This window comes from Pleurodeles waltl, chromosome 1_1, assembly GCF_031143425.1.
Source record: "Pleurodeles waltl isolate 20211129_DDA chromosome 1_1, aPleWal1.hap1.20221129, whole genome shotgun sequence".
NCBI classification, from domain to species: domain Eukaryota; kingdom Metazoa; phylum Chordata; class Amphibia; order Caudata; family Salamandridae; genus Pleurodeles; species Pleurodeles waltl.
The window spans coordinates 498,336,129-498,408,217 of record NC_090436.1 but is presented as its reverse complement, the minus strand read 5'-3'; positions in this window follow the sequence as shown (position 1 = coordinate 498,408,217).

The following is a 72,089-nucleotide window of genomic DNA, read 5'->3' as shown; positions in this document are numbered from 1 at the left end:
TTTACTTGAATCTCAATATGTTTTTGCCTGTCTCACTGGGATCCTGCTGGTCAGGACAAAAGTGGTCATAGTGTATGGCCTAATGTGTGTGTCTGGGGGTGATTCTGACCCCGGCGGTACAAGACCGTCGGGGCCAGGGTCGGCCGGAGCACCGCCGACAGGCCGGCGGTGCCCCGCAGGGCATTCTGACCGCGGCGGTTCAGCCGCGGCCAGAAAGGGTAAACCGGCGGTCTCCCGCCGGTTTACCGCTGCCCTTAGAATCCCCCATGGCGGCGCAGCTTGCTGCGCCGCCATGGGGGATTCTGACACCCCCTACCGCCATCCTGTTCCTGGCGGTTCGCCCGCCAGGAACAGGATGGCGGTAGGGGGTGCCACGGGGCCCCTGGGGGCTCCTGCCGTGCCCATGCCAATGCCATGGGCACGGCAGGGGCCCCCGTAAGAGGGCCCCACAAAGTATTTCAGTGTCTGCCTAGCAGACACTGAAATACGCGACGGGTGCAACTGCACCCGTCGCACCTTCCCACTCCGCCGGCTCAATTCTGAGCCGGCATCCTAGTGGGAAGGTTGATTTGCCCTGGGCTGGCGGGCGGCCTTTTGGCGGCCGCCCGCCAGCCCAGGGCAAATGTCAGAATCACCGCAGCGGTCTTTCGACCACGGTGCGGTGTTCTGACGGCGGTACCTTGGCGGACGGCCTCCGCCGTCCGCCAAGGTTAGAATTAGGGCCTCTGTGTAGTGCTTAACTGTGTCACTGAGGCTCTGCTAATCAGAATCTCAGTGTTTATGCTCTCTCTGCCTTTAAGTTTGTCACTGTAGGCTAGTAACTTCATTTACCAATTTCAATTGGCACACTGGACCCCCTGATATAAGTCCTTAGTATATGGTACCTAAGCTCCCAGGGCACCGGGGTTCCAGGAGATCCATAGGGCTGCAGCATTTCTTTTGCCACCCATAAGGAGCTCAGACAAACCCTGACACAGGACTGACGTTGCAGCCTGCGTGAAATAGTGCACACACTATTTCACAGCCATTTTCACTGCACTTAAGTAACTTATAAGTCACCTATACGTCTAACCTTCACTTGCTGAAGGTTAGGTGCAAAGTTACTAAGTGTGAGGGCACCCTTGCACTAGCAAAGGTGCCCCCACATAGTTCAGGGCTATTTCCCCATACTTTGTGAGTGCCTGGACACCATTACACACGTGCACTACATATAGGTCAATACCGATATGTAGCTTCACAATGGTAACTCCGAATACGGCTATGTAACATGTCTAAGATCATGGAATTGTACCCCCATTCCAAATCTGGTATTAGGGAGCCAATTCCATACAACCTGGGAACTCCACCATGGACCCCCAGTACTGCCAAACCAACTCTCTGAGGCTTGCACTGCAGCTACCTCACAGACAGGGTTCAGCCCTCCTGGGGTCTGGGCAGCCCAGTCCCAGGAAGGCAAAACAAAGCATTTTCTCTGAGAGCAGGGTGTTACACCCTCTCCCTTTGAAAATAGGTGTTACAGCCTGGGGAGGGATAGCCCCCTAGCCTCTGTAAATACTTTGAAGGGAACAAATGGTGCCCTCCTTGCATAAGCCAGTCTACATCAGTTCAGGGACCCCCCTGCTCTGGGGCAAAACTGGACAAAGGAAAGGGGGGTGACCACTCTCCTGTCCATCACCACCCTAAGGGTGGTGCCCAGAGCTCCTACAGTGTGTCCCAGACTTCAGCCATCTTGCTTTGCAAGGTGTGGGGGCTCTCTGGAGGCCTCTCGGTGGCCAGTGCCAACAGGTGATGTCAGAGACCCCTCCTGATTGGTCCATACCTGATAAGGTAGCCAATCTCCCTCTCAGGGCAATTTGGGGTCTCTCCTGTGGGTTCTCTTGAGATTGTGCTTGCAAGTTTTCTTCAGGAATCCTCTGCAACAGCTTAAGCATCCTCTGACCTCGGATCAACTGCAGCCTGCTCCAAGAAAGGCTGTAACTACAACAAAGTGTAGTGTAGCCATTTTTTAATGTAGCTTCATGCGCGTTAGCTTAACATATTAGGCCTCTGTGCACTTTGCCCTAGATGCATTTTATTCGACCTCGCACTGTTATTTTACAATAACCAGTTTTACGGTCTTGTTTTTATTTCATTCTATCACACTGTTTAGCTTAGTTCAGCACTGTGTTCTCAAACAATGCATTCTTGCTCACTCTGTGCTTCAGTCAAGGCTACAGTCTGGTACATTGCCGATAAACGTGGTAGAAGTTTAGTCTCTAGTGTTCGTAGAAAATACACATTCTTACGTAGGGACATTTTCTTAGAACATTTGCGTGTTAGTTATAAAAACACTTTCTAGTCCTAGTACACGTCAGAGGGAGATTCCGACCAGGAACCTACAACTAGATGCTGACTGCCCGTTGCAGATGCTGATGCAGAATACAGACCTTTGCTCAGGTATGAGGGTTGATGTCCTCCCAGGGAAACCTGAATGGCAGGCTTAGAGCTTTACATGCTGGGCTCAGATTATAACGAAGAGAGAACCCCATCTAGTTGCACTATGATAGTCTTATTCTTGTGCTTCACTCTCATCGTTACTATTTTAATCCTACTGTGTTGTATAGTTCTGGTTATTGCAGCTCACGCTTTGCTATCTAGAATGCAGTTGTTTTATTAAGCCAATCTTTAAAACTTAAACTGCCTTTGTCATTTGTATATGAGACCGCATTGTGTATGAGAGAACCGGTTGGGACCTGAGTGACCACGACTTCCCTGGGAAGTATTGAGATGTCATGCGCTCGGCTGCCCAATTGTCTCTTCCCTTTGGGAGAGATAAGGCACTGCTAGTTAGCCGGAGCAAAACCCGGATTTAGAGTGACAAGGGTCCTTCACTGTGGGTCAGACTTAGTCCCCCACACTGTGAACGATCCTGCCGCTCAAAATCCAATAGTCTCATTAGAATAATGAGAGCCTACGCGACATGGCGCCGCCAACGATTGGTCAGGCTCTAATTTTCGGGTCCACCGGTATATCTTGGTCTCATATAATATAATGACCCCTCAGTTCCGTATACGGAGACGTCCGTGGTACTGAGGATTTCCACCGCCGCTGCATAGGTAGCCCTATTTACAGCGGGTGGTTGTTCAAGCTTGAACCTTGAAAGGATAGACCCTGTCTTGGTGTGCCTTCTCTGAATTCTCACTGTTTTTCTAATGGCGAATCCCCAAGTAGTACAAATAGCTCTTAACATGAGACAACCGCTCACAGCACATTTGCTAGCAAATGGCCTTACGGCCCAGGGTGGTCCAGTCACGTTTGTGGTGGATGCCCACGCAGCCTATTGAACAGAACTTTTTTATTCTTGGGTCACATTTCCTGTAGTTGATGGGAACACAAACACATTTCATACATATACAGTTGCGAACGCGCCTGTACAGGGCGTATGCATACTTAGAGATACCTCTATCTTATCAAGAACATAATAATTGGCTTGATGGCACCCTACCCCATACAATATTACCAGTAAGGTTAGGTCCACTAAGTAATGATGGTCCTACCTGGCCTTTTTTGGCCACATATACAGCACATCCTGCGTTTGCAAATATGGCGGTGGCTGAAGTTCGACGTTTATATACTGACTTAACGGCTACATATAGACGCTTAGTACAATTCGTGATGCAGACACTAAATACAGACCCAGGGCGTGCTGCTCCGGCACAACCACACGCAGTAACTCCAGATATAAATCTGGTGACTGTACACTCGATTATGAGTAAAGTCCCAGCAAAACGAGAGGAGACTCCGTTTTGGCTGGCACAAAAAATTAATACGCTGGAAGCAGTATTTCCCCATACGGGACCTCAGGATAAACATAGGATATTAACTATGTGTTTACCCTTTGGGATGGTTCCCACAGTGGAACATTGTAATACATGGGGCACAGTGTTTGCTGTGCTCTATACGACAGCACACGGTACACCGACATTAGCCAACCTACTGGAAGTGCTTAAACAAATTCAAGATGAATACGGGGTTGCCCTGGCCTTAGATTTAGGAATGCAACTGATGGGCAATTTTGCCACGGTTTCCTCAATAATCCTAAGTAATCTTAAAGGGGAAGCAGTTGCGCTTACAGTGCGCATGCGTCTTTGTGAAGTCCCGCATCAAGATCAGGAGCGGGAACTGCCTAAAATAATAGCGGAAACATATTCCAGTATTGGGAGGGATAGCCTGGGGGCTAAACCGCAAAAACCTCAACTTCAGGGAAAAAGTAATAAGGATAATAGTAAACAACAACCTGAGGGTAATAAGAAGCGCTGGGAGAAAAAACAACAGACACCTAAAAAAGAAAGGGGAGAATCTCTGCGACCGGAGACCCCGCAGACTAGGTATAATCTCAGAAATAGGGATAATATAAAAACGCCTGATAGATATCAATATTCTGATACACGCCAATCTCGTTCCTTTCAGGACTCATCGGAAAAGAGAAATGAGAGAGGTGGGCGGTCAGAGTGGCGAACAGAGTACGTGAAACCGAGACAGGAATCACAACACTCTTCAGAGGTTTCTGTCAAGAAGGAAGAGAAACCAGTGCAACAAAAACAACAGTTTAAAAAGAAAAAAGTGGCTGCCGTAGCAGTTAGGCATGCCACTCGGGAAGAGGGTTCTCTTGAAGAACAAGAAATGGGCTCTAGCACTGCTAGACAGCGCGGCAGAGGTCACAATAATTCGCCGGAATCTTGTAGAGCATTTTTAGGTGAAAGCAACTGATGACTTTATACAACTGGAAACAGCAGATATGCGTGTCTCCGAGCCCGATAGGGTGTATGAAGTAACTCTACAATGGGAAGGTGACATTGAACGCACTATACATGCAATCTTCTGGGATCGTGTAGTTAAGATATATGACATTTTGCTGGCGAACAAGATTGGCCGCCTGATTTTGTCCGTACATGCCCAGCTGGGGAGGAGGTTATTAAACCTTCTTTCTTGCCCCTTGTTCCATAGGAACTCGCAGAGTCCTATGCTATAAAATGGGCTCTTGCACAGGCCCCTGCCTTATATAGAAATCACGTAGGGTGGGACAGGGATTCTCCATATCATGTAATTCCCATTAAAGGTGAACCTCAGCCACAACCACAGTATCCCATAAAACATGAAGCAAGGGCACCGGTGAGAGAAATACTTACACAATTAGAATACCAGGGGATAATTGAACCCTGTGTCTCGCCGATTAATAATCCCTTATTTCCTGTAGCAAAGCCGGACCATTCATACAGAATAGTCTTAGACTACAGACATTTTAACGGACATACACGTACATATGTTATACAAAACTCGCATAGCACCGCATTAATGAGCAACATTGTGCGTAAAAAATATAAGACGACTTTGGATATCTCAAATGGATTCTTGCGGCTCGTGTGACTGCTGTTTTGCACGAGTTAGACCCTGACGCGTTGTCATACGTGGATGATATATATCTCACATATGACGAGTTACTACAACATTTAAGACGAGTGGCCCGCATTGTTGTAGGGTTTGCCGAAATAGGCTACAAATTTAACTTTATCAAATCAAAAATTGCCTTCCTCAGCATCCTTTTCTCGGGATATGAGCTGTCGAAAGAAGGGAAGAGCCTAGCGCCACAATTCTTAGAAAAGTGTGCACAATTGTAACCACTGAATACGATTAAGAAACTCCAATCATTATTGGTCTTTCTGAATTTTGGCAGAACATACATTCTGGATTATGCTACACGCATAAAACCTTTATATGAATTAATAGGTCCTGACTTTTCAAGCAATTTTGGACAATAGAACATACACATACTCTTCGAGAGTTACAAGCAGATATGCTCCCAGCCAAACATCTACACACACGAGACAATAAGACACATTTGGTCATCAGGGTGATAGCTGGGGCCATAGGGTTTACTTATGTAACATTTAATGAAGGTAAGACAGTCCCAATAGCATACAAGTTACACTTGTAGTCCGCTGCAAAGCAATGATTTGCACCCACAGAGAAAATTCTCACTGCTGTACAGATGGCTGTTATTAAAGAGAGACCTCTGGCTCAGGGAAAACGCATTATTGTTGTTTCTCCTATTCCGGCCCTTGAGGCTGTTACACAAGCTAGCATCCCGAACGCAAAAGCACTCCACCCAAGATGGATTCAATGGGTCACGTATGTAGACTACATTTTTTACCCTAAGTTACAAACTCAGGAATTTCTACAATATGAAGTTGAATATCCAGTTCCCGCTAACACGATGCCTATTGATCAATATCAAGTAGTCATTTACACTGATGGCTCTGCGCAGCCAGCGATTGGAACAAAACACCAATATTCTGCTGCATGTGCAGTAGTGAGCTGCTATATGGAGGGGGAGAAATTCTGCCCCCAACATACTTATACACAGACTTTAGGGGATTGTACAGCACAATTGGCTGAGCTCAAAGCTCTACTAATGGCTTTAGAACATACGGATCCGAAACAGTTCACACTGGTTGTTTGTGATTCGTATTATTGCGTACAGTCTTTTAATGAATACCTACATTACTGGCGCTTGAATGGGTTCAGAGATTCAAAAGGCAACACCATCAAACACAGACTACTGTGGGAGAAGGTAGCAGAACTGAAAGAGGCGCTACCCAAAGTCCATGTTGTGCATACACTTGGACACCAGCGCATTGGAAAACACGTTGCTGGAAATACTTTGGCTGATGAAGCCGCAAAGTCGGCAGTGGCGGTTGCCACTGTAGCTGCAGTGACTCGTTTGAGTTCCAAACCAGACACAGATATTATGGCTGCTATTAAAGCTACGGTTGATGACACTCCTTATCCTAAAGGATTTCCTAATAAATACCAATACTTGATGGGAAGTATGCTGAACGCTGAAGTTAAAATCCCGGGCGTAGGCATACGCGACATCCTCAATAAAGATGTAAGACCACAATTGGAGAAGAAAGTAGCGTCGAGCAACATGGCTGCTGTGTGAGTGCGAGGCTTGCTTGCCCCGCCCACCCGGGATCCTGAGGCCGCAGTCGGTTTCGCGTCGCGTCGCACAACATCACGGAGGCTGGGGGAAGAAACCGCTAGCTACCCCCGGCACATCAGCGGTGTTTTGCTCCGAACGGAGGGTGGAATGTCGGCACAGCGGCAGCTCGAGCAGCGCTGCGTATCAAAGAACCTACAGAGCGAGCAGCAGGACGGCTCAAGCCCCGATCGCTGGTCAGATTTTTTACGAGGTCGGGCCGTGATGGCCCATTAAACCTGGAAGCTGGGCCAAAACGAAAAACGCGGCGAGGGGGAGAGGTCCATGGACACTGCTCGATAACACCCAGGCAAGTGAGGGCGTGGGAGACTCATGAGAGATAAGCCTGGCAGCAGTTAGCCATCAGGGCGTTAGCAGAGGCTATCTAATGACAAGTAACTCATTTTTTTAACAGATTATACACGAGGGGACAGAGGGAAGAGAACATTTGAAATATATTTAATGGTGCCATAGACTGAAAATATTATAATTGAAAGTGGAGCAGCTTTTTTCTTCTCTCAAAAAAAAAAAAAAGAAAGGGGGAGAAAAGGACTAAAACACTTGATAGGTAAAATAAGGGAGCTACTATTGTTCAGTTTATCCAGTATATGAAACTGCTATCTGCCGCGATTAGAGGGGCTCTGGTCCTGGTAGAAGTGGAGAAAGAACTATAAGACTGCTAGACGAAACCAGCCAAAAGAAAGATTATAAAAAAAAAAAAAGGGAGAGAAACAAAGGTCTTTGGCCCCCAATGCTGTTCGATGTACAAGTCGGTACATTCAGGTACTCATACACTCCCACTCCCATTCAGCTTGTAAGGAGTGTGATTAAGCAGGCAATATCTGACGTAATAGCGGCAGTAGCTGGAATAGCGGGATTTATGAGAGCGTTGCCCTATGCTCGAAAAATAAGTATGGCACCTAAAATTACCCGGAATTCTGGAGACAAGTTGGATGGATCTAAAACGACACGTGCTGGAAGAGATAAAGGAGATCTAGCTGGAGCGAATAGGCGTCTCATGTCGACAATAGGCAAATCAACTGGGAAAAATATGCCTGGTATGGGGAAAGATGCCAAGACGAGTGATAGCACTACCCCCTTGCTGGAAGTCAGGGGAAAAGATAAAAGTCAATCTACTATTATGACTTTTTTTACAGGAGAGGTACGAGATAGTTCTCTCGAGCATATAACCCTCCCCTCTGAAATTAGTCCATCGGCAACAGGAACTATCCTGTCAGATACTAGCAGCGAGAAGACTCTTATTGAAAACAATGAACCCCTTATCAAAGCTACACAAGGTAGTAAGGATCTATTAGGGGCCAGAGACAGCAATACAGTAATAAGAGAGAAGGTGCTGGCCCCCCTCGCCGGAAAGGACAACAACAACCTCAAGTGCAGCGACCGGAGAATCAAATCAAGGAAGGAGATGCGAATACCCTAGGACCTACGCTGGATATTGAAGAACTGCAGAAGATATCATTAAACTCCAAAGGGTGGAATAAGGTAATCGAGAAAGACCTAAAATCCTCAGCTGGTTTAAGGACAGTAGTGATAAATTCTACTCTCTGACGGAAGAATCTGGGGCCAGATGTAGCAAAATGCAAAATTGCGACTTGCAATTTGCGAGTCCATCCGACTCGCAAATTGCAAGTCGCAATTTGCTATGCAGTACGGTGTCTCAGACACCGACTGCGACTCGCAATGGGGTCGCAATGACCCACCTCATCAATATTCATGAGGTGGGTCGCAAATTGCGGCCCCATTGCGAGTATAGGCACTCGCAAACATGGAGGCCTGCTGTAGTCAGCAGACCTCCGTGTTCGTGACTGCTTTAAATAAAGCAGTTTTTTTTTTGTTTAAGTGTAGCCCGTTTTCCTTAAAGGAAAACGAGCTGCACTTAAAAAAAAAATTAAACCTTTAGTTTCGGTATTTTTTCAGGGCAGGGAGTGGTCCCTTGGACCACTCCCTGCCCTGAAAAAATATTTTTGGGTACATTCACAATTTGCGAGTGGGTTACCATCCACTTGAAGTGGATGGTAACTGCGAGTCCACTGCATCCCACTGCGAGTCGCAAATAGGAAGGGAACACCCCTTCCTATTTGCGAGTCGGAAATGCATTTTGCGAGTCGGAGCCGACTCGCAAAATGCATTTCTGAATAGCAAAGTGGCTTTTGCGCCTCGCAAACGGCGATTTTCACCGTTTGCGAGGCGCAAACACTTTGCTACATCTGGCCCCTGATCTCAGCAGCGGTGAGCATAGCTCTAGTGAATCTGGCAGCAGCGAAACCTCTGAGACTGGAAATAAATCATCAAGCAATGAGCCTTCAGTACGGCAGCTGCGTCGGCAGCGGAAATGCACCAAACCACGGCCCTGTCTTCAAGAGGGTTTGGAAAATCTGGAATCTACGGGTGGTAGGACTTTAAAGAGGAACTACTCTGGTACTAGACTAATAGACACGCCTACCACAAATGAACAGGGGCCGGGCAATAACAATATAGAAGGAGACACAGGAGGTCCTGCAAGCAATGTATGCTTGGTGGGCACCGAGGCAGGGATGCTGCAGTCAATATATAATTCAATTAAAGAATTTCAAACAGAGACCAGGATTGAAAGCCGGCGCGCAAGAGTCGCTACAAAACGACTACAGGGAACGGTTCGCAAGGTTGCAAAGTCGTGCACAGAGATTGAAGCTAAGCTATGCTCGATGGAAGAAAGGATAGGGGCAGGGGAAGAGGAAGTCGATGCCCTTAAACAGCAGAGCGTAGAAAGGGATGATCAATTGATAGATGTAATGTGGAAATTGGAGGACTTTGAAAATCAACAGAGAAGAAACAATCTACAATTCTTGGGCATACCCGAAGGGCTGGAAGGAAGCGATATACGGAACTATATGATTAAGCTCCTACGTGGGGCTTTCCTGGAACTGGGTAGCTGGGACTGGGAGAATGAACTTCAGCGTGTTCATAGGTTTCCGGCAATTCGGCGGGAGGGAGGTCAGCTGCCAGAATCTAAGTATTCTAGAGCTATTTTGGTTTATTTTGGCAACCACCTATTGCGACAAGTGATCTTTGACAAAGCTCGCCCCAATGCTCCACGCAGTGTGGAAGCGGTTACCTTTTTTACCCGGCCAGATTTTTGCCATATAACCGTCGAACGGAGATGGCGGCTCCAACAGCTCATTAAACTTTTTTCATATAAAGGAGGGGAGGCCTATTTGTAGGCCCCTGCTCGACTTAAAACAGTAATGAATGGGAAAGTAAAAATATTCACCACAGAAATCAAAGCGAAAGAATATCTGATGGGGTTTAAGTATTAGAGGGCAAAAAGGGAGATCGGTAGGTGGGTGGATGGGTGGGCGGGTAGGCCCATATCCGCATGACACCAATATTCAGGCCATTAGGGGTCTGATTGCTCATCATGATTGGGGGGGGCTGTACGAGGAAGGGAGTTCTCAACCAGCCCTAGAGGGGTGCGAGGGGCAGAAGGGGGGTGGATGGGGAAGGCGTGGGGTGGGGGGAGAGGATGGGAGAGGGGCTGGGGAAAGGGTCGGGCATGGGGGAGGGGGGAAGTAGGGGGCGGGAAAAAAGAAAACAAAATGGAATGAAAAGGCCAAAAGGAGGTGAGAGAAGCAAAAGGAAGAGAAGCAAAAGGATAGGAATAGGGGAGCAAACTGGGAAGAGAACTCAGGACTCCGTGTGATTAGATAGGAAAGGGGGGGAGGGAAGGAAGGGAAAAGAAAGAAGAAGTATAGAAAATGACTAGACTTCGAGTGCCTCAATTAATATATGTCGCTCTGAAGGGTATGAATATGGAGAAAGATCAGGGCACCTGTTAGCAATAAGGGCAAGCCAGAAAACAGCAGCTGGGGTCATCAGAGAGATTGGCAAGGACAGATAGTCTCAGATGTGGACGGAATTAGGAAGGTGTTTCAGAGATATTATACAGAACTATACAATGACATATCTGTATTCTCAGATACAGAAATGCTAGAATTCCTAAATACTAATAAGATTGTAAGATTAACGGAGGAGGACCACCTAGATATGGAAAATCAAGTATGTACCCCAGAATTAGACAAGGCATTGAGCGAGCTTGCAACTGGGAAAGCCGCAGGTCCGGACGAGATTCCCTTAGAATTCTATAAAACCTTTAAAGCATTATTGTTCCCGATAATGATGGAGTTATTTATTCAGGTACAGAGTGGCGGGAAAACCCCACCATCATGGGATATGGCTAACATAGTGATTTTTTTGAATAAAGGGAAGGTCCCACAAAATCCGGTTTCATATCGGCCGATTACACTAATTAACAGTGATGTTAAAATATACTCAAAAATACTGGCCGCCCGATTATCCTTGGTGATCAAGAAATTGGTAACATCTAGACAACATGGGTTCGTCCCGGGGAGAGATACTACTGATCATATTCAAAGTGTGGTTACGCTCTTCGACACCACAGCAATGGCAGAGGAGCCCATGGCAGTCGCATTATTAGATGCAGAGAAGGCATTCGATCGGGTGAACTGGAGATATCTGTGGCATGTAATGGAGTACTATGGTTTTGGGAAGAAATTAATCTCAGCGGGAAAGGCTATATATAGGTCACCGGGAGTGAGAATACAATTAATGGGGGGGCAATCTGAGTATATTCAGGTGAGGAGGGGCACCAGGCAAGGATGTCCATGCTCTCCGTTGTTGTTTGTTCTATATATAGATCCCCTGCTTAGACAGCTGGAAGAGAGCAGTAGAATTCCACCGGTATGCATGCATGGATGGGATAAAAAAGTCCTAGCATATGCGGACGACATAGCCATTATAACTCCCAATCCAGACCTGGCACTAAAAGAAGTCGAAGAGGTGACAAGGAAATTTGGTAGGTTTTCCAGATATTTGCTAAATAGAACTAAAACGCAATTATTGACAAATCAATATGTGAACACTCAGGATAATCGAAGGGTTGAACACGCAGTGTATCTGGGTATTGATATTACACCAAAAGTAGGAGAGATCATTAATTTGAACTTAGACCCAATACTCATGAAAGCTAAAAAGAATATGTGTAGATGGAATAATCTACATATGACTATAATGGGGAGGTGCAATATGGTTAAAATGATCCTCCTTCCTAAACTTTTGTACATATTTCGCGCTGTACCACTGAGCTTTACAAAATCTAGATTTAAGGAGATAGACTGATTGATTATGAGATTTATTTGGGCATATGGCAAGAGCAGAAGAGAGAGCAAATACATGACTCTTCCGCAGGAAAGAGGGGGATGGTCCTTACCTAACATGAAACTATACCAAATGGCAGCAGCTTTTCAGTAGATGCGCCCATTATGGGGGGCTAAGAAAGAAGAGATTGAGGCAGTGGACTGTCCTAATATCTATGAATTGCAGGTGGGGGTAGCAGCTAATGGTTATTTACTAACATTTCATGAACCTGGATTTTACAAGAAAGTTCGATATAAGGTATTAGAGGCGGCTTATAAAGTCTGGCGATTATGGCAAAAAAAAAATGGACATGGTAGATTCAATCATTATACTATAATAAAGAATAATCCACTGCTTCCTGAAGTGTTTAAGGATAGATATATGGTAAAATGGGCTTCCCTGGGTATAGAACGGTTAGGGGACTTTTTCGACAATACTGGGGTAAAGACGTTTGGGGATCTCCAAGAGCAATATGGTTTACAGCGAAGGGATTTTGTAAAATATCTACAGATATGAGACTACTTGGGGAAGAAAACAGGGGGGGGCGCAGGGATTTGGAAGTAACCAACTGCTCGATGACATTTTGTTGAAATCTGATATATCGATTAGATCAATATATTCACTGTTGATGGCAGAACAACCTGATGACTTGGAGAAGTACAGTGAGAGGTAGAGAGATAAGCTGGCCGATGGGAGCAGCAACTTCATTAAGTCTTTAGAATTGGGACATACCATTCTACTCTCCTCGTCGCTGCAAGCACAGCATTATAAGACCCTGTTCGACCTGTATCATACACCAGCGCATCATGCCAAATGGGGGAGCTCATCAGGAACAAATTGCCCGAGATGCGGGACATTTGGAACAGACATTTCACATATGTTTGCTACTTGTGGGGAACTAACGACTCTGAGAGATGGTATTCAATCTGTTCTGAAAGGGATCCTGGGGCAAGATCTGGACCTTACCCCAGAGACTATGACTCTAGGGGTCGCTGCAGAAACGGGGGGAAGCCATAGAGCGTTTATCTTTTTGGCCATGGCGGTCTATCGAATATGTATATCTTCTGCATGGTTGAGCTCACGCCCACCGTCATGGCAGCAATGGCTGGGTAGATTGTTATCTGTTTTTTACCTGGAAATGGCATTATATGAGTGCAAGGGGAGGCGGGCTAGGAATAAAGGGAAGGCAATATGGGGGCAATTTCAGGATTGGATTCTGGCCCATTAACATTTAAGTTGATCTGGCTTTCCCCTTAATTTACAAGAAGGGAAGCTTCCCTCCTCCAGGCTAACCGGGCTATGCATTCATTTCTTCCTTTTGTGAATTTGTATATCTTCGGCAAAAATGTATGACTGTAACTATTGCTTATTCCTTTCCAAATAAAAAAAAAAAAAGTAAGACCACAATTGATTAAGGCAGCGCATGAGGGAGTTGCATCTGCACATGCTGGCGTGGCAGCTACAATTTCACTATTCCAGGCCCGCTATTGGTGGCCTGGTCTCTATGAAGAGACCAAGCAGTATGTCCTTTGTTGTGACATCTGTCAACAAATTAAAGTTTCAACAGCTAAGCGCCCGCCGCAGACACCCCTCTTAATCTCAAACAAGCCATTACAATGTGTGTACCTGGATCATTGTGGTCCACTAACACCGGATAGTGCATACAAATATATCCTAGTCACTGTTGATTCTTGCTCCAGATTTGTGTGGGTGTGGCCACAACGCTCAGCTGACGATCGGACTGTTATTAAAGATTTGCGAGTCTTTGTCGGTACATATGCAGTTGCGGCATTCCATTCGGACCAGGGCCCTGCCTTTGCCTCAAGGGCATTCAGGGACACCATGGCTTCGTTGGGGGTCCAGCTCCAGTACTCGTCTCCATTTCATCCCGAGGGAACTTCTGTCGTGGAGCGATTAAACTGCGATTTAAAGCAATCCTTAACAGCCAGAGTCTTAGGTACGAGTCGTAGTTGGCTAACTCACATGTATGTAGTTCAGAGAGCACTAAATAACCTGCCTAGAAGGTCCCTGGGGGGTCGTACTTCATATGAGTGCCTGTTTGGAACACAAATGTTTGTTCCGGATCTTGATGGTCCTGGTGTGGAGGCGGCGGAGACACCTTTTGACATAAATGATCGTGTCACTGTTTTACAGGACTTACAGCAGTTCCGTGAAGATAACTCTTCTAAAAGTGCTGCCTCCACAGGAATTAAGGATATGCCAGTAACACCTACCAGCTGGATTCCCAGGGTTGGGGATCTTGTGCGTGAAAAGGTCGGAGTGAAAAAATAATTTGGCCCTTCTTATCGTGCAGCAGTCCCCGTGTTGAGCATACACGGCACCAGAACTGTTATTCTACCCCGTTGCCAGGTGCCAAAGAAAATCGCTTTGTTTCTATTGACAATGTCAAGTTACAACATGTGGCCGATTCTACACAGCCGACCAAGAGGAACGTCCAGTAGTTCCCGAATCCCTCTCGCTACTGGAGAAGAAGTTCCACTTCAAGTTGTCTATACCAACACTGGTACCTCTCCGCGCTTGGGGAGGGTGGATGATGATTTTGCATTAGTTCCACTAACAACAATCAACTTAGAAACATTTGATCAAGTCACCATGACTACAGATGTGATGGATGGTGCTGTCTACAGTGTACCACTGCGAGAAACACCAACTCCTCCATTGACTACGGCGACGCCTTTTGCACTAACTGCCTCTGGTTACTTTGCCGACAACAACGATGGTCTATCGGACTCGTTTGCCTCTTCGACTACTGACCTGTCAGGTCCACATAAGCTGATGCGTTGGCTTAAAGATACATATTTTGTTTCTCCATGGAACTATCTGTGGCTTTTATTGACTATGCTAGCATTTTTTCTTTGGATTGGGTTTGTCATTACCTTTTTTTCTGTTGATACATGGTCATTTTCTTCCTGAAAGATCAGCGGTTGAACAGGTGGAGGTGGTGTTGAAACCACATTTTTCATCACATAAGGTTCGAAGAGACTTGTCCTTTGTGAACATTTCTGCAGTGCCAATTCCAGATGGGATTGTGTGGGATAAAGTAATGTTTGATATATATGGTCCCACTGAAATAATTCAAATACCGTATGTGATAAAGCTATCAATGAATGATGTAGCAATACCAGGCATTGTATCTGATGATTGGGATGTAAAGATAGTTGACTTGATGATGACAGAATTGCAATATTATACTGTCTATGTAAAGTGAAGGTGTTTACCAGTTTAGAGACAATTATGGTGACATGTTTTGCTATAATTATTATGGGCACCACTTCATACATAAAGCAAGTGCTCCCAAAACGATATTTGACTATACGCAATGGGAACATTACCCGACTCCCCCGCAAGAGAGTTCCAAAACATATTTTGATAAATTCACGTATTTTTCTGGGCACCACCAAAGGACTGCAGAGTCATATTATTTAAGATAACTCCAACAAAAGGTAAACAAATGTTGCTGACCAACATGAAATTCATATATTCGGATTCCTTTGTTTCCCGATTGTCAATTGAAGGTTATGAATATTGGTCAAAAAATTTTGATTTGAAAAATGTTTGGGGAACAAAAAATTGGCAAACCAAGGGTAGAGAAACATTGCTTAGAGCATGTCTCATTCCCGTTCAAATGATTTTTTTAAATGAAACAGTACAGCAGACCAGCTGCTTAGGTTTAGCTACAATCAGAGAATTTAACATGCCCAGTATACCTGCCCCTGCAAAAATTAATAATTGGCAGAAATACATAAATGCAACCTTTGGTGAGCTTAATGAATGGGTCCAGAATGGTACATTTAACACTTCATTGACATGTCCAGGCGGGTGGTTATTGTGGCCAGTAGATACGGGTGTCATCAACGTTTTGTCACCTCCTCAGGGGGTTTCCGTACGAGTAGGTCAGACCCTCGATATATATCACCAGAACATGCTGAAATAATTACGACATATAGTGTGGGTAATTGTGCCAGCAATGGCTGAAATCATCCTCGCTAGATGCAGTTAAGACACATCTCACTCTCCTGTCTAATGACACTGACTTACAAGATTTTTTGTCAGGCCCGAAGACGCCACGCAGGAAGCGTTTCTTGTATGAAGTATACAATGAAATATGGAAGCTTTCCCAGCAAGAGGCTGCAGCCCGGTTAAGGCAGATAGATCAGGAAAATCTGAAAAAGGCATTAGCTGTTGTGGATAATGGAATTCACACCTTGTCCGACTGCATTTATACAATTAATAACATTGTTTCTTCTGCTATAGACATTATACGATCTGATATGTCTTCTTTATATCATGGACAGAGTCAGACCAGGTCCATTATGCAGTTAGGTTGGACGCTTCAGACATTGAAGGCGGGTCGCGTTCCGTGGCAGCACATCAGTGCCAGGGAAATATTTTTCTCTTTTAATTTGACGCGACAACAACAACTAATGGCTAAGAAGGAGGCGACTTATGTCATGCTTAACATTGAAAAGTTAGAAAGATTGCCTTTTACCGTGGCTGAGATCCCCTCAGCGGAGTAGTTGATACACAGGGTTAGTAATCTGCCTATTTCTACATTACAATTCACTTCTTGTTTAAAACATGATCCTGTAGGCAGACATGAGAAGCTAGGAGATAGTTACATCCATGAGGTGTAGGAGCTTCCCTTCTTGTACAAATGCCTCAATGGTATGAAAGAGGTCTTTCTTAGCGGCAGTGAATGTGAGACTTCAGTCAGCCATTCGATGATTTGTAAGCAGCTGTCCTTGCATGGGGTGTGTAACGCCTTGTTTGCAAATTTGTCTTGCTATCTGAAGGGAGTTCCAGTCCCCTTGATTAAACGCATGTTCCAGGTGCTTTCAAACGGCAGCTACGTCCTCCTCAATAGTGATGACTGATGTGGTATGCGGGCCGGAATAGTTTACGTTGTTTCGTCACTAAGGTCGTTACTTGCTGCGTGAATGTGTTGTTTCCCCCAACTAAAATTAGGGAGGTAGCAGATATTTGGCCTCACATTGCTATTTCCAATGTGAATTTTGACAAGTTAAGCAGACTAAAGGCTTTGTTGTTTCAGAAGCATGTGGCCCTTACATCTGCACGCAAGACCTACGCACTTCAGGTGGCAAGGTCATCGGCGGAAATACAGTCCCTGTTAAACACAAACTTTCCGAGCCACTTTGGTGAACTCGTGGGACGTATATTTAATGCTTCCAGCATGGCTGGATTAGCACATTTTTTCAAAGCTGTTGGTATTGGTTTCGTTCACACCTTCTCCTCCATATTCGGTTTAATACCTTCGGCTATTCATTCAATTTTCGGAAGCATTTTTGGGGGATTTCCAATAACTTTGGCTTTATTAGTCGGCATTTTGCTGTTGCTGTTGTTTTTCCGCAATGGCTGTCCCGCCGCAACAAGGACGAATGTGGGCGCTCCCATCAGCGCAGCTGTGTCGTGAACGCATGATACAGTACTTTGGAGCAACACTCCTGGAATATTTGGAGTGTAACTGGTCTCTGTCATTCAGACCGGTTTTGGATTGTGTGCAGCCCGTGTTTCGGTGCCGCTGGAGCTCTTTTGAACATGCACTGGACGTTTGTCTCTCACAGCGATGCCCCCCAGTTGTTGATGCTGATCTGTTGATGTTCTCGATGAGGGCTCATTACCAGACATGCGTGCTGCGGCTGCGTTTGCTTCGTGAGGCTGCTTACGAGATACCCTTCCTGGAGGAAGTTGATATTAACTTGTTTATAGGCACTGCACGGGATGCCGCCTTGAGGCTTTGGAACACACCTGCTCCTTGATAGTCTTTGGCGTGGATTTTCCAGTTTTGTCATCTGCCGAAGTGGAGAACTTCCTGCTTTCCATGAGCAATGCTTGATTTGGACTTATTCAAAACTGACATTATCCTTTGAATTTGGCTTTGGCCGCATGCTCATATTTTAAATTACAAATTACTATGCTTGTGTGTCCTCTTAACTTGTTGAAATTGAATAGGGTTTTATTGTTATTTTAGCTTAGGGCATTTTTAGCTTTGGCTTAAACCACTTTCTACCGACAAGGGGAGGGTGTAGTGTAGCCTTTTTTAATGTAGCTTCATGCGCATTAGCTTAACATATTAGGCCTCTGTGCACTTTGCCGTAGATGCATTTTATTCGACCTTGCACTGTTATTTTACAATAACCAGTTTTACGGTCTTGTTTTTATTTCATTCTATCACACTGTTTAGCTTAGTTCAGCACTGTGTTCTCAAACAATGCATTCTTGCTCACTCTGTGCTTCAGTCAAGGCTACAGTCTGGTACATTGCCGGTAAACGTGGTAGAAGTTTAGTCTCTAGTGTTCGTAGAAAATACACATTCTTACGTAGGGACATTTTCTTAGAACATTTGCGTGTTAGTTATAAAAACACTTTCTAGTCCTAGTACACGTCAGAGGGAGATTCCGACCAGGAACCTACAACTAGATGCTGACTGCCCGTTGCAGATGCTGATGCAGAATACAGACCTTTGCTCAGGTATGAGGGTTGATGTCCTCCCAGGGAAACCTGAATGGCAGGCTTAGAGCTTTACATGCTGGGCTCAGATTATAACGAAGAGAGAACCCCATCTAGTTGCACTATGATAGTCTTATTCTTGTGCTTCACTCTCATCGTTACTATTTTAATCCTACTGTGTTGTATAGTTCTGGTTATTGCAGCTCACGCTTTGCTATCTAGAATGCAGTTGTTTTATTAAGCCAATCTTTAAAACTTAAACTGCCTTTGTCATTTGTATATGAGTCCGCATTCTGTATGAGAGAACCGGTTGGGACCTGAGTGACCGCGACTTCCCTGGGGAGTATTGAGATGTCATGTGCTCGGCTGCCCAATTGTCTCTTCCCTTTGGAGAGATAAGGCACTGCTAGTTAGCCGGATTTAGAGTGACAAGGGTCCTTTACTGTGGGTCAGACTTAGTCCCCCACACTGTGAACGATCTTGCCGCTCAAAATCCAGTAGTCTCATTAGGATAATGAGAGCCTGCGCGACAAAAGTATCTACAAAAGCATCTACAAGAGATACTTTTCTTCAGCAACCTCAGCTCCAAGTCAGCAACTGCAACCGTTTCCATGGTGTGCACGCTCTGGGGACTCTCTGTCTTCATCCTGCACCATGAGGGCCAAAGAAATCTCCAGTGGAGTGACGGAGTCACTCCCCTGCTCCAAGCAGGCACCTTCCAAGACGACGATGGGTACCATTAAACTCCTCTCACAGCGATGAGCTTGCTCCTAAGGAAACAGAGGGTGGACATCATCGACATAGACTGTCCTGAGGTTCTGCTGACGCAATTTGGAGGAGGTAAGACATTACCTTCCCCAAGAGCGACGGTACCCCTGTGTACTGTGTCTTCTTCACCTCCTGAGGCCTCTATACATTATTTGCAAAATTCCTTCATGCACAGCCTGGCCCAGGTCCCCAGCACTTCATCCTGTGATGCTCAGCTCGCAGAGTTGTTCTCCGGTGGCATGGGACCTTCTTTTGTTGTGCTGCATCAACTGCATTTTTGCACCTCCTTTGTCCCCAGATCCCGGGGGTGCTGTCTGGCATCCTGAGGGCTCCCTAAAGTGCTGAGAGACCCCTCTTCCTCCTCACATAGATTTGAGGTCCCCAGGTCCCTCTTGGGTCCATCCAGTGCCATTTTGACGCAAAATGCACTTTTGTCGTAGCAAGGCTTGTTGGTGACTTCCAACATGAAATCACATCTGCAACGATCTTCACGTCGTGGGACATCCTTTGTATCATGCAGGAACCTGCTGGCATCTTCCTGGGGTGCATTTCTGCAGTCTTCGACTAACCGGGGACTCTTCTTTTGCACCTTCTTCTGGGTTGGCATGGGCTCCTGTCCTTCCTGGAACTTCTTTCGACTTCTGAACTTGGTTCCCTTCCTTTGCAGGTCTTCAGGTCCAGGAATCCAGCAGTTGTTCTTTGCAGACTTGGTTGGCTGCTGCAAAATCCCAATCACGAGGTGTAGTGTGTCCTAAGGAAACCTGCAGTAATTTACTCCTGCTTTTCTGGGCTATGGGGTAGGGTAATTTACTTACCTTTACTGTATTCTTACTCTCCCAGCGATTCTGCACACACTACTCTTGTCTAGGGGGGAATTAGTGATTCGCATTCCACTTTCTCAGTATATGGTTTGTGTTGCCCCTAGACCCATTTTCTCCTATAGCATTCTATAGCATTTCCTATTGTTTGCATTGTTCTATGACTATTTACTTGTCTAATTTTGGTGTCTGGTGTATATATTGTGTTTAATATTTACCTCCAGAAGGATATTGTCTGTAAGATATTTTTGGTACTGTGCCACCCAAATAAATACCTTTATTTTTGGCAACACTGAGTATTGTCTTTACTTGTGTATAAGTACTGTGTAACTATAAGTGGTATTGCAGGAGCTTCGCATGTCTCCTAGTTCAGCCTGAGCTGCTTTGCTATAGCTACCTCTATCAGCCCAAGCTGCTAGAACACTACTACTTCACTAATAAGGGATAACTGGACCTGGTATAAGGTGTAAGTACCCAAGGTACCCACTACAAACCAGGCCAGCCTCCTACAGTGATATACCAAAATCAGTCCCAGGATGTTACTTTCCTGTCCAGGGAGGATCTGGCCCAGCAGTTCGGGTGGGACTGTTTCCATAGTGTCAGGGTCAAGACTGATTTGCATATGGCTGTGTCCAAGCTGGGGTAGCGTGACAGGCAAAAAATAATGGATTAATCCAGGATCTTTGGGACGCTGGGTGAATGTTTGTATTGTTAAGCATTCCATCCATCATTTTTTTTTGTATTTATTGCCCGGAGTGTGAAGTGTATGCCCAGATGTGGGTCTCAAGCTAACTGCACCACTGGATTAAAGGTTCCGTGGCTGATTAGGGGTGATACCCTGAAACTGGTCCCAGGCCACTTGCTTCTGGTCCAGGTCGGATGTGGCCTGACAGTTCGAGATGGACTTTTCTCACAGGGGACAGGGTCAAAACTGATTTGCAAATGGCTGGGTCCAATTTGGGGCATTGTGGTGGCTAAAAAATAATGGATAAAACCCAGATCTTTGTGACTGGGGGTGTATGTGTGCATTGTTCAACATTCCATCCATCATCTGTTCTTTTTGCTTTTGTTGTCCTAAGTGGGAAGGGTATGCCCAGACATGGGTCTCATGTTCACTGCACCTTGTGAATCAAGATTGCCTGGCTAATGATGGGTGACAACCCGAAACTGGTCCCAGGATGCTTGTTTCTGGTTCTGGGAGGAGCTGACCTGGCTGTTTGGGCTGGACTGTTGCAATGGGGAGGAGCTTCACAACTAATTTGCAAATGACTGAGTTCAAACTGGGGGTCCTTGGTTGGCAAGAAAATGATAGATTAAACCCAGATATTTGTGACTGGGGGTGAATATTTGCATTGTTCAGCATTCCATCCATCATCTGTTCGTTTTACTTTTGTCACAATAAGTGGGAAGGGCATGCCCAGACGGGGTACTGGGCTTACTGCGCCACTGGATTCAACCTAGCCTGGCTAATGAGGGGTGATATCCCTAAACTGGTTCCAGGATGCTTGTTCCTAGTCAAGGGATGGCCTGGCAGGGCAGTTCAGGCTTGACTGTTACTATGGAGAGCAGGATCAAGACTGATTTGCAACTGGCTGCATCCAAACTTTGGTGCTGTGGTGATCAAAAAAAGATGGATTAAACCCAGATCTTTGTGACTGGGGGTGAATGTTTCCATTGCTCAGCCTTCCGTCCTTCATTTGTTCTTTTTGCCTTTGTTGTCTTAAGATGGAAGGGTATGCCTAGACCTGGATCCCATGCTCACTGTGCCACTGGATTCATGCTAGCCTAAAAGTTGAGGGATGATAACCCAAAACTGGTCCAGGATGCTTGTTTCTGGTCGAGGGAGGGCCTGGGCTGCAGTTCAGGCAAGGCAGTTCCTATGTGGAACAGGTTCAAGACTGATTTGCATATGGCTGGGTCCAAACAGGGGTGGTATGGTGGGCAAAAAACTATGGATTAAATCCAGATCTTTGTGACTTCGGGTGAATTTTTGCATTGTTCACCATTCTGTCCATCATCTGTTCTTTTTGCCTATGTCACCATAAGTAGGAAAGGTATGCCCAGACAGGGGTCTTGTGCTTACTGCACCACTAGATTCAATCTAGATTGGCTGAGGAAAGTTGATTCCCTTAAACTTGTTCTCAGAATGCTTGTTTATAGTCCAGGGCTGACCTGGCCTAGCAGTTCAGGCTGGACATGTCCAATGGGGAGCAGGGGTCAAGAGTGATTTGTATATGGCTGAGTCCAAACAAGTGTGGTGGGCAAAAAAACAATGGGTTAAACCCTGGTTTTTGTGACTCGGGGTGAATGTTTGCATTGTTCGGACTTCTGTCCATCATTTATTTTTTTGTGTTTGTCATCCTAAGTGAGAAGAGTATTCCCAGACATGGGTCCTGTGGTCAAAGCACCACTGGATTCAAAGTAGCCTAGTTAATGAGTGATGATACCTTGAAACCGGCCACAGGATGCTTCCTTCCAGTCCAGGTAGGACCTGGCAGTTCAGGCTGGACTGTTACCATGGGGAGCAGGGTCCAGACTGATATGCAAATGGCTGGGTCAAACCTGGGGTGGCGTGGTTAGCAAATACTCTTTGGATCAACCCTAGATTTTTTTGACTGGTGGTGAATGTTTACATTGTATAGCATTCTGTCCATCATCTGTTCTTTTTTGCCTTTGTAATCCTAGGTGGGAATTGTACAGCCATATGTGGGTCCCATTAGCACTGCACCAATGGATTCGAGCTAGCCTGGTTGATAAGGGGTGATACCCTGAAACCGGTCCCAGGATGCTTGTTTACGGTCCAGGGAGGACGTGGCCTGTCAGTTTGGGATGGACTGTTCCTATAGGGGGCTGTGTGAAGACTTATTTGTATGTGGCTGGGACTGATTTAGGGTGGCCGGCTGACAAAAAAACAAAGGATATAACCCAGATCTTTGTGACTGGGTGTGAATGTTTGCAGTGTTCAGCATTCTGTCCAATATATGTTCTATTTGCTTTTGTCACCCTAAGTGGGAAGGATATATCCAGACATGGGATCCATGCTCACTTAGCCTTTTGATTCAAGCTAGCCTGGCTGATGAGGGAGGATAGCCTGAAACTTATTTCATGAAGTTTGTTACCTGTCCCATGAGAAATTGGCCTGGCTATTTGGGCTGGACTGTTCCCATAGGGACCAGGTTCAAAACTGATATGCGTATGGCTGGGTCGAAACTGAGATGGCATTGTTAGGTAAAAAAATAAAAACGTTGACTGAACCCCGATCTTTGTGAATGAGAGTTTGAATTTTTCGGCATTCCATCCATCATGTGTTCTTTTTGCCTTCATCGCCCTAAGTGGGAAAGGTATACCCAGATGTGGATCCCATGCTCACTGTGCCTCTGGATTCAATCTAACCTGGCTGATGAGAGGTGATACCCTGAAACTGACCCAGAATGCTTATTTCTGGTACAGGGTGGACCTGGCCTGGCAGTTCATGCTTCAATGTTCCAATTGGGTGAAGGTTCAATCCTGATTTCCATACAGCTGGGTCTAAACTGAGGTGGCATGGTGGGCAGAAAACAATGGATTAAACACAGATCTTTGTGATTGGGGGTGAATGTTTGCATTGTTTAGACTTCCGTCCATCATCAGTTTTTTTTTGCCTTTGTCACCTTAAGTGGAAAGGGTATGCACACACGTGGGTTCTGTGCTCACTGTGCCACTGGAATCAAGCTAGACTGGCAGATGAGGAGTGATACCCAAAATCGGTCCCAGGATGTGTGTTTCCAGTTCAGGGAGGACTTGTGCTGGCAGTTTTGGGCTGGACTGTAACCATTGGGAGCAAGGTGAAGACTGATTTGCATATGGCTGGGTTCAAACTGGAGTGGCGTGGTGGACAAAAGAACAATGGATTAAACTCAGATCTTTATGACTGGGAATTACTGTTTCATTGTTCAGTATTCTTTCCATCATTTGTTCTTTTTACCTTGTGTAGGAAGGTACCATCTTGCCTGGCATGTTACCCCCATATTTCACTGTATATATGTTGTTTTAGCCTATGTGTCACTGGGACCCTGCCAGTCAGGGCCCCAGTGCTCATAAGTATGTGCCCTGTATGTGTTCCCTGTGTGATGCCTAACTGTCTCACTGAGGCTCTGCTAACCAGAACCTCAGTGGTTATGCTCTCTCTGCTTTCCAAATGTGTCCCTAACAGGCTAGTGAGTAAATTTACCAATTCACATTGACATAGTGGTACACCCATATAATTCCCTAGTATATGGTACTGAGGTACCCAGGGTATTGGGGTTCTAGGAGATCCCTATGGGCTACAGCATTTCTTTTGCCACCCATAGGGGCCACTGCAGTCTGCGTGAAATAACGTCCACGTTATTTCACAGCCATTTACCACTGCACTTAAGTAACTTATAAGTCACCTATATGTCTAACCTTCACCTGGTGAAGGTTGGGTGCAAAGTTACTTAGTGTGTGGGCACCCTGGCACTAGCCAAGGTGCCCCCACATCGTTCAGGGCAAATTCCCCGGACTTTGTGAGTGCGGGGACACCATTACACGCGTGCACTGTACATAGGTCACTACCTATGTACAGCCTCACAATGGTAACTCTGAACATGGCCATGTAACATGTCTAAGATCATGGAATTGCCACCCCAGTGCAATTCTGGCATTGGGGGGACAATTCCATGATCCCCCGGGTGTCTAGCACAGTACCCGGGTACTGCCAAACTGCCTTTCCGGGGGTCTCCACTCCAGCTGCTGCTGCTGCCAACCCCTCAGACAGGTTTCTGCCCTCCTGGGGTCCAGGCAGCCCTGGCCCAGGAAGGCAGAACAAAGGATTTCCTCTGAGAGAGGGTGTCACATCCTCTCCCTTTGGAAATAGGTGTGAAGGCTGGGGAGGAGTCCCCCAGACTCTGGAAATGCTTTGATGGGCACAGATGGTGCCCATCTCTGCATAAGCCAGTCTACACCAGTTCAGGGATCCCACAGCCCTGCTCGACCGCTGACTGCTCAGGACGCCTGCAAAACCGCAAAAAAGTAGCCAGACGACTACTAGCAACCTTGTATCGCTTCATCCTGCCGGCTTTCTCGACTGTTTCCAGGTGGTGCATGCTCTAGGGGTAGCCTGCCTCCTTCCTGCACCAGGAGCACTGAAGAAATCTCCTGTGGGTCGACGGAATCTTCCCCCTGCAACCGCAGGCACCAAAAGACTGCATCACTGGTCCTCTGGGTCCCCTCTCAGCACGACGAGCGTGGTCCCTGGAACTCAGCAACTCTGTCCAAGTGACTCCCACAGTCCAGTGACTCATCAGTCCAAGTTTGGTGGAGGTAAGTCCTTGCCTCCCCACGCTAGACTGCATTGCTGGGTACCGCATGATTTGCAGCTGCTCCAGCTCCTGTGCACTCTTCCAGGATTTCCTTCATGCACAGCCAAGCCCGGGTCACCAACACTCCTTCCTGCAGTGCACAACCTTCTGAGTTGTCCTCCGGCGTCGGGGGACTCCCTTTTGTGACTTCGGGTGAACTCTGGTTCACTTTCCTTCCAAGTGCCTTTTTGGGTACTTCTGCTGGTGCTGCCTGCTTCTGTGAGGGCTCCCTGAGTTGCTGGGCGCCCCCTCTGTCTTCTCCTTCAAGTGGCCACATCCTGGTCCCTCCTGGGCTACAGCAGCACCCAAAAACCTCTACCACGACCCTTGCAGCTAGCAAGGCTTGTTTGCAGTCTTTCTGCATGGGAACACCTCTGCAAGCTTCATCGCGACGTGGGACATCCGGATTTCAAAGGAGAAGTCCGTATCTCTCTTCTTTCTTGCAGAACTCCAAGCTTCTTCCATCCAGTGGCAGTTTCCTTGCACCCTCAGCTGGCATTTCCTGGGCTCCTGCCCACTCTCGACACTGTCGCGACTATTGGACTTGGTCCCCTTGTCTTACAGGTACTCAGGTCCGGAAATCCACTGTTGTTGCATTGCTGGTGTTTGTTCTTCCTGCAGAATCCCCCTATCACGACTTCTGTGCTCTCTGGGGGTAGTAGGTGGACTTTACACCTACCTTTCAGGGTCTTGGGGTGGGCTATTTTTCTAACCCTCACTGTTTTCTTACAGTCCCAGCGACCCTCTACAAGCTCACATAGGTTTGGGGTTCATTCGTGGTTCGCATTCCACTTTTGGAGTATATGGTTTGTGTTGCCCCTATACCTATGTGCTCCTATTGCAATCTACTATAATTTTACAATGCTTGCATTACTTTTCTTGCTATTACTTACCTAATTTTGGTTGTGTACATATATCTTGTGTATATAACTTATCCTCATACTGAGGGTACTCACTGAGATACTTTTGGCATATTGTCATAAAAATAAAGTACCTTTATGTTTAGTACTTCTGTGTATTGTGTTTTCTTATGATATTGTGCATATGACACCAGTGGTATAGTAGGAGCTTTACATGTCTTCTAGTTCAGCCTAAGCTGCTTTGCCATAGCTACCTTCTATCAGTCTAAGCTGCTAGAAACACCTCTTCTACACTAATAAGGGATAACTGGACCTGGCACAAGGTGTAAGTACCTCTGGTACCCGCTACAAGCCAGGCCAGCCTCCTACACCTTTGTTGCCCTAAGTGTGTAAGGTATGCCCAAACGTGCATCCTGTGCTCACTGTGCCAGTGGATTCAAGCTAGCCTGATAAGGGGTGATACCCTGAAACTGGTCCTAGGATGTTTGCTTTTGGCCCAGGGAGGACCTGGCCTGGCAGTTTGAGCTGCACTGTTCCCATGTAGCGCATGGTCAAAACTGACTTGCACATACCTGGGTAAAAAAACAGTGGATTAAACCAAGATCTTTGTGACTGGGTGTGAATGCTTCCATTGTTCAGCATTATGTCCATCGTCTGTTCTTTTTGCCTTTGTGGCCCTGAGTGGGAAAGGCATGTCCTGACAGAGGTCCCGTGCTCACTGTTCCATTGGATTCAAGTAAGGCTGGCTGATGAGGGGTGATATTCTGAAAGCGGTCACAGGATGCTTGTTTCTGGTCCAGGGAGTCGCTGGCCTAGCATTTCGGGATGGACTATTCCCCTGGGAGCAGGATAATGACTGATTTGCATATGGCTGGGTCCAAACTGGGGTGGTGTAGTATGGTTGGGTCCAAACTGGGGTGGCATGGTGGGTAACAAAAGAAGGATTAAACCTAGATCTTTGTGACAGGGTGAATGTTTGCATTGTTCAGAATTCCGTACATTATGTGTTATTTTTGCCTTTGTTACCCTAAGTGGGAAGGAAATTACCATACCAGGGTTGCAAGCTCACTGCACCACTGGATTTATGCTAGACTTGCTGATGAGAGGTAGTACCGTTAGCTTGTCCCAGGATGCTTGTTTTTGGACCAGGAAGGTACCTGCCATGGCAGTTCAGTCTCAACTGTTCTCATTAGGGGCAGGGTCAAGACTGCTTTGCATATGGTTTGGTCCAATTTGGGATAGCGTGGCAGCAAAAAAACAATGGATTAAACTCAGATCTTTGCTTTTATCACTTTAAGTGGGAATGTTGGTCCCGTGCTCACTGCACCTTTTGATTCAAGCTAGACTGGCTGATGAGGAGTGATACCCTGAACCAGTCCCAGGATGCTTGTTTCAGGTCCGAGAGGACCTGGCCTGGTTGTTTGGGTTGGACTGTTCCCACGGGGAACAAGTTTAAAATTGATTTGCATATAGCTTGGTCCAAACTAGGGTGGTGTGATGGGCAAAAAATAACACTATGATTAAATCCAGATCTTTGTGACTGGGTTGAATGTTTGCATTGGTCAGCATTCCATCCATCATGTATTCTTTTTGCATTTGTCACCCTAAGTGGGAAGAGTATGCCCAGAAGTGGGCCCTGTGCTCATTGCACCACTTGATTCAAGCTAGTTTGGTTTATGAGAGGTGATATACTGAATGAGGTTCCAGGATACTTATCTTGTCCAGGGGGGACCTGTCCAGATGTGGGGCCCATGCTCCTTGCACCTTTGATTCAAGTTAGTCTGGCTGACCAGAGGAGATGTCCTGAAACAAGTCTCAGGATGCTTGTTTCTGGTCCTGTGAGCAACTGCCCTGGCTATTCAGGCTGGACTTTTCCCATGGGGAGCCAGGCCTAGACTGATTTGCATATGTCTGTGTCTAAACTGGGGTAGCAATGCAGGTAAATAACGATGGATTAAACCAGGATCTTTGTGACTGGTGGTGAATGTTTGCAGTGTTCAGCATTCTGTCTATCATGTGTTCTTTTAGGCTTTTTCGCCCTATTTATGAAGTGTATGCCCAGACGTGGGTCCCAAGCTCACTGCCCCACTGATTCAAGGTAGCCTGGCTGATGAAGAGTGATACCCTGAAACCACTCCCAGGTTGCTGGTTGCTAGTCCAGAGAGGACCTGGCCTGGCAGTTCTGGCTGGACTGTTCTCATGGGGAGCAGATTAAAGACTGATTTGCATCAGGTTGGGTCCAAACTGGGGTTGCGTGGTGAGAAAAAAAAGTGGATCAAACTGAGATCTTTGTGACGGGGGAAATTTTTTGCAGTATTCAACATTCCATCCTTCAGCTGTTCGTTTTGCCTTTGTTGCTCTGCGTGGGAAGGGTATGCTCAGACGTAGGATCAGTGCTCACTGTGCCACTGGATTTAAGCTAGACTGGCACATGAGGAATCATACCCCAAAAACCGGTCCCAGGATGGTTGTTTCTGGTCTGGGGAGGACCTGACCTGACAGTGTGGGCTGGACTGTTCCCATTTGGAGCATGGTCAAGAACGATTTTCATATGGCTGGGTCCAAACTGATGTGATGAGGTGGGAAAAGAATAACAGATTAAACACAGATCTTTGTGACTGGGGATGCATGTTTGCAACATTCAGCATTCCGTCCATCATCTCTTCTTTTTGCCTTTAGTCATCATAACTGGGAAGGGTATGCCCAGACTTGGGCCCTGTGCTCACTGCGCCACTGGAGTCAAGCTAGCCTGGCTGCTGAATGGTGGTACACCAAAAGCGTTCTCAGGATACTTGTTTTTGTCCAGGGAGGACCTGGCTTGGCAATTTGGGCAGGACTGTTCCCATGGAGAGCACGGTCAAGACTGATTTGCATGTGGATGTGTCTGAACTGGTGTGGCGTGGTGGACAAAAGAATGATGGATAAAACCCAGATCTTTGTGACTGGGGATGAACTTTTGCATTATTCAGCATTCCGTCAATCATCTGCTCTATTTGCTTTTGTTATCCTAAGTGGGAAGGGCATGCCCAGATGTGGGTCCTGTGCTCACTGCGCCTTTTGATTCAAGCTAGCCTGGTTGATGAGGAGTAATACCCAAACCTGGTCCTGGGATGTTTGTTTCTGGTCCAAGGAAGAACTGCCCTTGCTAATCAGGCTGGACTGTTCTCATGGGTAGCAAGCTTTAAACTAATTTGTGTATGGCAGGGTGCAAAGTGAGGTGGGCAAAAATGCACTGACTAAACCCAGATCTTTGTGGCTGGAATGAATGTCTGTATTGCCCAGCATTCCATCCATCATGTGTTCTGTGACTGGTGATGACTGTTTGCATTGTTCAGCATTCTGTCCATCATCTGTTCTTTTTGCCTATGTCACTCTAAGTGGGAAGGGTATGCCCAGATATGGGTCCCATGTTTACTGCATCACACAATTCAAGATAATCTGGCTGATGATTGGTGATACCCCAAAGCTAGTCCCAGGATGCTTTTTTCTGGTCCAGGGAGGTCTTGGCAGTTCAGGCTGGACATTTCCAATGAAGAGCATGGTCAAGACTGATTTGCATATGGCTGGGTCCCAACTGTGGAGGTGTGGTAGGCAAAAAACTATGGATTAAACCCACATCTTTGTGAATGAGGTGAATGTCTGCATTGTTCAGCATTCTCTCCATCATCTGTTCTTTGTGCCTTTGTTGCCCTATCTGGGAAGGATATTCCCAACTTGGGCCCTGTGCTCACTGTGCCACTGGGTTCAAGATAGCCAGGTTGTTAAGGGGTGATACCCTGAAACTGGGCACAGGATGTTTGTTTCCAGTCGAGGGAGTACCTCGCATGGCAGTTTAAAACAGACTGTTACCATGGGGAGCAAGGCCAAGAATAATTTGCAAGTAACTGGGTTCAAATGTGTGGGGTTGTAAGCAACTTTATCATGGATTAACTTCTCTTGCATCAAGAAGGAGTTATTAAACCTTCTTAAATTTATTTTTGATTACTATATTAGAAATTAATGTCATTCTTTTTCTTCTGGCTTACTCTGCATACTAGATTCATTTAACTATACAAAAATAAAACTTTTATTAGACATAGGTGGTCATTACAACATTGGTGGTAAAGGCCGCTTACCGCCGTGCAGAAGACAGCCAACAGACCGCCGCGGGATTCCGCCACGGCCATTATGACCCAAAGGCCGGAATCCGCCAAAATCTAGACACCCACACAAGTCTGCCACACCAAAGGTCAGTGATAAACTGCCGATAAGAAATCCTCTACCGTCACGCCAACAGGAATACGCCCACACTATCACGAACCACGAATCCACGCGGCGGTCTTTCAACCGCGGTATTCCATTGGCGGTACACACCGCTGCGCTCAAAATACACACACATTTACAAAACACATCCACATTGGACAAATCGTAATACACACACCTGATACACATTCACACACCACTCCCACACACCCAATACAATATAAAACACCCACCCACATTACCCACAAACCCCTACGACAACAATTGCGACTGAAGGCCAGAGAGAGACACCACCATCTACAAACGAGCATCCACAGGCACTCAACACCATCACCCACATTACATCCACGCACCTCACACAACACACCACTAAATATCACCCCACACATCACAACACACACCACCTCACACATCACCCACACCACCCCATGGCACCGCAAAGACACCCCAGGTTCTCTGAGGAGGAGCTCAGGCTCATGGTGGAGGAAATCATCCGGGTAGAGCCACAGCTATTCGGATCACAGGTGCAGCACACCTCCATAGCTAGGAAGATGGAGCTATGGCACAGAATCGTGGACAGGGTCAATGCAATGGGACAGCACCCAAGAACACGGGATGACATCAGGAAGAGGTGGAACGACCTACGGGGGAAGGTGCGTTCTGTGGTCTCAAGACACCACATCGCGGTACAGAGGACTGGCGGCGGACCCCCACCTCCTCCCCCCACAAGTAACAACATGGGAGGAGCAGGTCTTGGCTATTCTGCATCCTGAGGGCCTTGCAGCAGTAGCTGGAGGAATGGACTCTGGTAAGTCAAATCTTTACTACTATATTCCCCACTCTACCTGCATGCCATCACATACCCCCACCCTCGCCCTCACCCCCATCACTCCTACTCCTCACACATGTCCCAATATCACAATCCACCCATCCCAAATCGAGGCCCTGCATGCAACACCAAAGCATGGACACCCATCACCAAAGCATGGCCACTGCACATACCCATACACCCCCCTACACCATCATCACACTAGGTCCCACACAAGAATGCAAGCACTGGGGTACATGGTCACCCACCCATTGCACACCATGGCACACACAGATGGAACAATCATGCCTTTAACCCCCTGCAGGACCCCTACCCAACGTCACCGGACAGGAGGGTCCAGACATGTCCATTCCACCCACAGAAGAGGCCCACAGTGATGACAGCAGCTCTGTCCAACTAGATCTAGACGACCAGCCCGGCCCACTTGGGACCTCGGGACAATCGGTTCCCCTCACACTGGCACAAGCCACTACAGGGCTGGAAACACCAGCACAGCACCCACCCAGCGGGCCCATACCTCTGTCCCCAGGACACGTCAATCAGCAGTGTGTCCACCACTACAGGGAACCCAGGCTAACCCACCACCCCAACAACAACAGGGACCTGGGGGCAGTGGTAGTGGGCACACAGTTCAGGAGTCAGAGGCCCAGGAAGACAGGGGAACTGGGAGGGCTGCTGTGCGACAGGGGGAGGACAGGCCCAAGGAACCCACTCTCCACGAGGCCCTATCCAACATCATGGGAGCCTACCACCATTTCCAGGAGACGATGGCAACGGTACTAGCCAAGTTTCAGGAGACCCAGCGGCTGCAGGAGGAACAGTGTTTGGGCTTCAGGGAGGAACTCAAATCCATCAATTCCACCCTGGGCACCATTGTAGGGGTGCTGAAGGAACTCATGAACACCAGGAGGGACACTGTGGCACAACAAGCGGCCCCTGACACTAGCCTGGACGATGAACTGCCCACCACCTCCGCTAGTGGACAGGAGGCGCCACCACAGGACTACCACACCAGCACCCCACCCCCAGCAGAGGGAGAACCACCCCGCAAACGGTCCCTGAGATCCAGGACAAAGACAGAGAACGATGCCAAGACCCCTGCCAAGAAATGAAACCACCCTGATTGTCATCCAGTTGTCCTACCTTGTCACCCTGTCCATACTTAAACTTCCCCAGCTCCACTTCCTATGCCCCTTTGGACAATGCACCTGTGAGACTTAGAGATTGGACTCTGCCATGGACATTCCTCCACCATCACCACTCACCATTTTACAACCCCCTCCAATATTGAGCACTTAAATAAACACCCTTACAGCACAAAACAATCTGGAGTCTGTCTGTGATTACGAAATATTGTATCAGCAATTACAGTGCCAAAATGCTCTTTCAAAAGTAATGTCAACATACCTATGTCACACAGCTCTAGTCCATGAGGAAACAAAGCAGATGTCACATAGTGGGACCCACATCTGTGAAATTGTAAGGGAAAGTGACAACTCAGTGACCATACACTGGGTGAAAATGACAGACAGTAGAGAGGTAGTAGATTTAAATTGGATGTAGCAGGCAGGTTTGTCTTCTTACCTGTGTCTCACTGGAAGTATTGCAGGATCACCGTGTTCCTGTTGTCGATGTCCTCTTCTTCTGCTTCCTCGTCTTCACTGTCCACAGGCTCCACAGCTGCCACAACACCTCCATCTGGACCATCCTCCTGCAGAAAAGGCACCTGTCGTTGCAAAGCCAAGGTGTGAAGCATACAGCAGGCCACGATGATCTGTCATACCTTCTTTGGTGAGTAGAATAGGGAACCACCTGTCATATGGAGGCAACGGAACCTGGCCTTCAGGAGGCCGAAGGTCTGCTCTATAATCCTCCTAGTTCGCCCATGGGCCTCATTGTAGCGTCCCTCTGCCCTTGTCCTGGGATTCCTCACTGGGGTCCGAAGCCATGAAAGGTTGGGGTAACCAAAGCCACCTGCCAATGGCGAGGGACAACTGTTAGACACACACTAACTCATAGGGACATCCACAGACCCAGACAACTATTCCCACTGATTTGGGTCCATGTGCTCACCTAATAGCCACACCCGGTGCCTCTGGGGATGCCCCATCACATAAGGGATGCTGCTATTCCGCAGGATGTAAGCGTCATGCACTGAGCCAGGAAATGTTGCATTAACATGGGAGATGTACTGGTCTGCCAAACACACCATCTGCACATTCATGGAATGGTAACTCTTCCGGTTTCTGTACACCTGTTTACTCCTGCGGGGGGGGAACCAAGGCCACATGTGTCCCATCAATGGCACCTATGATGTTGGGGATATGTCCCAGGGCATAGAAATCACCTTTCACTGTAGGCACATCCTCCACCTGAGGGAAAACGATGTAGCTCCGCATGTGTTTCAGCAGAGCAGACAACACTCTGGACAACACGTTGGAAAACATAGGCTGGGACATCCCTGATGCTATGGCCACTGTAGTTTGAAAAGACCCACTTGCTAGGAAATGGAGTACTGACAGCACCTGCACTTGAGGGGGGATTCCTGTGGGATGGCGGATAGCTGACATCAGGTCTGGCTCCAACTGGGCACACAGTTCCTGGATTGTGGCACGATCAAGCCTGTAGGTGATGATCACATGTCTTTCCTACATTGTCAACAGGTCCACCAGCGGTCTGCACACCGGAGGATGCCTCCATCTCCTCACATGCCCCAGCGGCTGGTGCCTATGGAGGAGAACAGCGACCAACTCTGAGGTACGTAAACACAGCTTACTCTGAAAATATTCAGAAATCGAATTTGGCCTGTAATAGTGTTGTGGCAAGGTCTAGGTATGTGTGACGCAGTCAAAAATAAAGCCATGTGGGCCCCTGAAATGGCGGCTGTCTGACCTGTAAGGTGGGACAAGTGGATATGAGGTAACAGCGCTGGCGTTGTACACCGTTGCGGTAGGCGGTCGAAGACCGCAGCGCAATTCTGCATTGGTTAACATTGGACCCTATGGGTCCCAGGAGCCAATGACGATGTACGCCGGCTGTGACGGTACGCACCGCCGCGGACGTGACCACCATTTTCTCTCTGTTCAATCACTCGATACCTGATCTTCGACAGGAGAGGACCTACACTGCAAGTGCTGCTGTGACCTCAGTCTGGAAGAGACAATGGCTCGTGTGTCTGGGGAAAGGGCCCCTGCCTTCAGCACGGAGGAGTTGGAGAAACTCATGGATGGGGTACTCCCCCAGTACACGCTACTCTACAGTCCTCCAGACAAACAGGTGAGTACACTGTGAGCATGCTGTATGGGCAATGCCTGTGTGGAGAGGGGTGGATGAAAGATAGGGGGGGGTGAGAATGAGGCGTGCATGAAACGTCGGTGAGTGCATGTGCGTCATGGCAAGGGTAGGAATGCGGGCCAATGACTGTGACTGTGCAGTTGGTAATTATTACTTTTCCCCCTGTACAATTCCTGTAGGTCAGCGCCCACCAGAAGAAGGACATCTGGCGTGCCATCGCCAAGGAAGTCCGGACCCTGGGGGTCTACCACAGACGGAGCACCTACTGCCGGAAAAGATGGGAGGACATTCGCCGCTGGAGCAAGAAGATGGTGGAGGCCCAGCAGGGGATGGCCTCCCGACGTGGGAGGGGTGCCCATCGCACCATGACCCCCCTGATGTTCAATATCCTGGCGGTGGCATACCCGGAGTTGGATGGGCGCTTGAGGACATCACAGCAAACACAAGGGGGTGAGTACACTCTCATTCTGCTGAGTTAGCGCGCATTGTAGGTGTCTGGGTGGGAGAGGTGGGATGTGCGTTCCCTTAGGCCAGGGCGAGTTTGGTAGTTAAGTTCCCTTCTTCAGGCAGGCCCTGTGGCACCCCACCCCACCTGTGTACAGTGCCAACTACACCTAGTCAGTCTCCTGTAACATCCATGTGTGCAGAAATCAGCCATAGCCTTGTAAGCCATGTCCCAGGGATTGAATAGTGGACCCCAAGTGTGCGGCGTAGTGCAGGGGGCTTCTGTGTCTGTTGTGTCCGCCAATAGTAGGTGTATTGCATGCACTGAACATGTCTTTCTTCTGTCGTCCCCCCCTTTTTGTGGTTTCCTTGTTCTTGTGTGCATTATCATCATCAGTCGGAGGAGCAGTGGCACCGGAGCAGGAGGGAGCTGCATCCCATATGGCCCTGGAGGGCGAGACTACGGACTCCGAATTCACCAGTGGGACAGAGGGCGAGAGGAGCTCCACTGCGGGGACAGGAGCTGACACCAGCGAGATGGACACCTCCTCTGATGGGAGCTCCCTTGCGGTGGCGGCACCATCTGTGCCCCCCGCATCTACAGGTACAGCTGCCACCCACCCTACCAGCACCGCCCTCCCAGCAGCCCCTCAGCTTTTGCCCTGTGCCCGCTCACCCAGGAGGGTGGGCATCATCTTCGCCCCAGGCACCTCAGGACTTGCCCCAGGCACCCCTGCTGCCCTCAGTGAGGAGGCCATTGACCTCCTCAGGTCCCTCACTGTTGGGCAGTCTACCATTTTGAATGCCATCCAGGGTGTAGAGAGGCAGTTGCAACAAACCAATGCATTCCTGGAGGGCATTCACTCTTGTCAGGCAGCCCTTCAGTGAGCTTTTCAGACTCTGACCTCAGCACTGATGGCAGCCATTGTCCCTGTCTCTAGCCTCCACCCTCCAACTTCCTCCACCCAGACCCAATCCCCTATACCTCAGCCTATTCCAAGCACACCATCAGACCAGCATGCACACACCTCAACACACAAGGGAAGCTCTGCCAAACAAAAGCACCACACATCCCACAGGCACTCACGCAAGCATCACACACAGGCAGACACACCAACATCCACTGCTTCCCCTGTGTCCCCCTCCTCCATGTCTCCCTTCTCCCTCCCTGTCTCGTCTCCACTCACACCTGCATGCACTACATCCTCAGCCACTATGTCCATCACCAGCACACCCACCACCACATCCCGCTCACGTGCAGTCACCACCCCCACTGCCATTCACACATCCCCTGTGTCCTCTCCCAGTGTGTCTGTGAGGCCACCTCCCAAGGTACACAAACGCAGCCACACACCCACCCAACAGCCATCCACCTCACGACAGCCTCCAGCCCATGCACCTTCACCCAAACTCACCAAACGTACTCCTCCTACAACCACTACCTCTTCCTCAACTCCCAAACCCCCTCCATCTACCCGTCCCAGTGTGTCCAAAAAACTTTTCCTGTCCAACCTTGACCTCTTTCCCTCACCTCCCACACCCCTTCAGTCTCCTAGGGCCCGACTCTCCAGGTCCCAAACTAGCACCTCAGCCACAACATTGCGGGACCAGTGGTGCCAGCAGTCACCGGATTATGGAGTGCACCAGGCAGCAGGGCAGCCAGTGTGGCAAGGAGCCACAGCACGGACAGTCCCCCACCTGTCAAGCATCAAAAGTTGGCCTGTTCCGGCAGGAGAGGGGAAGAAATCATCCACCAAAGCCCCTCCCAGTGGTCCAGTTGGGAGTGTGGAGACAGCTGCAACACCATCCAAGGTGGGGAAGGGGCACAGTAAAATCGGCAAGTCTGGGAAGATCAGCACAGCGGATAAGACCGCCAGCAGCCCCGCTGCCACAGACAGGACCACCAGCAGCAGCCACACTGCCCAGGAAAAGACCGCCAGCAGCTCCGCTGCCACAGACAGGACTGCCAGCAGCAGCCCTGCTGCCCCAGACAGGACCGCCAGCAGCAGCCCCACTGCTCAGGAGGCGACCGCCAGCAGCCCCGCTGCCACAGACAGGACCGCCAGCAGCAGCCCCGCTGCCCCAGACAGGACCGCCAGCAGCAGCCCTGCTGCCCAGGAGGTGACCTCCAGCAGCCCCGCTGTCACAGACAGGACCGCCAGCAGCAGCCCCGCTGCCCAGGAGGTGAACGCCAGCAGCCCGCTGCCACAGACAGGACCGCCAGCAGCAGCCCGCTGCCCAGGAGGTGACCGCCAGCAGCCACACAGCCCAGGAGGTGACCGCCAGCAGCCCCGCTGCCCCAGACAGGTCCGCCAGCAGCAGCCCCGCTGCCCAGGAGGCAACCGCCAGCAGCCCCGCTGCCACAGACAGGACCGCCAGCAGCAGCGCCGCTGCCCAGGAGGCGACCGCCAGCAGCCCCGCAGGCCAGGACAAGACCGCCACCAGCTGAACCGCTGCCAAGGACACCGCCGCCACAAGCACCGCTGCCAAGGACACCGCCGTCACCAGCACCTCTGAACAGGACGAGACCGCCACAAGCACTGCTGGCAAGGACACCACCGCCACCAGCACCGCTGAACAGGAAAAGACCGCCACAAGCTGAACCGCTGCCAAGGACACCGCTGCCACAAGCACCACTGAACAGGACAAGACCGCCACAAGCACTGCTGAACAGGACACCGCCGCCACCAGCACCGTAGGCCAATGAGCGCCAAAAGCTCTGACGCTACTGAGACCGCCACGAGCAAGATGAAGCACTCTGGGCACAAAGCCCCCTCCAGAACCAGTGGAGATTTACATCCACAACCTCTGTCCTTGGCAGGATGAAGCACTCTGGGCACAAAGCCCCTCCAGAACCATTGGAGATTTACATCCACTACCTCTGTCCTTGGCAGGATGAAGCACTCTGGGCACAAAGCCCCATCCAGAACCAGTGGAGAATGTTATCCACTTGAGAGACTGTGGCTTTGCACTCCCCAGGATTGAACAGTGGGCAAACCACCCACTGTAGAGACTTGTGAGACTGTGTCTTTGCACTCCCCAGGATTGAACAGTGGGTAAACCACCCACTGTAGAGACTTGTGAGACTGTGGCTTTGCACTCCCCAGGATTGAACATTGGGCAACCCACCCACTGTAGAGACTTGTGAGACTGTGGCTTTGCACTCCCCAGGATTGAACAGTGGGCAAACCACCCACTGTAGAGACGTGTGAAACTGTGGCTTTGCACTCCCCAGGATTGAACTGTGGGCATGGAGCCCCCTCGTGGATCTGCCATTGTGCACTCAACAAGCTTCCCTTCCTCCTGAGATGCCTGTTTTATTTCCAACTAAGGCCCCTGCAGTGTTCTCTCCGTCTTGTTCGGATATCTTGTGTGGGCCTCGCCCATGCCTTTTTGGCCCAGTGATCCACGGACTATGATGTGGAATCCCTTGGACTTGTGTTCTTGGTGTATATAATTGTATATATGATAAATGTATATATTTGTAAATATTTTTGATGTAGGTAATTGAATATATCACAATTATTCGACTCATTTCCTTTTGTCCTTGCATTCTTCCAGGGGGGGTTGAGGGGTGTAACTGTTATGTGTCAATATGTATTAGCGTGTGTGTTGTAGCGGGTGAGGGTGGGGGAGGGGGTGTTGCGTGCTGCATGTGTGTGTCATTGTTTTTTCCCTCCCCCCTCCCCTGTGTCGTAGGTGCAGTACTCACCATTGTCTTCGCCGCCCACGATCGTGCTCCTGGTAGAGGAGCAGGAAGATAAAGGCTGGCAGAATCTGGAGCTCCGGTTCCATGGCGTCCATGGTTCCTCGTGGGGTGTGTACAGGTGAGCGTTTTCCCTTTGAAGTCCTGTTTCCGCCGTGTTTTTGTTCGCGGTGAATCCGCCCCGGAAAAGGTGGCGGATTGGTGGGCTGTAATAGTGTGGGCGGTACATTGTCCTCCGCCTGTCTGTTGGCAGTTACCACCGCGGTGTTTGTTTGTACCGCCGTGGCGGTCGGAGTGTTAAAGTTGCTGTCTATGTTGGCGGTTTCCGACACGGTCGTAATTCCATTTTTTTTACCGCCGGCCTGTTTGTGGTTTTACCGCCGCTTTAACACCTACCGCCAGCGTTGTAATGACCACCATAGTTTTCATATATTTATACCATGAAGAAGTGAGACAAAGGGCCAGATTTAAAAGGCCGTATCGCCACCGGAGCATCACTTTTAGTGATGCTCCAGTGGTGCTGCACACTGAGAGTATTTACAAGAAGGGGTTAAGCCACTTTTTGTGGCTTAACATCACCTTGTAAGTACGGCCCCTTCACACACAGCACTTTGCCTGGAAGGGAGGTGTAATGGGTGTTGCTGTGGTCATGCCACAGCAACACCCATTGCATTTTGAGTTTTTGTAAACCTGAGGCAACCCCAAGATGTAACACCACCCCAAGGGTGGCATTAGCATGGCATAACAAGGAGAAAAGCTTTCATTTCTCCTTGTTTTTTGCTCTTTCTATGTGTACTTCATTTTGCAGCACATATAGAAAAAGCAAATTGCCATTGAAGATTGTTTTTGTGCAGGAAGGTGCCCCTTCCTGCACAAAACAATCTCCCCCACAGCACAGCCATCCTTGCCATGGCACAAGGGTGGCTGCATTGATGCTCAGCAGCAAATTTAGTGTCGGCACAGGGGAAACGCAGGGGTGCGCCATATTCTATGAAGTACAGCACATCCCTGCGTTTTAAAAATGACGGAGCGCGTCACTGCCAGATGTGGCACAGCCAGAATACAATTTGGGGTAAATGGTGAAAATTCCAATGAGATAAACATTTCTCAAGGTCTGAGACAAGGCTGTGATTTGGCACCATTACATTTTACAAATTATTATTATATTAATAAGTACATGCTGAAAACGCTGTACACTGGAGGCACACTGTTGATCTCCCGCATCCATTGTTTTCTGTATCCATCCTTTTCTTGTGTACCATTTCTTTAAGTATGAAACGTTTTACAATCCTATGGATTCCAAAGATATTCCTAGTTGTCTTTAACATTATTCTGTAAAATATGTATCTTCTAGATGTATATATCACATTTTCTGGTTGACAATTTTGGATTGATTATGAAGCAAAATGTTGAACAAACCTATTTTTTAAAAGCATTCTACCACTAGTCATGAGATGGATTATGAATGTCTCTGCTGAGATATAAAAAGAAATATCAACACATCCACCATTTAGGTGATGTGAAACAAACTCCAAAATTAACTATTATTGTTGTGGGATGTACTAAAGTGTAAGTTCAGTTGTTTAAAGCCTCATTGTAGCTTAGCTATCTTCTCGTGTGAAATTATTTGGAAAAGCCCTTACCCATAACTGCTCCACAATGATGGGTTGTGTTTGCGACCAGCCCATTGCTGTACTACTATCAATAAGCCACACAAAACCCAGCAAACTTCTTAGCAAATATTGTTGATTCAGAGACATGATTTTTCTCCATCTAAAGATTTTTCTCCTAACCTATCATTTATATTTTTCAGACTGTGGCCTGAACCCTATGCCCTTAATTATTAACAAACAAGGAAGCCACTTCTTTGTGGTGATGCATCTTTGTCTCACCCAAGCTGCATTAGTCCCACTAGGCATTGGAATGTTTACAGGGCCATGGAAAATACCAGAATGGAAAGTGGTCAAACTAGTCTTTGTAATGAAGGCTGTGTTGATTGAAACTTTTAATGGAAACTTTTGAGCTTGTATCCTCCAGACAAGATATGTTTTCATTATGGTTTGAGGATGGAGTTGCAGAATCTAACTGATTTGGCTGTGTTTTTCTACACCACTTTTTTACTCTCTTTGGGAGTCCCTTTGGCTTAATGACACTTTTTGGGGCGGATTCTCATTACGGGGCATATTTATACTTGTTTTGCGCCACATTTGCGTCATTTTTTTAAATGCAAATTCACTGCAAAACTAACTCCATATTTATACTTCGCCGCTAGACCCATCTAGCGCAAAATTTATTGAGTTAAAGTCAGTTTTTGGACGTGGAGACCTACTTTGCGTCAATGAGATGCAAAGTAGGCCTTCCCGTGCAAGAAATGGCTCTATGGCCTTAGCGCCATATTTATCCCCCCATGCTAAAATCATGCACGGGAGGAAGGAGGGGAGCAACAAATGGTGCAAAGCTTGCTTAGCACCATTTTTTAATGCCTGGTTCAGGGCAGGCGTTAGGTGACCTGTGAGCCTATTTCCATGGTGGAACACCATGGATTAAGCCCACAGGTGCCCTCCCCAGGCACCAGGAACCCCCCCCCACCCACACCAGAGGGACAGCGGAGGATGGGGGACCCCATCCCAGGTAAGTAAAGGTAAGTACTTTTTATTTTTTTTAAATACCATTGGGTCCCCGAAATGGGCCCCCCTACATGGCACTGGGTGTAATGGCCATGCCCAGGGGACCCTGGTCCCCTGTGCTGGCCATTGGGGTGGTGGGCATGATTCCTGTCTTTTCTAAGACAGCAGTCGTAGTATGGATGGTTTGCGTCAGAAAATAACTCTGGGCAGGTTAGAGTCATTTTGTTTGCAAAACCCCCTTATTCCATGCTGCCAGCCCCACCCGACTAACGTAATTTTTTTTTTTTTTTTACCCTAGTCTACCCTTTGCACCAGCTTGCACCATTCCATAAATATGGTGCCTGGCTGGTGCACAGAAATGGTGCAAGCTGGTGCTAAACTTTTTAGTGCAAAACTGTGTTATGCAGTTTTGCACCAAAAAGTATAAATCAGGGTCTAAGTTGCTATAATGAGTGTTAGAAATGGGGTCTCTGGTTGGCAGCCAGTTTGCACTCTGTCCAAGCAGGGACCCTCACTCTAGTCAGGGCAAGGGACATACACACCTAGGATATCCCCTGCTCACCCCCTTGATAGCTTGGCACAAGCTGTCAGGCTTATCTCAGAGGCAATGTGTAAAGTATTTGTACATCATACACACAAACACAGTGAAACCATCACTAAAGGACTCAATCAACACAAGTTTAGCAAAATAGCCAATTTTTATCTAAGTAAAACAATACCAAAATTGTCAAAAATATAACACACACAAGCAAAGTTATGAATTTTTAAAGATTAAACTTCAATTTAGCGAATAGAAACACAAATGCTTAGAACTGGTGATATTGCGTCTTGGTGACGGAGTCACTCCCAATAATCCAGCACTAATGGTGCCGGTCACAGGGTCACATGGACCCCCAGGTACAGTACCTTGTGAAAATGAGGAAACAAGCTGGTGCACGGAGTCGGGGATCGAGGTGTCATTGGATCTGGTGCGGCGTTAGTTCCGGTTCTGTGAAGCGAAGGAGCGGAGGCTTTGGTGCAAAGCATCCGGTCTTTGCTACATAACTGTGGAGGTGAGGCAGCATTGGTGCGAAGCATTGAATCCGTGCACTTCCGGCGGGGTCGATAGCCAGCGGTCACAGCGTGGTGCGGCGATGTCAGGTGTCACAGATGTCGGTGACACAGCAATTCAGAACTCACGGATTCGTGGACTTCAGTGAGGCTGCGTTGGGCCTGGGGGTGTCATTGCACTATAGCAGATACCAAGGCTTCAGTTGCGAGCAGCGTTTCATGTTACGGCAGCGGTGTCAGTGCGGGCATGGTCTAAAGTCGGTGCTCTTGGTTCTTCTTGGTTTTTCACCAGCTTTTCCTTTCAAAGGCCCAGGGACTGGATTAGGCACCACTTGGTAGGGTAGGAGTCTCAGCAGAGAGTCCAGGTGCTGGCAGAGTAAGTCTTTGATGGCCTTGAAAATTTAGAACAGGGGCCAAGCTCAGTCTAAACCCTGGGAGAAACTTCACAAGCATGATACACAGCAAAGTCCAGTCTTTGTCCTCTTAAAGGCAGAATAAGCAACTGCAGGCCAACCCAGCAAAGCACACACAGCGAATGAGCAGTAGTCCTCATCCAGCTCTTCTCCTTGGCAGAGGTTCCTCTTGGTTCCAGAAATATTCTAAAAATCTGGGGTTTTAGGTCCAGTACTTATACTCCTTTCTGCTATTGGAAAACTTTAAAGGAAAGTATCTGTTGTTGACCAGATCCTGCCTTGCCCAGGCCTGGCTCCAGACTCACACTAGGGGGTTGGAGAATGCATTGTGTGAGGGTAGGCACAGCTCATTCGGGTGTAAGTGTGAGCTCCTCCCTCCACTATAGCACAGATGACCCATCAGGATATGCAGGCTACACTCAGCTCCCTTTGTGGCACTGTCTAGCGGAGATTCAAAAACAGCCCATCTGTCAGTCTGTCCCAGACATGAAATGCACAAGCAGGCAGAGCCACAGAATGGTTTAAGCAAGAAAAGGCCCACTTTCAAAAAATGGCATTTTCAAACTGACAATCTAAAAAGCAACATTACCAAAAGATGTATTTATAAATTGTAAGGCCAGAGACCTCAAACACCAACATCTATCTTCTCCCAAAGGGAAACTACACTTAAAAGATTTTTAAAGGCAGTCCTCATGTTAATCTATAAGAGAGGTAGGCCTTGTGACAGTGAAAACCGAATTTGTCGGTATTTCACTTTTAGGATATGTAAAACTCATCAGTACATGTCCTTCCTTTAACATACACTGCGTCCTGCCTATGGGGCTGCCAAGGGCTTACCTTTGGGGTGCCTTACATGCAAGGTTTGGACCTGGCAAGTGGTTAAACTTGCCAGGTCAAATTGGCAGGTTAAAACTGCACACGCAGACACTACATTGGCAGGTCTGAGCCATGTTTACAGGACTACTCATGTGGGTGGCACAATCAGTGCTGCAGGCCCACTAGTATCATTTGATTTACAGGCCCTGTGCACCTCTGGTGCACTTTACTAGGGGCTTACCAGTAAATGAAATATGTCAATCAGGGATAAACCAATCACCAATACAATTTACACAGAGACCATATGCACTGTAGCACTGGTTAGCAGAGGTAAAGTGCCCAGAGTCCTAAAGCCAACAAAAGCTGGTCAGAAAAAAATAGGAGGAAAGAGGTAAAAAGTTTGGGGATGACCCTGCAAAGACGGCCAGGTTGAACAGTGAGCACTCAGCTGTGCTGTCTTGATCAGAATAATAAAGACCAATTAATTTACTTGGGTCAAAAAAGGAGGTCTGAAGATGCTGTTGGTGTTTCTTGGTCATCCTCTTGAAGTGTGAAATATGTGGCACTCTAACGGAAAATGTTGTTGTACCACTGAATTAAAAACAATGTTGGTTCACAATAAAGGGTGTGTTGCTGGGCTGGATAGAGCCCTGTGTGCATGTGTGTTTGGCCGACCCGAGATGGCAAGCCAAACACACATGCACTCTGAGGGGAGTGCACAGTCCACTCCCCTCTGCTCATCACCCCCAAAGCCCCGCCCCTTTCACAAGGAAAGAATAATAAACACAGGCCCATATTTATACGTTTGCGCAGTTTTGTATCAAAAAGTATAGCACCGGCTTGCACCATTCCAGGATGCCAGCTGGGCACCACATTAATGGAATGGCGCAATCCAGTGCAAAGGGTGGGCTAGCGTAAAAAAATAAATGACCTTAGCCAGGTGGGGGTGGCGGTATGGGAGAATGGTGTTTTTCACCAAAAAATGATGTTATGCTGGTTAGTTGGCAGATGGAATTTTCTATCCCTTCAAGACAGATACACAATAGAGAGATCGGGTGTGCCTGGATGGGCAATAAATTGTCAGGAGTGGGGGCAGAGAATTTGGCACAGACCCACTTGCAAATGAAAAGGCTATGCCCTACCTTCATTCAAAGGATGTCATCACTGCATTGTTCATACAGCTAGACTGAAGCCAGAAAACTTCAAGGACTTCAAAGGGACTCCTCTGGTAATTTCTCCTACTTTAGAGAAGTTACCAGGACCCTCAGGCTAATGATTCACTACACCTTTGGAACTGTGGAAGACTCAAAAGGACTGATGTGCTCCTCTGCAAGAAGGACTACTACTCTCTTTTCCAGCTTCTCTGCTGTCTGATTAAGATGACTGAGCCTGCATCATAAACCGAGGACCTCCAGCGGGATTCCAAGGGCTGGTTGGCTGGCCTCCTGATCAGAGTCTCAAGGACAGAAAAGACTGAACACCTTGTTCCCAGCACCTGGACTCTGTCCTCTGTGAGTCATACCCCCTAATTGGAGCCACCCAGACACGGTCCTTGGAAAAGGGCCGAAAGGTGCTCTGCCAGCCTAGCTGTGGTACCGTGATTTGAACACAGCACAACACATGGCTACACAGCCCTATTTCAGAACTGCTGCAGCATGACACATCACTGACACCAAATCTCACATTGCGGCTCACAATCTACTCGGGACCACCTTGGCGCAATGCATCCTCTACACAGGCCTTCACCTCACAAGCCCATTGTCGACAACATCCTTGACTATGATACAGAACTCAGCATCATAGCTTGCTGCTTCTTCAGAACAATTGGTGCATGAAGCATCTTTGATGCAGGACTTCTCATTGCAAGCCCATCATCAACTGCATCCTCAACGATGACGGAGGCCCTCCCTTCGCAGCCCCACAGTTCCTCAGAACTTCAACTGAATAATGCATCCTTCATGTTGTATGTTTAATTCACACTTACATCAGGTTGATGTAGAAGTTTGTGCGTGATGAAAACGTATTAGGTTAATGTATGCTCGCAGTGCATGCAGACTGAGTGCATATGCTGGATGTGGAAACGCTGGTGGTAGCATAATACAAGAGGACAACACTACTAGACAGTGGAGTGTGTTGTGGATGTACACTTGAGTTCAAAAGTGCTTGCACTGTTACATAGGATGGAGGACCTATGGTTGCATTTTAGGAAGCCCAGGTCTGCCCGGTGAAAACAAGAGGAATGGAGGAATCCCCTCAGACAAAATTGTATAGTGCTGCATTCCTGTTAGCTCAGTGGGACAAGCACTAGATGAGGGTGAACAAGGCTCTCCCTGTGCATTTCAAAGGTCTTTTTGATTCAGTGATAGATTACAAGGAATGGGCCTGGACACATCTCAAGAAGATGGAAATGGAGATGGTAAGGGAATTATAAAGGGTAGAGCTGAGGGCCTAGGATCAACCTTTGATGCACATATTACTGTGTCTGATATCCAGGTATGAACTCAGGCCAATCACATCAATCTTGCTGAGGATTAATCAGCTTTGGAGCCCTCCCTGCTGAGATGAACATCCTTCAAGAGGAACAAGGTGTAGGGATGTCCATTTCAAAGAAGCAGAACTCCACATTAAAACTTTAAAGGTCTGGACCCTTAATCAGATTTGGTGTCTGAAAAAGAACTATAAGTAGGGAAGTTTGAGACCTCTAACTTTGTCACCTACTAAGCAGCCACCTGGGCTGTGTGTGGAGGGGAGTCTCTGCAAGACTTGCCTGTGACCAGAACAAGAGGCCGAGGCTGCTAGTCTCCCTTCTGGGTGAGGGTGCATCATCCAGGGAAGCCAAGATCACTTGCCTGGAACCTGGAACACCAGCGCCAGCCTGCTCATCAAGACTGTTGTGCCTGTTAGAAAACAGAGAGTGTTGGAGGGTACGATGTCCAGAAGGGAGTCCCAGCATTAGGACTGTCTGTGTGAGGAGTGAGGAATCCAGTCTGCACTGATCTGACCGCAGCCCTTGTGTTTTACTTCAGGAGGGGCCTCTGTAAACTGATTAGGAGGAAAACAAGAGACGCCTGCTCCCCACATTGATTGGGGCATAGCCTGTGTTCCTATTGAAGTGGGTGACCCTGTACTCCAGGAGGGAACACTGCTTAGTACTGTACATTTGTGGTAGGAGAAACCAATCGCCGCACTGATCAGGCCATTGCCATTGGGCCTACTTTGACTTGGTGATCCCGTTTGCCAGGAGGAGCAGCAGGTGCGTACATTCAAACTGAATCCAGTCCTCACATTGATCGGGTCATTGTCCATGTGCTGAAGTGGTTTGGAGACCCTGTATGTCAGGAGGAGCCACCGCAACCATCCACAGAAGACAAGTGTGACTAGAGGGTAAAACTGGAGTGGCGACCCCATATGCCAGGAGGAGCCTTCAGAGATGCTGAAGCCGAGAGGTCCAGGTCATCACCTAGGACCGGGAAACCATTGCATGTCTCATGGTCCCCTGAATGGGGTTCTGACAATTGGTGGCAGCAGTGGGATGCCTAACTTGTAGGAGCTCAAAGATACAGAGGTGGCATTGGCCATTTCCAATTTACATTGGCAATTTTCAATTTGCAGCAGTGTGCAATAAGTCCAGTTTTTTTTGTCCCTCTACGCACAAAGGAAGTGTGCTTAAGCAATGGAGAGCCCAGGTTTGGAGAGTTGACTTCAACACCATGTCCATAGATCAAAAGAAAAGAATGATTTATCTAGGGACAGGAGGTGGAGAATTCCCAGAAGTAGGCAAAGAAAAGTCCTTGCTACTTTTATTATGGACCAGTTTGAGATACTAGGTGAAAGGGAGGAGTCTGCAGCTGATTCTGGGGAGGGAAAAATGTCAGAAACCAAGGAAGGGAGCACTGTGAATTCGGGCTGCAGGACCCTCTTAGCACAGAAATACCCTAGACACATGCCGATTGTGTCCCGTAATGCATTTTTCAGAGTTTCACCTAGACACTCACCTCCTTTAGGCCCTGATTTCTACTTTTTGGTGCAAAACTGCACGCGGTTTTGCACCAAAAAGTTTAGCACCAGCTTGCACCATTTCTGAGCACCAGCCAGGCACCATATTTATGAAATGGTGCAAGCCAGTGCAAAGGGTAGGCTAGCGTAAAAAGAAATGATGTTAGCCGGGTGGGGCTGGCGGTATGGAAGAAGGGGGTTTTCTACCAAAAAATGACTTTAGGCAGGTTAGAGTAAATAAAAATGACTCTAACCTGCCTAGAGTCATTTTCTGACGCAAAACTATCCATTCCACATTCTAGCAGAGACACTGAGCTTGCAGTGGTACTTCAGAAATCTAAGCTGTGGAAGATGGGAAAGCCAGAGAGATTGAGAGGGAGAAGTTAAGACTGGCTCACCGGTAACAAAAGGAGAGCAAGCAGGAGACACAGACAGAATCGGCCACAGAGGAAATATTGCGAGATAGGGATGAGAAGCAGAGAGAAAGGGAGAAGAAACAAAAAGAGTGAGAGGAGAAACAGAAGGAAAATAAAAGACAGCTGGAAAGGGAAAAAATAGCCCTTGAGAGAGAGAAAGTTAGAATGGCAGCAATGACAACGCAATCTGGAATAAGTAACTACACTTCAAGTTCAGGCCAGGTTGTGGCCAAGGCTCCAAAAGATCTCACACCTGTGTTTGTAGATGGTCAGGAAGTTTTGGAATGGCTTGTAAGTTTTGAGGACAGTTGTAAGGCACAGGCCGTAACTGAGGTGTCCAAGGCTTCTGCCTTTATGGCGCACATACCATTGGAAGAACAGCTGTCAATGTGAGGATGTCTGTGCCAGACTAGATGGTCTATAAACAAATGAAGCAAGCTCTAATTAGAAGGTTTGGGCTAAATCCAGCTCAGTACCTGCAAAGATTTTGTTACTGCAAAAGAGCTTATGGTGTTCCATTTAAGAATTGGATTCATGGTGCACTGCTAGCTGGCTAGAAATGGATAAGCCAACAGTTTTCACATGGTGTGGGATTGGACTCAGTTCCCCACAATTCAGGTGATGCTGCCACACAAATCCAGCAGCCTCATTGGTACAATGAGAGCCATTGTGACACACCCCTCACAATCAGGCAACAAGTACATCTTAGTTGTGATGGATCATATCACCAGTTACCCTGAAGCTATACCTCTGATGAGCATGACTTCAAAGGCAGTAGTGAGAACTCTCCTAAGGATTTTTTCAAGGGTTGGATTTCCAAGGATGTTAATTTCTGACTGGGGAATTAACTTTATCTCTTATTATATGAGAGAGAAGTGGGAGCAAGCTTGTGTGGCATACTACTTCTCCATGGCATACCACACACAAACTAATTGATTGTGGAGCAGTTTAACAAAACACTTATGAGCATCATGGGAACTCCACTAGAGAACCTCAGGATGAAGTGGGATCTTCTCCTACATTGCCTCTTATTGCCTACCGAGAGATTCTGCAGAAGAGAGCAGGATTCAGTCCCTTTGAACTTCTGTATGGACACCTGGTGAGGGGTCTACTTGCCTTAGTTTAAAGAAGGATGGGAAGGAACCCTTGGAAACTCCATAGAAGGATGTAGTAGACTATGTGATTGGCCTCAGGAGGCTGATGTTACAATACATTAGTCAGGCAAAGAAAAACCTTCAGGCTAGTCACACGCTGTTAAAACACATGTTGTGGGCCATACAAGGTAGTTTAGAGAGTGCCTGAGGTAAAAAAAACTTGGTGGACACAGGTGTCACCAGGGAACTCAAGCAGGTGTTTCATGTGAACAGGCTGAAGCCTTATTACCACAGAAATCACAAAGTACATGTCATGGCTATGCCAGAGGAAGTAGAAGAAGACAATGAGCCTCTTCCTGACCTGCTGCAAAGTAACATAAAGGATGGTACTCTAGAGTTAGCCGTGAGGTAACGTCTGAGATGACCAGAGAGTATAGAAAGGTGTTAAGAAGGTTTGACAATCTCTTCTAGCTGACACCAGGGTTTACTCCTGTCTGTGTGCATGACATAGACACTGGTAACAGTCTGCTAGTGAAGGCAAGGTTGTACAGAACCTCTCACTGGGTTCAGGGATGCAATAACGTGGAAATTGTCAAAATGTTGGACATGGGGGGCATTGAGAGATCGTGTAGTTCTTGGTCTGGTCCTGTGGTTCTAGTACAAAAGCAATGTTCTACTGACTTGCGGTTCTGTATGGACTACTGAGCCTGCAATGAGGTAATCAAAATGGATGACCATCCAATCCCCAGAATGGATTAGCTTGTGAATCAATTAGGTGCTGCTAAATACTTGAACACGCTTGATCTGAGCAGTGGTTACTGGCAGCTCACATTAGCACCAAGTGCAAAGGAAAAGATTGTATATCAGTTGAAGGTGATACCTTTTGGGTTGAAAAATGTTCCTGCCACTTTTCAGTGCCTAGTGAGCCATATCCTAGCAGTTTTGGAAAAACTCTGTGTGGCCTATTGATAAGACATTGCGGTGCTCAGCAATTCATGGGAAGACCACCTGAAAAGATGTTGGGTTGGATACAGGAGGCAAACCTGACCATCAAGCAACTAAGGGGGTCATTTTGACCCTGGCGGTCCGAGACCGCCAGGGCTAAAATGACGGAAGCACTGCCAACAGGCTGGCGGTGCTTCCTGGCCTATTACGACTACGGCGGAAGCGCTGCGGTCGCACTGCCGGGGCCAGCGGTATTCCGCCACTTTTGCCCCAGCGGTGATAATCTGCCTGGGCAGCGCTGCTTTCAGCGCTGCCTAGGGGATTACGAGTCCCCGACCGCCAGCCTTTTTCTGGCGGTATGAACCGCCAGGAAAAGGCTGGCGGTACAGGGAGTCGTGGGGCCCCTGGGGGCCCCTGCACTGCCCATGCCACTGGCATGGGCAGTGCAGGGGCCCCCTGACAGGGCCCCATGCGGCTTTTCACTGTCTGCTATGCAGACAGTGAAAAGCGCAACGGGTGCAACTGCACCCGTCGCACGTCCGCAACACCGCCGGCTCCATTTGGAGCCGGCTCCCATGTTGCGGCCCACATCCCCGCTGGGCCGGCGGGCGGAAACTTGGTTTCCGCCCGCCGGCCCAGCGGGGATGTCCAAGTGGGCACCGCGGGAGTGCGGCCGCAATGACAGTGACAGATCACAAGAATGGGGCCTGGATACATCTCAGGAAGATGGGATTGGGGCTGATAAAGGAATCATAAAGAGTAGGGCTAAATCATTGTGGCTGACATCCAGGTGTGAACTCTGGTCACCCCCATTCTTCTTCTTGAGGGTTAATCAGCTTCTTAGTCCTGCCTGCTCTCACAGACATCATTCAGGAGGAGAAAGAAAGGGGAGAAATGACAATTTCAAAAAAGCAGAACCCCAAAATAAAACTTCAAAGGTTGAGACCCTAAATCAAATTTGGTGTCTGGAAAAGAACTATAAGTAGGGGAGTTTGAGACCCCCAACTTTGTCATCTGCTGAGCAGCCAGCCAGGCTGTGTGAGGAGGGGAGTCTGCGCAAGACTTCTGCCTGTGAACAGGACAAGAGACTCTGCCTGCTAGTCTCTCTGCCGGGTAAGGGGACAACACCAGGGGAAGGTAAAATCACCTGCCTGGAACCTAGTGCAACAGCCCCTACCTGCACACCAAGACTGGTGTGCACTTCAGGAAGAGGAGAAGGTTGAGGGAGTGAGGGCCAGAAGGGAGTCCTGGAGTGAAGACTCTCTGAGCGAAGTGTGAGACATCCAGCCTGCACCAATTTGGGCGTTGCCCATGTGCTGGACTTCATTGGCGACTCCATATGATAGGAGGGGCTGCCATGAATTTCCACATGAAGCTAGCATGACCGGAGTGTCAAGCTGGAGTGGTGACCCCATATGCCAGAAGGGGCTGCCAAAGGGTTATATGTCGGACCCATGGGTGCCTAAAACACCTGTGGCTCAACAACGAGGTCGGAACAACAACCTCGTTCGAAGCACTAATGACGTTACCACGAATGCATTTACAGCAATTTTACCATTGTAAACGCATTCCTGGTAAAGGCATTACCAATCAGCATGCACCACCCAGCATGCTTCCACTCTAGCCCCCCAGCCCACCCCACCCCTTAAACCTAAACCCTGACCCGCCCTAAACTTTAATCACCCCCAGTCTCCCACCCCACCCCAAATACTAAAAATATCCCAAGTCCCCACCCCGCCCCTAAAACCTAAACCCTGCCCCCAAACCCTAATCACCCCCAGCACAACCAGGTGTAGCCACATGTGACTGCACGTGGCCAACTCAGCTGATCCATAATAGGACCATGGTGCACTGCTGCAAGGTTCTTGGCTGCCGAAGCTGGTAAGCCAAGGCGTGGGCATTTGGGGCATCGGAGGATGTTAGGCCTGACATTCTCGACATGGTTTCCCCAGTCTTCTTCTACCTCCTGTATTTTTGACTATGTGCTGAATTTTCTTTTGCTGGTTTGGGTACTCTGGGCACTTTACCACTGCTGATCAGTGCCAAAGTGCAAGTGTTCCCTGCGTAAATTGTGATTATGATTGGTCATCCATGACTGGCATATTTGATTCAAAAGTAAGTCCCTAATATAGTGCACCATGTGTGCCCAGGACCTGTAAATCAAATGCTACTATTTGGCCTGCAGCTCTGATTGTGTCGCCCATATGAGTAGCCCTCTAAACCTGTCTCAGACCTGACATTGCAGTGTCTATGTGTGCCGTCTTGAACTGCCAATTCAACCTGGCAAGTGTAGTGTACCCACTTGCCAGGCCCAAACCTTCCCTTTTACTACATGTATGCCACCCCGTAGGTAGGCCCAAGGCAGCCCCATGGGCAGGGTGCAGTGTATTTAGAAGGTAGGACATGTAGTGATATGTTTTACATGTCCTAATAGTGAAATACTGCCAAATTTGGTTTTCACTATTGCAAGGTCTATCTCTCCCATAGGATAACATGGGGATTGCCTGGAAATATCTTTTAAGTGGAGTTTCCCATTGGGAGCAGATAGAGATGTGGAGTTTGGAGTCTCTGAACTCATATATTTAAAATACAACTTTTGGTGAAGTTGTTTTTTATATTGTAAGTTTGAAAATGCCACATTTAAAAAGTGGGAATTTTCTTGCTTAATCACTCTGTGCCTCTGCTTGGCTGCTGAATACACGTCTGGGACAGACTAACAGTTGGTCTTTTTGTGAATTCACTCTAGACAGTCATACAAAAGGAGCTGTTGTGTGTCCTGCATATCCCAATAAGTCTTCCTGGGCTGGAGTGGAAGGAGGAGCTGACAGATCCACTTGAATAGGGTTATGCCTGTCCTTACACAAAGCAGTCTCTAACCCTCTAAAGTGTGTCCGGGATCAGAACAGGGAGAAGCAGGGACATTTGTTTGAAGTTGGCCTACTTCAAAGGCATTTGACTACTGACCCCACAACTTTAGAACACATCTGGATCAAGAGGTGACTCTGCCATGTAAAAGAGCTGAAGAGCTATGAGGATGAGCACTGGCTCTTTGCTGTATGTGTTTTTCTGGGTTGGCCTGCAATTGCTGATTTTACTTTGGAGAGGACAAAGACTGGACTTTTCTGTGTCTCCTGCTTTTCAAGTTTATCCAAGGGCTTGAACTGAGCTTTCCTCTAGTTGTGAAGTCTCAGGGACATCAAAGACTTCATCTGCCAGTGCCTGGGCTCTTCTGCTGAGAATCCTGACTTACCAAGTGGTGCCAAATCCGGTCTCTGGGCTCTTGAAAGGGGAAGCTGGTAACCTGCATGAAAATCCATGCACCGGAGCCATTGTGGTGGAATAATCAATGCAGCGCCTGTCTTGCAGCAGCAAAATCAATGCATTTTCTGCTTCGGCGTGGATCCATCATTTCTGTGCATCCATATTTATCACACATCGTCCCTGGGCATTAAATCTTCAATATCACTGCACGGATACAAGGATGCATATCCAGAAATTTACACATGTTCTCCATTAGGGTAAAGAATTGACGCATTACCTACCCGGCGGGTGAGGAATCGACGCACGGCTTCACTTGTGATTAAAGAATTGATGCAGTACTTGCTTTCATGGCACATCACCTCTCCTGCAACTGCATTTTTGACTCATACCAAAACTGCCTCATACCAGGTACTTTGAGCTAAAACAATGCATTCCTTGATTCTTATGGATTAAGACTCTTTTTAACTTTTAATAGTGATATCTCTACTTCTGTATGTTGGAATTTTGTCATTTTGGTCTTGCTTTATTTAGAAAAATATTGGGTATTTTTCTAAACTGGTGTGGAGTCCTTTTGTGACATTTTCACTGTGTTACTGCGTGTGTCTGGACAAATAATTACACATTGCCTCTGAGTTAAGCCTGACTGCTTGTGCCAAAATACTAAGGGGGTGAGCAGGGGTTATCTCAGGTGTGTGACTCCCTTACCATGACTAGAGTGAGGATCCCTACTTGGAAAGGGTGCAAACCACTGCCAACTAGAGAGCCCATTTCTAACAGAGGACTTACCACCACTTTTGCTGCTAATCCCTAGACTCTAAAAACTGAACTTACTTGAAGGGTCCAAGGTAGGGACTCTTGAGTACGGTGTTTTAGTTTACATTCCATGAATGCAGCCATGAGTGAAAGGGGAAAAACAGGCACAATAGGTGGGAGTGTCTTGTCAATTACTAGAGCCCTGACCTCAAGGAATTGTATTATTGCTTTTTGAAAATCGTTTACTTTTGCATGTATAGAGTTAGAATTAAAATACTTCTTTCTATTCAAAAACTAGTATTTGACTGGATATTGATTTATTGTAGTGCTGCTTGCACTTTGAGTTGTGAGTTGTGTTCACTGATCTGTGTCCGAGCTTCCTGTGAAGGAGTTTTGGCTGCTCGAGCTACACCACCCAAATGAGAGTAAGATGAAGAAAGGGGTACTTGACAAAGTTGAGCAGGGTCCATAATAGGATGGACCCAGTGACATCAGGGGTAAAAGGTCTCAACCACCTCGGCTGATCCCAGTAGCGCCTGTGCACCCCATGTCCCTCTGAAAGGGGTTCTGACACCACAATTGATGTTTTGTGATTCTAGGCACTATTTTTACTTAAATCTGTGAAATTGCATATCTCCTGTCCTTGTCGTAGGGTTGTTTTAGCACTTTGCATGGGCACATTTATTTTAGCTCTGGGCCTAAGGCCTGTGCCCTTTAACCTAGTTGCATTTCATTTTATTCCTTTTATTATTTTAGTAAAAGCTTCATTTTAGAGGTGCTGTTTTATTATTGTTATCAGTTGCCTTTCCATTCAGAAGTTGTTATTAGTTCTTTTGCACAACATTTTATCTTGTGCTCAGCCCAAGGTTGAACGAAGCAGTACATGATGATTTGCCAAGTATTGCCGGTCCAAAGAATACAATGTCTACCGCACTCAGAAAATACATTTTAGCATGTCAGGGCTCTTCTCAGAACAAAAGCACATTTTATTATAAAACAGACTGCCCCCTAACCAGGTTAGCAGGGAACATTCTAGCCAGCGTGCCATTCTGTGCTGTACCATGTTGTTGCATTGCTGCTAGACTCGGGCTTGTCACTCCAAACACCTGGGAGGGCTGCCATTGGACCAACAGGCAACACCCCTTGCACATTATCAGGTATGGGGTGGGTCTTCCTTACAAAGACCGAGGGCAAGATTTAAAGAAGAGTGGCGCAGAGCGGTGCAGCACCAAAATTGGCAGCGCCGCGCTGTGTCACTTTAGAAACACAGGGATGCGCCGTATTTAAGGGAATACAGTGCACCCATGCGTTTCCCCCTGCGCTGGTGCTAAATTTTGCTGCCAGTGCCAATGCAGGCATCCTTGCACCATCATGCAAGGATGTCTGTGTTGAGGGGTGTGATTGTTTATGTGTGGGAAGGTGTCCCTTCTCCCACATAAACAATCACTAATGGCGCTTTGGCACTTCTGTGTGTGCTGCACAATGCAGCACACACAGAAGTGTCAAAGGGTCATTTTCAATTGATTGTTTATGTGCATGAAGGGACACCTTCCCGCACTTAAACAATCATTTCTGGCATTTTGCTTCTTCTATGTGTGTGGCAGAAAGCAGCACGCAGAGAAAAAGCAAAAAATAAAGGAGGAATAAAAGTATTCCTCTTCGTTGTGGCCTGCTAATGCCACCCCGGGTGTGGCGTTTGATCTTGGTGCTGACTCAGGTTTACAAGATGTCATAAATCTGAAGCAGCATCAAAATGCAATGGGTGTTGCTGTGTCACAGCCACAGCAACACCCATTGTACGCCCCTTCCACTCACAGTGTTGCGTGGGAAGGGGCCGCATTTACAAGGTGGCGTTAAGTCACAAAAAGTGGCTTAATGCCACCTTGTAAATACGGCGCTGTGCTTATCACCACAGACGCATCACTAAAATTGACACTCCTGTGGCGCTAGGGGCCTTTAAATATAGCCCCAAGTACGGGCAGATTAGGGCTAACACTGCTATTGATGTCATGTAGTTTTTAGTAGTGCAGGTAGGGATTTTGAATACACTAGTGTGATATAATGTTGAGACTTTTTATCAGTTTCACATTTTTCATCACAATGATGATAGTGTTGTGCTTTTATTGTCCTATTAATGCCTCATTAGGTAGAATGTGGTTGCTTTAATAAAATATATTAAACCAAATCCTGCTTCTCTTTATCTTCTGAATGGATGAGAATAGAAAGGGGTAAGATCTGGTCTACCACGACTCATCTGAGAAGACAGATAGGGCCTCATTATGACCCTGGTGGTCACTAGACCACCAGGGTCATGGTTGTGGTGGCGGTCTGACTGTGACATTATATCCGTGGTGGATCCGCCACGGTCCAACTGCCGACATCGCCAGGCTGCCTCCAGGGCAGCACCATAGAAAGACTGACAGAATGGGGGAGTCGGGGGACCCTGGGGGGCCCTGCACTGCCCATGCACTTGGCACTGAATTATGGGCAGTGTAATGCGTGACGGGTGCTGCTGCACCTGCTGCATGGTCACATTGCAGCCGGTTCCATTAGGAGCCAGCTGCAATATTAAGGCCCTGTTCACCACTAGGCCTTAGCTAGCCAATGGGTAGGTTGCGGTGTAGGTACCAGTTAAGACATGTGCCCTGCTGTGTGGTCTGTCTAGCAATGACAAACAGACTATTTGGATTCTCACTGCTGTGTGTACTACCTCTCTCATAGGATTGCATTGGGAATGCCCTTTCATATGGCTGAGTGGTTTTGTCTGATCTATGAGTGGGAGGCATAGGCATTTTGGCATGGTTGGAATGGTAGTGAAATGCTGCTTGCTGGTGTAGGTGGATCTTTTATCACCACTGTAGAAATGCCACTTTTAGAAAGTGCTCTACTGTAACAAATGCTCAAGAAGGACTCATGGTTGTGGGGACTGTTTGAGCCATGGGAGACCGAAACGTAGACCATAGACCTTCATGACTAAACTCATTGCATTTTTGCTGGAATATTTCATGAAGGATTCTGATTGCCTGTGTGGCATCAGACAGAACTGATTCATTATTAACTGTTGTTTGTATTAGATAGACAGGGTGTTTGTGCCCTCCTTGTGTCCCCTAGGTGTGCAGTTAGTAGGAGTGGAGTAGGTTAACTGTGTTTGTTTACATGATTATTCAGTGTTGTTGTTGGTGCTTTAATTTTTTGTATAAACTTGATGATCATAGAAAATTGACAATCATTTTATATCATGCCGTATGTGGATTTATTCAAAACATTTAGGGGGTGATTCTGACCCCGGCGGTCCTTGACCGCCGGGGCCAGGGTTGGCGGGAGCACCGCCAACAGGCTGGCGGTGCTCCGCAGGGCATTCTGACCGCAGCGGTTCGGCCGCGGTCAGAAGTGGAAAACCGGCGGTCTCCCGCCGGTTTTCCGCTGCCCTTTGGAATCCGCCATGGCGGCGCAGCTCGCTGCGCCGCCATGGGGATTCTGACACCCCTCACCGCCATCCTGTTCCTGGCGGGTCTCCCGCCAGGAACAGGATGGCGGTGAGGGGTGTCTTGGGGCCCCTGGGGGCCCCTGCAGTGCCCATGCCAATGGCATGGGCACTGCAGGGGCCCCCGTAAGAGGGCCCCAAAAAGAATTTCAGTGTCTGCCTAGCAGACACTGAAATTTGCGACGGGTGCTACTGCACCCGTCGCACTCCAGCAACTCCGCCGGCTCCATTCGGAGCTGGGTCTTTCCCGCTGTGCTGGCGGGCGGCCTTTTGGCGGTCGCCTGCCAGCACAGCGGGAAAGCCAGAATGGCCGCCGCGGTCTTGTGACCGCGGTGCGGTCATTTGGCGGTAACCGCATGGCGGGCGGCGACCGCCGCCTGCCGCGGTTAGAATCACCGCCTTAATGTTGAAATTCATCTATATGAGTTAATTATCAAAATGAGTCCTCCTTGAGCATTTGTTACATTAGAATTCTAAGTACCCAGTTCTTGGGGAAATATTGGGTTACCCTGTCTATTATGGTACTTTTAGAGAGTGGATATTTCTCGGGGCTCATAACTCTGGTGCTTTTGCAGCTTTTGCAGCTTTTGCAGCTTGACTCCAATCCATCTCTTGGGTAGGGTGACAGCTGGGCTTTGTACATACATTTCAGACAGCCATTACACAGGGAGGGTGGAGGTGTAACAGGAATACATCTGCATACTGAATGGTCTTCCTGGGCTGGGAGAGGTAGAGGTGAGGCACACATGCATCTGTAATGGCTGTGGCCTGGACTCACATAAAGGGTGTGTTTACTCCCCAATGATGTCCGGAACCAGTACCTGAGGAGAAGGGGACATTCCTGGAACTGGTTGCAACTGGTTGGAACCCCATCTCCACTGTTGTCGAAGCTGTGCAAAATTAGTATAAGTACAGGGGGTTGTCCCCAACATTTTTAGGCACTGATGAACAAGGACTGGACACTAGATGCTGGAAGGACTTACCAGGAATGGCCTTGGGCACTGCTCTGATGTTGGACTGACCTGTGACCTGCAAGGTTACCAGAGGGTCTTGCACTGCTTTTCTCCATACCCTTGTACTGGCCTGCTTGCCTGGGCCCTGCAGCCTGGTGCTGCCTCAGGTGTCTCCAGGGGCTGGGTGGTGTGCCCCTTTTCCCCCCTGTTGGAACACTCCAGCGCGTGAAGAGCGCTTTGTATTTTACTACTTCAGTGCAAGGGGAGCACTGGTCCTGTGTGATCCAGAATGTAAAAAGGGCTTTATGTCTTTCTCTTTACAAGACGGACAGATCACTCCTCTCTTTTCCCTGCAGCATATAAAGAGTGGTTGTGCTTTAATCTATGACCAGCTTGGGCACGAAGAAGTGCTTGTGTGTGTTTTCACCCCACCCACTCCAACGTGGGAGAGGTCACAAGGGGGTGGGAGCCCAGAGCGGATGAGCCTGCTCCATCCAGTGCTTCTGGGGCACAAGCCGGCACCTCCTACGATGCAATCACTGCTGGGACCCAGAACGAAACCATTGATGAGCCCACTCACCGCTGCAGCCTAGTAAGATGCTGCAGGAGTGAGGCATGAGCGGGAGGGCTGGTTGGAGTCCCCTGCATCGCCCGGGTTGTGCGAACCTCTCCTACCCCTCGAAGAAGTGAGGAGGCAACTTGTGGATCCAGAGGCGGATTGCTCCATACTTGCAGTGGATGCGCCACAAGTCCACTGCAGCCACACTGATAAAACTGCATGCAGGGAGATTGGGAGAGGTCTCCCTTCTCGTTTTAATGGAGGGGGTGTGCCCCCTCTCCAGATTGGTCGCATACTATTGCTAAGTGCAGCATTGATGGCACGGTAAACAGGACGGTGTGGCGACCCTCAACTGAGGTCCCCGATCCTGCTAAGATTAATTGAAGCACATGAGCTCCTATGTCACATACAGTAGATTGGGGCTTGAGTACCATAAATCATCTGCAGGAAGCACAGCTGCACTACAATCTTTGTGTGGAAGGTATTGTTGATGGCTCTTAGGGAAACTATGTTTCACCACAATGTTTTTTGCCCTCGTTATATAACTGTATTGCTTTTGATGACCTGATTCATGTGATATATATTGTTTTTCCTTGTTAAGATAACATACCTACTTGCAGGGTTTGCACTCGGCACACGGGGAGGGGAATGTTTATGACATATACAAAGGATGAGGATATTTTAATATTAGGACAATGTCTTGGCATTCATGATAATGTGTTTATTATGACTCATGCCCTGGCGGAATGTTTCACTCTATGTGCATTCTTGTTGGCAATGATGACCTGACCACTGCTTGTGTTGCAGAATAGTAGTAACTCTGTGTTTACCTGACTACTGCTTGCTTTCGCAGAGTACTGGTAACATGTGTGATGTTCTAAAAACTGCTTTTGTAGCAGGGTATTACTGATACATATAGTTTTTGGTCTAATTATTTTTTTTGCAATACAGTTTATTTTTATAACTTGTTGTGGAGTTTCCTTTGTGGTGTATTTATGGTGTCACCCTTGTGTGTGTGTTGCACAAACGCTTTACACATTGCTTCAGGGTTAAGCCTGACTGCTCGTGCCAAGCTACAAACGGGGTGAGCAGGGCTTATCTTGAGTGTGTAGCTCCCTTGCCCTGACTAGAGTGGTGGCCCATGCCTAGCTGAGGTGCCTACTCTAGCCAACCAGGAACCCCATTTCTAACACTAGGCCTTACTTTTTTGTGCAAAGCTATTGGAGGGTTAAGCACATATTAATTGTGGGTTTGCTTGTGTTTCATCCTGATAGATTGTGGTTCCTGCTTGTCACCCCTCCCCCTCAACCAGTAACCCAATTTTCAACATGATCAACGAAAGAAACATGAACAAGGAGAAAACACCACACTCACTTCCAGATAGATGGCACTGGCAGGATCAGTAGTTAACATAGAGAAATGGTAATGGGGTAGTGAGAAGGCAGAAAGAGGCAGGCATGCTTCAGATTTATGTTGCCATATTTCTGACTCTGTGTTTTCCCATTTCTGCCTCTATCCCTTTGTTTCCAGTTTTACCACTTTCCAAACCAGCCTGAGCCACATGAAACCAGGGTCAAGGTCAAAGCCAGGAATGGCAGTCGCTTCAGCCTGGTGTCCCCATAAACATAATACTGTCATAGTCTTGCAGATACAGGAACATGCCTATACGTTGGTTTTGCCTATTATAGGTCAATATTTTTTAACATAGTACCATATTGAGATTAATTTTAACAGATGCATTGGTCTGCTAGCAAGTACTAAAGTTGGTGATGTAATTTGTAATGCTAAAGGTAAATGATTTTTGATCTCTCTTCCCCCACCCGAAGAACTGAGTGAAATGATACCACTGAGGCAGGTTTTGCATTACATGAAATGTAATTTGCATTTTGCCAGATCATATTGCATACATGCACCAAGTGCTCTGATGGTCTACTCTACAAGCGTTCCAATGGTAGGCTAAGCAGTAGTGTTCTAGGCTTGACGGGTGGAGTACAGACTATTCCTGTAATACTATGGGTGCTATGGTATAATGCACCTTCGGTATTTCTTGCAGGATTACAGAAAACAGGTAATAAAATAAGTTATATGAGCTTTGGGAGTCAAGAAAAATCTTGAGACTATTTGTATGAAAGTGAATGTGAGGCTATGTGCTCTGGATTGGGATATTGAAGGCTGAAGGAGTGAATTGCGAGCCTTAATAAAGGAGATCTCTAGGGAAGAGGATATGCTGTATCTGGTAAGGAAGTCCTCAGTCCAATATAAGTTACATTCCTGGAAAAATGAAGAGTGGTTCCCATACTTGGATGTATCACCTAACCGTTGGCTTAGATATGAATTGCTGAGGTTGCGGCAGGTATTAATCCATGTCTTAACAGTGATAAGATAAAAAGGTTAATGATGGATGGACCCGGTAAGTGTACTTGCGGCCTCAGTGCTAAATGTGATATTTTGCACATCCTAATGGATTGATTTAAAGTTTTGCTTCAGCAGAACGCCATTGTAAAAGCCCTGTTTTTAAAATATGGAACTTTTAATCGTGCGCAAGCAGTTACATTGATAATAGACATGCGTTACTTGGATGTCGCTTGTGCAATAGGGAGATTTATGATTGCGGTGAGGGAATTTTTAATTGGATTAATAGTGGGAACCTTGCCTTAAACTGATGTGAATTGTGTATGGTAGTATCACTGGTTTGCACAAAGTTGGAGGTGCTTAGAAAAAAATATGAAATCATGATTTTATGATTAATTTGTATGCATCTTAAAGGTTTTAGAAGGATTTTGATGTGTGTATGTTTTAGGATGTTAAATGCTGAGTGTTTTTAATTGTTCTGAAGACTATTTGTCTAAATAAACATTTATTGATGGAAGTTATATATTTACACCTATATAATGGGAAAATGTCCATTCATATCCAGTGAATCTTGAGCTCCTCCAGGAACATGTTCTTCTCGTTTTATAGAGAAGATCTTTAATATGTCCAGCTACTCTGTATATTGTTCTGCTGCAGATATTCATTCCTTTTAAGCACGTTCTGACTACTGCAGTATGGCGCGAGTCAATCGGTTGAGCAAACTACCACTAACCTGGCACACTTTTCCACTACTGTGAGCAAAGGATGAATTGAATTTTAAATAAAATCGTCCAAGTTAAACATTCAGATTATGGATTGATGATAGTATTTTAAGACCGTGAACAGAAATTCACACGTAGCCGTAAGTGAAAAAAATGAATGTTCAAAGGCCTTCCATTTGAAAGCTACTGCCTCACAATGAAAATATGTTTGGCACCATGTTGGTAGGACCAAGGAAAAGGTAAAAAATGCCACATTTCATTAGCAGCAAGGATAACGTCTATGAAGGGAGAAGTCCTAGGTACTTGAAATGTTGCCCTCTCCTTCTTTTCCTCTCTTGCAGAAAGCAGATTTTCTCCCCGAAGACACTGACAGAAGTAGGCTGCGAGTGTGAGCCCTTGTCCAATCACTGGCAATATGCATAGTAATATGTGGCACAGCTCGTGTAATGAAGTTCCCAGCGTGCTGCCTCGAAACCTATCCTCCTGTGTGCAGCGTGATTTATTTCCTCTGTTGAGGCGGAGGACAGCCAGGACTTGTCCTTCCTCACATTCTTGAAAACGTACTCTGTCATGAATGCAGCGCTGTAACGGATGGGGTTTCCAAGAACGCTGTGCAGGTTGCACCGTTCTGAAATTCCCTGCCCCCACCCAAGGTTGCTTCCCCAAGGGTAATTTCTGTTTTGTTATGATGCGAACCCTTGCAAACAACAGTACTTCAAAAAGTCAATATGTAATTAGATATTTGCAATTACATTTCTTAAAAATGATGTAAACGATATATTTGATATAGCGCTTCAAAGCACACTATTGCTATTTCTAGATGCTATACATTTCAGATAATATAATTATTAATTTTAACTAGTAAGTCAATGACCGACACCACAACGATCATAAGCTGCGTTTTTACTTGCTGGTTTATGAATTTTTCAGACTAGAGAAAGTAATAAATTACTGAGCTGTTTTGTCAACAGTCTGATAAAATTGTTATCTCCAGGGTTTTTATGTATTTACATACGGATTTACAGAAGATACACGTATAACCTTCTGACTCACTGCTGACATTCTGATAAAGGCCATTGGAACAATATTTTAATGCTGAGTACAAACAGTACATTTGTTTTTGCTTCACTCTAGTTGTACAAGTGACAATGTCAGACGCGGCTCACTTCCCTAATGAGGAGGGGGGAATGGGGAAGATGGCGTGCGGGAGCGGGTCTTAAAATTAATTTAAAAAAAAGTCATAAAAGAAAAACTTACCGGCTCCTCGCGCAAAGCTCCTCTCCTCCGTCTCCTCCATCAGACTCAGGTTCCCAGCCTGCCCTGCGGCCAATCCTGAAACTTCTCAGAGCAGCGTCAGGATTGGCTGGGAGACTGGGAGTCTCTGCAGGGTCTCTCCATCCCGGCAACCGTGTTGCTGGGCTGGAGAGAGCCTACAGCGCATGTGTGTTTGACCGGCCCAAGATGGCCGGCCACACACACATGCACTCTGAGGGGAGTGCACAGTGCTCTACCCTCGGTGCTTTCACCCCGTGGCCCTGCCCCTTCCACCACTAAGGGCTAATAAGCATAGATTATTATCCCTGCATAGTAAAAGGTTTGCAGCTTCTGCTGCTGGCGGGGGTGATGCTCCTCCACCCATTTGGAGGAGCCGCCCCTGGACAAAGTGAAATGGTCTTCAGCGAACTATGAAATATGCACATTAAATACTAAAGGGCATATTTATACTCTGAGCAGTTTGTGCATCATTTTTTGATGTAAAAAATGGCTCAAACTGTACTCCATATTTATATTTTGACGCTAGACCTGTCTAGCATAAAAATATAGGAGTTAATGTAATTTTTTGGATGCGTGAACCCACCTTGTATCAATGAGATGCAATGTAGGCATTCCCATCCAAAAAACGATTTTAAGCCTGTAGCACCATATTTATGCCCCGTTCAAAAATGGTGCACAAGTGGGAGGAAGGTCTAAATTATGGGTCTAAGCCGGCTTAGCACCATTATTTACCGCCTGGGTCAGACCAAGCTTTAACGTACCTGTGGATCCATTTCTATGGACAAACACAATGGAATGGGCCCACAGATGCCCACCCCAGCCCCGGAACACCCCTATCCACACCAGAGGGACATCAGAGGATGGGGTACCTCATCCAAGGTAAGTAGGGTAAGTATAGGTAAGTATTTAAAAAAAAGTTTCTAAGTGCCATTGGGGGCCCTGACATGTTATGTTATATGGATGTATATGGCGCCTAACTGCCCAGGGGCCTCGCAGTGCTCACAACCGAAACAGCAGCATCACACAGTAGTACCCCAGTAATCAAGCTCTAAATAACCATGTCTTTAAAGCCTTCCTAAAGGAGAGTTCTTGTGTCATTCTCACATATTAAAAGGGAGAGAATTCCACAGTTTTGCTCCCTGATACGTCAGTGATCTTCCATCCCATCTAGCTTTCTTCACTTTTGGAATCACTGCTAGCAATGCTGAGGAGGATCTGAGTGATCTATTTGGTGAGTAGAAGGAAGCTAGGGACCTTAGCATCTCTGGGCCTTGATTGTGCAGTGCTCTGTACATATGGCAAAGTGCCTTAAATTGTATCCTTTTGGCCACCTGGAGCCAATGTAGCGAGGAAATTCCCGCCTTTCTGGATTCTTTCTTGGGAACATCCAGCAGCAGACGAGCGGAGGCATTCTGCACCCTCTGCAATCTTTCAATAACATAGCTTGGTGAGCCAATGAACAAGGCATTTCCGTAGTCAATCCGAGACCCAATCAATGGCTGAACAATTAGGCCCTCATTACAACCCTGGCGGTAAATCCCACTTTCTGCCATGCAGAAGACCGCCAACATACCGCTGTGGCTGCGGAATTCCGCTACAGGTATTACGACCCACATCCCGTAATCCGACACAATACAGACACCCACACAAGTCCGCCACACCAAAGGTCAGTGATAAACTGGCGATACCAAAACCTCCACCGTCACGCCACCAGGAATATGCCCACACTATCACAACACACGAATCAACGTGGCGGTTATTCAACCGTGGTAAAGCATTGGCGGTTCACATCGCTGCGCTCAAAATACACCCACACTTACAAAACACAACCACATTGGACAAATCGAAATACACATACCTGATACACACACCACACCCACACACCCAAATCAAATAGAAAGCACACACCCACATCACCCACAAACTCCTACAACCCAAAATTTGAAAGAAGGCCAGAGAGAGAGACTACCTAAAACACCAGCATCCACAGACACACAACACCATCACTTACACAACATCCTCGCACCTCAAACAACACACACCAACACATTCCCTCACACATCACCCACACCACATCATGGCACCTCAACGATACCCCAGGTTCTCTGAGGAGGAGCTCAGGGTCATGGTGGAGGAAATCGTCCGGGTAGAGCCACAGCTATTCGGATCACAGGTGCAGCAGACATCCATTGCAAGGAAGATGGAGCTATGGCGCAGAATTGTTGACAGGGTTAACACAGTGAGACAGCATCCAAGAACACGGGATGACATCAGGAAGAGGGGGAACAACCTATGGGGGAAGGTACGTTCCGTGGTATCCAGACACCAGATTGCTGTACAGAGGACTGGCGGTGGACCCTCACTTCCTCACTCACAACTAACAACATGGGAGGAGCAAGTCTTGGCGATCATGCATCCTGAGGGCCTCGCAGGAGTAGCAGGAGGACTGGACTCTGGTAAGTCATGTCTTAACTACTTTATCCCCCACCCCACCTGCATGCCATCACATACCGCCACTCTTACCCTCACACCCATCACCCCAACAACCCACAGATACCCCACTAACACCACCCACACATCCCAAAACCAAGCCCTGCATGTAACACCAATGCATAGACACCCATTACCAACGCATGTCCAGTAGAGAGACTCAGTCATGCCCCAAAATCACCAATCACACAAGTGCCACGGCAATAATGCAAGCACAGGAGTAGAGGGTCACTCATCCACTGAACAAGATGGCACACACAGATACAAGAACTGTGTGTATTTACACCCCAACAGGATCCCTACCCAACGTCAACGGACAGGAGGTTCCAGACATATCCAGTCCCCCCACAGAAGAGGCCCACAGTGACGACAGCAGCTCTGCACGCTTGGATCAAGATGACCAGCGCAGCCCATCAGGGACCTCAGGACAGTCGGTTCTCCTGACACAGTCACAAACCACCACTGAACCTCCCTTTCAGGAAACACTACCACAGCACCCATCCAGCAGGCCCATCCCTCTGTCCCCAGGACACGTCAATCAGCAGTGTGTCCACCACCACAGGGAACCCAGGCAACCCCACTAACACAGGACGATCAGGGACCTGGGGGCAGTGTCAATGGGCACACGGTTCAGGGGACAGAGGCACAGGATGACGGGGAAGCTGGGAGGACTCCTGTGCGACAGGGGGAGGACAAGCCCAGGGAACCGACACTCCACGAGGCACTCTTCAACATCATGGGAGCTTACCACCATTCCCAGGATACCATGGGCATGGTACTGGCCAAGTTTCAGGAGACCCAGCTGCTGCAGGAGGAACATTACCTGGGGATCGGGGAGGACTTGAAGTCCATCAACACCACCTGGTCACCATTGCAGGGGTGCTGGCAGACCTTGTCAACACCATGAGGGATACAGTGGCACACCAACTGGCCCCTGACACTAGTCTGGATGATGAACAGCCCTCCACCTCCTCTGGCACTAGTAGACAGGAGGCACCGCCACAGGACCAATAGGCCACCCCACCCTCTACAGATGCAGAACCACCCCGCAAACGATCCCTGAGATCCAGGAACAAGACAGAGAACACTGCCAAGACCCCCACCAGGAAATAAGACCCCCCTGAATGTCACCCTTCTGTCCCACTTTGTCACCCTGTCCACCTTCAACTGCCATTGCTCCACTTCCAATGCCCCTTTGGACAATGTACCTGTGAAACAAATAGACTGGACTCCGCCATGGACATTCTTCCACCATCACCCCAGCCCATTTTACAACCCCCTCTACTTATTTACACAGGATTAAACAAACTTAAATCACAAAACAATCTGGAATCAGTCTGTGGTTTCACAAATTTGTAATTGCAATATCTATGGAATATAGCAATGTCAATGTACTTGTTCACATACCAATGTAACACAGCTGTAGGCCAGCAGTAAGCACAGCAGAGGGCACAAAGTGACAAGTCAGTGTCCATACACTGAGTGAAAATGACAGACTTATGCTAGCTCCAACAATAGTATGAGATGTGGGAAGCAGTTACATCTTCTTACCTATGTCTCACTGGAAGTATTGCATGATGATGTTTCGGTTGTCGACATCTTCTTCTTCTGCCTCCTCTTCTTCACTGTCCAAAGGCTTCACAGCTGCCACAAGACCACCATCAGGCCCATCCTCCTGCAGAAAAGGCACCTGCCATCACAAAGCCAGGTTGTGCAGCATACAACAGGCCACAATGATCTGGCACACCTTCTTCGGTGAGTAGTATAGGGATCCACCTGTCAGATGGAGGCACCGGAATCTGGCCTTCAGGAGGCCGAAGGTGCGTTCTATAATCCTCCTAGTTCACCCATGTGCCTCATTGTAGCGTTCCTCTGGCCTTGTCCTGGGATTCCTCAGTGGGGTCAGTAGCCATGACAGGTTGGGTAACCAGAGTCACCTGCAAATGTCAAACAACTGTTAGACACACACTAACCCTTAGAGACAACCCATACCCAGACACCTATGTCAACCTTATTGGGACCTTGGCCTCACCTATTAGCTACACACGGTGCCTCTGGAGTTGCCCCATCACATTAGGGATGCTGCGATTCCTCAAAATGTAAGCGTCATGCACTGAGCCAGGATGCTTGGCATTCACATGGAAGATGTACTGGTCTGCCAAACACACCATCTGCACATTCATCGAATGATAGCTTTTCCGGTTTCTGTACACCTGTTCATTCCAGCGGGGGGGGACAAATACCACATGTGTTCCATCAATGGCACCAATAATGTTGGGGATATGTGCCAGGGCATAGAAGTCACCTTTCACTGTGGGCAAACCCTCCACCTGAGGGAAAACAATGTAGCTGCGCATGTGTTTCAGAAGGGCAGATAACACTCTAGACAACACGTTAGAGAACATTGGCTGGGACATTCCTGATGCCATGGCCACTGTTGTTTGAAAAGACCCACTGACCAGGAAATGGAGTACAGACATGACGTGCACTAGAGGGGGGATTCCTGTGGGATGGCGGATAGCTGAAATCAGGTCTGGCTCCAACTGGGTACACAGTTCCAGGATTGTTGCACGATCAAGTCTGTATGTGATAATGATGTGTCTCTCTTCCCTTGTCGACAGGTCCACCAGGAGTCTGTACACCTGAGGATGCCGCCATCTCATCACCTGCCCCAGCAGACGTGCCCTATGGAGAACAGCGAGCAGATAGTCATGCAACACTGAGGTATCACAATGTGTTATTTTCAGGAACGTTTGTAATTCGCAATGTGCCGGTATCTGTCTGTATTCCCAGCTAAGACAGGTGTGATGCAGTTTTGATCCATGCCATGTGGCCCCCTGAAATGGCGGCTGCCTGACCTGTAAGGTGGGACAAGAGGAAATGAGGTAACTGCTCTGGCGTTGTACACAGTCGCGGTGGGCGGTCGAAGACCGCAGCGCAATTCATCATTGGTTAACATTGGGCCCTATGGGTCCCAGGAGCCAATGACAATGTACGCTGACGGTGACGGTACGCACCGCCGCGGACGTGACCGCCATTTTCTCACTTGATACATGACCTTCAACAGGAGAGGACATACACTGCAAGTGCTGCTGTGACCTGTGTCTGGAAGCGACGATGGCTATAGTGTCTGGGGAAAGGGCCCCTGCCTTCACATCGGAGGAGTTGGAGAAACTAGTGGATGGGGTCCTCCCCCAGTACACGCAACTGTACGGTCCTCCAGACAAACAGGTGAGGACACTGTGAGCATGCTGCGTGGCCAGTGCGTGTTTTGATTGGGGTGGATGGAAGATACATGGGGGGGGGTGAGGCCTGCATGTGCGGAAGTTGAGTGTATGTGCGTCAAGGCATGGGTGGGAACTGGTGGGAATTGACTATGACGGTCTGGACGGGTGAGTAATTTCCTTTCCCCCTGTACCATTCCTCTAGGTCAGCGCCCACCAGAAGAAGGGTATTTGGCGTGCCATCGCCAAGGACATCTGGACCCTGAGGGTCTACCACAGATGAAGCACCCACTGCCGTAAAAGATTGGAGGACCTGCGCCACTGGAGCAAGAAGATGGCAGAGGCCCAGCTGGGGATGGCCTCCCAATGTGGAAGGGGTGCCCGTCACACCATGACCCCCCTGATGTACCGAATCCTGGCGGTGGCCTATCCAGAGTTGAATGGGCGCTTGAGGGCATCACAGCAGCCACAAGGGGGTGAGTACACTCTCATTAAGCTGACTCTGCGCGCATTACGAGGTGTCTGGGTGGGGGAGGTGGGCAGTGGGTTCCCCTAGGCCAGGGCGAACTTGGTATGCAAGGTCCCTTGTGAGGCAGACTCTGTGCACCCCAGCCCCACTAGTGGTAAGCGCCATCTACACCTAGTCAGGCTCCTGTGACTTCCAGGTGTGCAGCAATTGGACTTAGGCCTTGTACCCCATGGGCATGTGAATTTTCTAGGAACTGTTAGTGCATGGCGTAGTGCTGAGGGCTGCTCCCTGTGAGTTGTGTCCGCCAACGGAAGTGGTGTTGCATCCACTGAACATGTTTTTCTTCTGTCTTTCCCTTCCCTTTTTGTTGTCTCCTTGTTCTTGTGTGAAATAGCATCATCAGGCGGCGGATCAGTGGCACCGGAGCATGAGGGAGCTGCAACCCACTTGGCCGTGGAGGGTGAAGCAATGGAGTCTGAAGCCACCAGTGGGACGGAGGGCGAGGGGAGCTCCACGACGGGGACAGGAGCAGACACCAGCGACAGCGACTCCTCCTCTGATGGGAGCTCCCTTGCGGTGGCAGGCACCTCTCTTCCCGCCTCATCAACAGGTACAGCTACAGCCGTCACCCCCCTACCAGCACCACCCTCCCAGCAGCCCCTCAGTGTGTGTCCTGTGCCCGCTCACCCAGGAGGGTGGTCATCTTCTTTGTTCCAGGCACCTCAGGCCCTGCCCCAGTCAGCCCTGCTGCCCTCAATAAGGAGGCTATTGACCTCCTGAGATACCTCACTGTTGGGCAATCTACCATTTTGAATGCCATCCAAGGTGTTGAGAGGCATTTGCAACTAACAAATGCATACCTGGTGGGCATTCATTCTGGGCAGGCGGCCCAACAGAGAGCATTTCAGGCTCTGGCTTGAGCACTGATGGCAGCCATTGTCCCTGTGTCCAGCCTCCCCCTCCAACTTCCACTACCCAGACCCAATCCCCTGTATCTCAGCCTATCCCAAGCACACCATCAGACTAGCAGGCACACTCATCAACACACAAGAGTGGACATGGCAAACATAAGCACCACACATCCCACAAGCACTCACACAAGCACCATTCCCATGCAGACACAGCAACATCCACTGCCTCCACTGTGTCCCCCTCCTCCACGTCCTCCTCCTCCCTCTCTGTCTCATCTCCACTCACACCTGCATGCACTACATCCTCAGCCACTACCTCCATCACCAGCACGCCCATCACCACACACCGCTCACGTGCAATCACCACCCCCACTACCATGCCCACATCCCCTTTGTCCTCTCCCAGTGTGTCTGTGAGCCCTCCTCCCAAAGTACACAAACGCAGGCACACACCCACCCAACAGCCATCCACCTCACAACAGCCTCCGGCCCATGCACCTTCACCCAAATTCAGCAAACGTACACCTCCTACAACCACTACCTCCTCCTCTTCCTCCACTCCCAAACCCACTCCACCTTACCGTCCCAGTGTGTTTAAAAAACCTTTCCTGGCAAACCTTGATCTCTTCCCTTCACCTCCCCCCGTCCTTCCCCTAGGGCCAGGCTTTCCAGGTCCCAGCCCAGCACCTCAGCCACCAAATCCCCAGGCACAGTGGTGCCAGCAACTGCGGGGTCATCAAGTGTGCCACCCATCAGGGCTGCCAGTGTGCCACGTAGAGTGGGCAAAGACATTCCGCCACCTGCCAAGTTGAAGAAGGTGCCCGCATACCGGAGGGAGAAGCTTCACCTACCAGCCACCAAGGGCTCCGCAAAAACAAAAGGTGATAGTGGCAAGACACCTGCGGCACCATCAAAGGTGGGGAAAGGACAAAAGCAGAAGAGCATGTCAGGACAGGGCATGGTGGCACCGACTGAGGGACCAGTGTCACCCCATCTGTCCATGACAATACCAACCTGTACGGCGGCGAACACCGCTAGCTGCACCGCCACCAGCACCGCCACATGCACAGCCACCTGCACAGCCACCGGCACATCTGCAGCCTCAGCAACAGTCCCCAGCATCTTCCGCAGTGGGCAGCCATCCAAGGCTGCAGGAGACGTCCTGCTTTGTCCCTCAGCAGGTGCTGACCGATGTACCACCGCCAGCACTGCCACCACAGACACCGCCACAAGCACC